This window comes from Carex rostrata, chromosome 18 (genome assembly GCF_964058835.1).
Source record: "Carex rostrata chromosome 18, lpCarRost1.2, whole genome shotgun sequence".
Classification (NCBI taxonomy): domain Eukaryota; kingdom Viridiplantae; phylum Streptophyta; class Magnoliopsida; order Poales; family Cyperaceae; genus Carex; species Carex rostrata.
The window spans coordinates 6,268,009-6,339,867 of NC_135935.1; the positions used below are offsets into that span (position 1 = coordinate 6,268,009).

At 36.8% G+C, this 71,859-nt stretch overlaps 5 protein-coding genes and 1 long non-coding RNA gene across 8 annotated transcripts; 3 read left to right on the forward strand and 3 right to left on the reverse strand.

Moving 5' to 3' along the window:
• Positions 1-7,856: 7,856 nt before the first annotated feature.
• LOC144569232 (uncharacterized) lies at positions 7,857-15,085 on the forward strand. Its single transcript, XM_078319477.1, has 6 exons — positions 7,857-8,005; positions 8,946-9,032; positions 11,365-11,842; positions 12,027-12,317; positions 12,622-14,323; positions 14,883-15,085. The coding sequence occupies exons 3-6, from the start codon at positions 11,412-11,414 to the stop codon at positions 14,919-14,921; spliced, it is 2,463 nt and encodes an 820-aa protein (XP_078175603.1). The 5' UTR covers positions 7,857-8,005; positions 8,946-9,032; positions 11,365-11,411; the 3' UTR covers positions 14,922-15,085.
• A 9,469-nt stretch (positions 15,086-24,554) lies between these two features.
• On the reverse strand, positions 24,555-30,360 carry LOC144569809 (tobamovirus multiplication protein 1-like). The gene is made up of 12 exons (XM_078320285.1): positions 30,254-30,360; positions 28,202-28,382; positions 27,583-27,673; positions 27,434-27,486; positions 27,160-27,252; positions 26,980-27,051; positions 26,722-26,794; positions 26,540-26,585; positions 26,367-26,430; positions 25,734-25,787; positions 25,182-25,259; positions 24,555-24,795 (listed from the first exon to the last, which is right to left on the reverse strand). Exons 1-12 carry the CDS (start codon positions 30,358-30,360, stop codon positions 24,703-24,705), a joined length of 1,005 nt encoding a protein of 334 aa, XP_078176411.1. The 3' UTR covers positions 24,555-24,702.
• On the forward strand, positions 29,115-36,555 carry LOC144569553 (putative serine/threonine-protein kinase PBL23). Of its 3 annotated transcripts, none has more exons than XM_078319951.1 (6): positions 29,115-29,320; positions 31,232-31,419; positions 32,209-32,398; positions 33,632-33,819; positions 34,732-34,935; positions 35,634-36,555. In XM_078319951.1, exons 2-6 carry the CDS (start codon positions 31,396-31,398, stop codon positions 35,991-35,993), a joined length of 966 nt encoding a protein of 321 aa, XP_078176077.1. In that variant the 5' UTR covers positions 29,115-29,320; positions 31,232-31,395; the 3' UTR covers positions 35,994-36,555. The 3 variants fall into 3 exon arrangements, with proteins under 3 accessions (XP_078176077.1, XP_078176078.1, XP_078176076.1); XM_078319950.1 differs by lacking the exon at positions 29,115-29,320 and adding an exon at positions 29,338-30,531; XM_078319952.1 differs by lacking the exon at positions 31,232-31,419 and having other exon boundaries at positions 29,131-29,320.
• A 4,086-nt stretch (positions 36,556-40,641) lies between these two features.
• LOC144569851 (uncharacterized) lies at positions 40,642-42,461 on the reverse strand. The gene is made up of 3 exons (XR_013516164.1): positions 42,174-42,461; positions 41,266-41,478; positions 40,642-40,951 (listed from the first exon to the last, which is right to left on the reverse strand). It is a non-coding gene; the product is annotated as an uncharacterized LOC144569851 (long non-coding RNA).
• Positions 42,462-43,661: 1,200 nt separating this feature from the next.
• On the forward strand, positions 43,662-47,441 carry LOC144569852 (tryptophan synthase beta chain 1). The gene is made up of 5 exons (XM_078320326.1): positions 43,662-44,123; positions 45,565-45,921; positions 46,214-46,656; positions 46,861-46,955; positions 47,123-47,441. Exons 1-5 carry the CDS (start codon positions 43,815-43,817, stop codon positions 47,296-47,298), a joined length of 1,380 nt encoding a protein of 459 aa, XP_078176452.1. The 5' UTR covers positions 43,662-43,814; the 3' UTR covers positions 47,299-47,441.
• Positions 47,442-49,996: 2,555 nt separating this feature from the next.
• On the reverse strand, positions 49,997-57,863 carry LOC144569853 (homeobox-leucine zipper protein ROC2-like). Its single transcript, XM_078320327.1, has 13 exons — positions 57,735-57,863; positions 57,263-57,487; positions 55,708-55,994; positions 55,324-55,441; positions 54,832-55,020; positions 54,093-54,536; positions 53,748-53,849; positions 53,108-53,308; positions 52,515-52,689; positions 52,030-52,301; positions 51,606-51,701; positions 50,756-51,189; positions 49,997-50,361 (listed from the first exon to the last, which is right to left on the reverse strand). The coding sequence occupies exons 2-12, from the start codon at positions 57,365-57,367 to the stop codon at positions 50,770-50,772; spliced, it is 2,409 nt and encodes an 802-aa protein (XP_078176453.1). The 5' UTR covers positions 57,368-57,487; positions 57,735-57,863; the 3' UTR covers positions 49,997-50,361; positions 50,756-50,769.
• Positions 57,864-71,859: the final 13,996 nt, after the last annotated feature.

Sequence of the window (71,859 nt, forward strand, 5' to 3'; positions counted from 1 at the left end):
CCAAAAGGAAAGTAGGGAGATGTCAAACAAGTGAGAATGCCCGGAGCTGGAGAGCACGGAGCCCCAACGCGAGAACATTCCCTTCCCATACGCCTTATACGTACATACCCGCACCGTTAGCTAACCTGACGCCTGTGTGAACTTTCTGCCACCTACAAAGGGTAACTCCTCATTTGACACCACTCACAAGAAATGCCATGACATTAAAGGGGAACAAACTCAAAACTTGGATAACATGACACCTCAATTATACATACATAGAAATAAATCTAAGGACAAGAGATACACATCTACCACACACTCATCACAAAGAGCAAACAATGTTAATCAAGGAATATTAGGTAGATATCCTGACAATAAGAATTATTCAATTAACAAGATCCAAAGAAATGGATCACACAGAGGTGTTCCCCAACATCGTATTAAAAACACACTACAAATGAAAGATAAGTCGAAGAATGATAGTTATAACACTCTAAAAAATGAGGAGGGTTCAAATGCCTCCATGTTTTTGTGCCTCCATCATGCCTCCATCTCTCTCTATCATTTTCAAAGTTCAAACAGTCGATCCGAACCGCTCAACCTAACCTCCATACTAAAATATGTTTGGAGACCAAATTTTATATTTTTAGGAATTTTTTTACTATTTTTTTAGATAGGTACAAAATCAGTAAATCTGAACCATCTAAAAACAATATTTTTGTACCTATCTAAAAAAATAGTAAAAAAATTCCTAAAAATATAAAATTTGGTCTCCAAACATATTTTAGTATGGAGGTTAGGTTGAGCAGTTCGGATCGACTGTTTGAACTTTGAAAATGATAGAGAGAGATGGAGGCATGATGGAGGCACAAAAACATGGAGGCATTTGAACCCTCCTCCTAAAAAATAACCAATACTCAAACTCAATTAGAAATGAAAATAGGTCTTCATCCCTACACAATGCTCAAGAATCAAATAAATCGAATACTAGCAAGTCATTTCACAAATTAAACTTCAACAAAATTTCTTCGTCTAAACCCATAAACAAAACGAAATCAATATCATGTCACTATTGTGGTTGACTAGGACATATCTTAGCAGAATGTGGATTTAGGAGAAAGAGCAACATGTCGAATGCTGTTTGGATGCCTAAGTCAAGAATTAACTATAACTTGTATGAACATCTCCCTTAAATACCCGAATGAGTGAAATGATCGAGGGGGAGATGAATCTAACATGTGTACTCATACCTTTTTTACTAGTATACATAAAACATATTATAATAGACGTATATCCTACACCTTCTATATATATTTTAATACATTTTCTAATATTTAATGAGTAATTGAATAAAACATTAGTTATTAATTGGTCAAGGTTTCTTTCTGTTGTGGCTTAGAAAACGTCTAAATAGAGTAAAATTAAAAGGGTAGAAGGCATAACAACCGCTAAAAATGAATTATACATGCAAAAATAATTAAAATAAACTATATTTAATTCTACCGTGATCACGGTGGCTGAAACGTTACAACGGTCCATATGAAACTTATAACTACAGAATAAAATTTCAAAACTCCATATCTACCGTGATAACTGTGCCTATACTGTGGTAACGATAAAAATAATATCACAACACTAAAATTAGCAACTAGCATCATGCCACGCTTCATCAGACAGAGACTTAGCGTTATGGTACCGTGACAACGGTAGACGACCGTTGCAAACAAAACTCTCCCATTAAATGCATTTAAATGCACATGCGTTACAGTATCTCAAGGGACCGTGACAACGGTACCTGGACCGTGATAACGGTCGAGCGGACAGACGCGACTTAAACCCCTTCCTCTTATTCTTCTTCCTTTCTTCTTAAACCTGATCCCTTCCTCTCTTCTCCGTTCCTCTTCTCCTCCACTCCGCCATCTGAGCCACTCGAAGCACCAAATCGACCGAGGAAACTTTCATTCTCTTCTCTTTCCTCTTCTCTACTCGTTTCTACCCTCCATTTGCAAAATCCAGCCACCATTCTCTCTCTCCACCGAAACCCTAGTTTTCGAAGGTTTCAAATTCCGATGATCCGACCATTGATTTGAAGATCATACATCATTTCTCAACTCTCCACTTCACAAATTAGGTAAATTCTTCACTCAATATCTGAGAAAATGCCACCAAGAAGTCGGATCACCAAACGGGCTCGTGAACCGTCACCCGTACTCGAAAACTGGGACATTGCTAGTGATAACCAGTATTTTTTTAGGAGTGAGGAAGCTTATATGAAATTTGTTGGTGGTATTGGGGAGCTAAAACTAGCCAATTGTTACTATTTCACCAAATCTCAAGATTTTACTAACCCCGAGAATGAACGAATTGACCAGTATATAGATCATTGGAAGTGGAGACCACTGATTGAGTGTAATGCCCAGTATATTGAGATGTTGACCAGGCTTTTCTATGCCAACATTGAACTGATCGAGGAACCTTTTATCTGCACCACGTACATTTGTGGTAAACTAACCCATCTGTCCCTCGAAAACTTGGCCATCTGGTTAAACCTTCCAAACTCCGGTACCAAAGTGTATGTTCACAAGAAATGGTCATCAGAACCCCCGGCCATTGGGACCGAGATTGACTACCGAAGATGGTTCAACCGAGACCAACCCCTTGCAAGTATATATGTTACCTACTTTCCTTCTATTCACCGCTTGGCTCACATGTTTATAAATAACATGCTAACCCCAAAAGCTAGAATCAAAACCAATCTGGAATTCAACGGTTTGTTCTACCTTCGTCATCTCATTTGCTTTGATGAACTGCAACTCAACATTCCCTTTATCATCATCCGTCACATGAAAACCTCCTTCATGAGCAGTCAACACAACCTTTTGTATGCTCATGTGATTCACAGGATTTTGGACCTCAACAACATACCCATATCTGGAGATCTTGAAATACACTCTCCTTTGAACTTGTGTGAGGAGCTGATCAGTCTGGGATGGGTTGAAAAAAGAGTGAACGGAGTTCCTCACCTGGTTCCAAATGACCTACCCGTTAACTTATGGATTTGGGGAGAGAATGCATTGCCCAACCAGTATTGGGATCCAAGAGCTCCATAGCAAGATGATGCTGAAGTGGGCTCCTCGGTTCATGTTGAATCCTCACAGCCTCCACCACAAGGTGATAACATGGCTCAGAATATCACTTGGATGACTCAGCAACTAGGAAATATGACCACCGTGATGGAGCGCAATTAGAAGCTTGTCGATGAGAAGTGTAGTAAGATGTCGACCCAGTTGACGAATGTAGAGGTCATTCAGAAGGGATTGCTCAAGAGGTTCAACAAGCACTATCCCGAGGAAGAGGAGTAAGATACGGACTAGGTGATGGCATGCACTGTCGTTCGTTTAGTTAAATTTCTTTTTATGTGAGTTGAGAAATTTTATAAACAAACTTAGTCTGTAATAAGTTGGTTGCTATGCTTAAACAGGTAAGTACATAATCCGTAGGTTGAACGAATAGTTAAGTTTGAATTGATAAGTAGATTAACTCATATCCTTAGTTTATATATGCATGTGATTTAGATACTTATGATGGTTCTTCTCTTTAATTGTTATTTAGGAGTTGATAACATGAATGAATGGTTGCATGATTTATATATATACACATATATACATGCATACACATATTTCTTTTCGATAAAACTGGAAAGGAACGACTCTAATTAACTTATTTTCAAATCCTGTTATATATACTCATATACATATCTATACTTATATATATTGTTTTATACTCAAAGCGACACAAGTCGTATACTCAAATTTCATAAAATTTTTATAGAATCATGCATTTATCTCATAGATTGTAACCTATCCTTTCAAAGTAAAAGGTGAATGGATTTTATAATAATGCGACTATCACTATATTCTTAGAACATCACTATAAATCTATGCATAAAACTTTGACACACATATGTTCATACATATATTCTCCATGCATAAATTTCTATCATAATATATAATATACAAATCCTTCATATATTTATATATATATGTACATTTTCTTAATCTCAAATTCATGAATATTAAAAGGGCATCACCTTGATCAATTCAAATTTGTCAATATTCACTTATGCATAGAAGGATAAAATCGAGTAGAATCAGGCAAATAATTCAAATTCGGTATACTATTTATAGTGATTAAAGTTCAGTTGATCATCTAATATAATTCCAAAATTAAAATATTGTAAAAAGATCAACTTAAAATTTCTTTCCAATGATGTATCCTAGGGTATTATTACTATTTTCAATATATTCCGTTAAATCTTGTCCTCTAGTGATTATCATGACTATAATCTAATTTCTACACTCCATCTACCTGAGAGGCATATGTATCAAATCTCATCCAAAACAAAAAGAATTTAAATAAAAAAAAAATTAAATTTGACTCCATCAATATAACTTCGATTATTCCGCCTATTTTAGAGGCACCGACAATTGATCATTTGTTAAAATTCAAAATTATATCGATTAGAAGAATCATTATAATGATCAATTTAAGTTTTAAAAAAAATATTTTCTAAATTTTAATATTTTGCCTAAAATTAGAGGCATAAGCACTTAATCAATATCTAACCTCAATATTCTCTTAGTTCAGAAGATTTGATTGATCAAGTTAGGTTAAATTTAATTTCAACAATTCTTTGACCAATAATGAGTCAAAAGTTTCAAATATTGCACCATATAATTTCAAAATTCATAGTTAGTGCAAATTGTCATGCTTTAATTTCAATATTTTATTTATATTTTTATTGTTGGCCTTAATTTACAATTTTACTAAATTAAGGGGGAGTGCATGAATTGAGGGGGAGCCATCTCTTCGTTTTGAGCATAACTATGTTTTTTTTTTCTACCATTTTGACCATTTCCAAAAAAGAGGAGAGATATTATAAATTCATGCTATATTGGTATTCCATGACATATGATACATACACAAGCAAAAGAACAAGGGAAAACAAAAACTTCAAAAAATTCGAATTTTCCGTAATTTGTAGGAATAACCAATTTATGCACTCACTTGATATGCATGTTTTGCAAATTGTCAAAAGGGGGAGATTGTTGGCTTTTGGGAACCCTCGACTTATCTGTTTGACTAGATTTGCAAAACATACATAATTGCATTTTACAGTTCTCCTCTTGAGTATATGTGCAGGTTCACGACAAGTGAAGTAATAGTAATTACACATCAAAAAATGAATTAATACACTGCAATATAACATCATGGATGTGGTCATGAAGGCACAAGACATTAGAAAGCAAAAATATTAAATCAAGATTAAGGATAATGTATATGTAAGATTGGTAAAATAAGCTTGAGATTGACCTAAGTGAGGCCTACCGTTGTCACGATCCAATGACCATGATAATAGAATAAATAAATCATGTACAATCCCGTAACGCATAAAATAGGATTTAGCATCACCGCATCGCTAAACTTTTTAAAGGATTACCGTGGTGGGTACCGTTGTCACGGTCATCTACCGTGATCAACAGTAACCACCGTTACACTCCAAGCCACTCCGATTGACCTACTGTTGTCACGGTCCCCTGTACCGTTACAACGATCAGCACCACTTACTTCCTTTTTATCAACTCTCTATAAATAGAAGCTATACCAAGGTTTGGAGTATCACTCTAGCCGCCTCCAACTTCAATATTTTGTATTTACAGATCTAGAGAAAGTCGTTGTTGCTTATGCACTCCAACTTCAATATACACAATCAATCTCAAGCTTATTCAATCAATCAACCAACTCCTAGAGTGATCCTGCGTGATCGAATCATTTACTACTTCGAGTCTTGTGCTCATCTTGCAATCCTTGAAGTCCTTGCGAACTCGGATTGTGTTGTTAGGGCCGTGTGAATTCCCAGAAGAATTGTAAGGGCTCACCGGTTCCATCTTGTACTCTTTTCTCATTGGGTAAAGAAAGGCGCACCATCTAGAAGGTCGTGAGTCCCGGAGACGTAGGCGTTAGTGATGAACTCCATAAACAACTCTCGTGTCAAGTGTCTCTAAACTATACTATTTACTTTACTTACTTTACATTTAGTTTAGGACAAAGTTATTCTAATTTCCACCAAAAATAACTTATAGACTTATTAGAATATTATTACTTAGACCAAAAATATAAAAATGCCTATTCACCCCCCTCTAGGTGCCTTTGGGACCAACAGGGACCCGTGTGGGTCGGGTAGTAGATCCAAGACCCAATCAGCCTAGCTGATAGGTTAAGGGGAGCGAGGCGGCACACGGTGGAGGACTGGTGGTCGGTGGGCTTCTAGCGGTGGTGCGGGTAAGAGGAGAGGGGTGGCGGCCTCGGCTTGGAGTGCACACTTGCTCCTATGCTTGATTTGATCAATGGAAGAAAAAGAGGAACGTGAGAGAAATTTTCTAGAAATGGATCTTGCCAAATGAATTGTGTTGGTTTAACATGGAGGGATATCCTTCTTAAATATATTTTACGAATTACTTAAATGCCCTCATAAATACCTAGCTCGAAGTTGGATAGAAGAGACTCATTTAGTAATTACATATTTTATTGGTCTAATGAACTAATGATCTATTCAATAATATATCCAAACCTTGCTTAAACTCCAAGCAACTCCTCTCACCAGTCAACTAAATGCCACCTCATCTAGTAAAAAACGTGTTGACTATATTTGATCTGAGTTTGACTTGGTCAACATTCTTACCTCTTCACTAAAATGATCATATCTTTTGAATCATAAGTCCAAATTGCGTATACCACATATCCACGTCTTGTGTGATAATCATCTATCTCATGGTATCACCACACCAACCAAAATAACAGGATAAATCATCTCACATAATCAAAACATCATTTGTATAGCTAGTTACAAACTGCTTTGATTATTATGTCCTCATATCTCTCATAGTGTTGAACTGTATAATAACTTGTATTATTTAATTCATTGTGCATGTTGTTTCCAACATATTTGCATGGTGTCATAAACTCGTAAGACATCTCGACCAAGGGACCTTATAGATGTGACCGGCCTAGATTTGTATTATGTTGGCAATCTGGAACAACTAGTTTCTAGTTGATCAAGGTTAATATCTGATAGGGGTGAAATAAAATTTGAAAAAATAGTTACTTTGCATACATTTTTTTTGCTATTTTTCGTACTTAAGTAGTGATTTTTGCTATATAAATTGATGTTATCAGCGATCTAGTGAGGTATCAGTTGGAGAGAGAGAAAGCGAGGCATGTGCGTGAGAGGGAGATGATGAGGAGACTAGAAGCTTGGAAATGAAGTGAAGAGAGACGGTGCGTGCGACACTGCGATAGGGAGAAGAAGTGGCAAGATCGGCGAGCTTGAAAGGGAGAACTAGAGAAGTGAAAGAAGGAAGACTTAATGAGCAACCCGGTTCGAATCAGATCAACTCGGTTAGAAAAATAATGAATTATTTCGAGTTCGAACTGAATTTAGACGCAACTCAAATTAAATTCATCTCAATTTGACTCATTTAAGAACCGAGTTTAAAGTCCATGAGCTGACTAACTCAGGCCTGGCACCCGTGTGTCATAATTGACTTTGGAGCTTCCGATCACATGCACGAAGAATTCACACATATTATTATTTTGAAAACAGACCTGGTCCGACGTGGTATAGTCGAGCAATGCCCAAGTCTTTCCCTCGTTTCTTCCAGTATAAAAAGTACAATAAGGTTGAGGTTCATTACACCAGGTGTTACCAGGTCCATACTCGGATACTCTGGCTTTATCCTATTTCTCTCAATTTTAAAAGAAATGGAAATATCCAGTCATCTAAGTAAGACTAGACTTTCTGCACTACAGATTTTTTCCCCTCTGAAGAACAGACTTCTCCGGTTTTTAGAAACTGAGAGCATTTTGGGATCTCTTTCCTAAACCGTGCTAAAGAGCACACGATAATTTTCTAACTCCCGATTCGACTTTCCCCTTCGTCTCGCTAGGGTTTAGCTGTCCCCAAGTAAGTGATTTTTTTCCTTGGGGTCTTTTAAATTCAAGAATTTCCGTAGTTTATTATTCTGTAATTATCTAGGGTTTAGCTTCTAGGAATGAGTTCATTGCTGGAATTTAGATTTGAATCCCGGATAATGTGCTTATCTAGGGTTTCATATCAAGAATTTTTTTTTCACCTCATATTTTTGTTAGTATTTTCTTTTGCTTAAGTGCAAAGATCTGGTTTGAGTTTGCTCGTTTCCTCTATTTAGTTCAGTTTAGTTGGTTCACTTTTGTCCTTTTTGCATTTGCATCTTTGAGAAGGCAAACATTAGGGCACTTGTAAATAACTTTTTCTTATCAATACAATTGTTGTCAGCATTTGCTGCCAACCCTAAAAAAAAAAGAAGAAAAGAGAAGGCTAACATTAGAACCTAATGTCTAAAATTTAGTATTGCATAATTCAAATCCTTATATTTATGTTAGTATTTTTCTTTTGCTTAAGTGCAAAGATCTGGTTTGAGTTTGCTCGTTTCCTCTATTTAGTTCAGTTTAGTTGGTTCAATTTTGTCCTTTTTGCTTTTGCATCTTTGAGAAGGCTAACATTAGGGCACTTAGGGAATAACTTTTTCTTATCAATACTTGTTGTTGGCATTTGCCGCCAATCCTCAAAAAGAAATAAAAAAGAAAAAAAATAGTAGGCTAACATTAGAACCTAATGTCTAAAATTTAGTGTTGCATATCATTCAAATCCTCCAAAATACTGCTCTTGACCTCCATGAATGAAGACTAGGTACTTCATTATTTATGAACATGAGATGCCACTTTGCAATCTAAGTTGTGGTGATAAATTGTGGCACATTTATTTCAAGTGTGGCAATTTGTCTCTATTCTCTGAATTTACTTTCTACATGTAAACTGCTAAATGTGTTTTGAATTTTAATTATGTGCTGATTTATGTTGGTCAGGTGCAAGAGTGCATCAAGAATTGATTTTTTCTGATTAACTGGATGGGAGGCTTCATTCAGTTTCCATAATCCTGAACATTGTTTAAGGTGAGTTTCATTTTCTTATTCTTTTGAAGATAATTCTTTACTGGTCTAAGTTTAGATTCTCTAGACCATTTTTTATATGTTGGGGTCTTGAATGTTGAAGGCGTCTTTTCTTTTTACCTTTCAAACTAAATTAATTAATTTTCTCATAGCGATGCATTATATGACATATTCCTCATATCCAAGAATTAGAGATAAAAATGAAAAGGATGCATAATACAAATTGCTATCTTCTATTGATTTTGGAAAAATTGTTTGATTTTACTGTTTCTGGTTGACGATAATATCTTTATTTTGGAGAATTGATAGCATTAAATCTTTGCAGACACTAAATGTAAGATGGACTGAAAAAAAGTACATGAAGCCTTATTGAATTATTTACATATCTTATTACGTTTACGTACAGAACTTGACAGTTCTCCATGTATTACTGTTGTAGGATTCCTGAACCAAAAAAATTTCTTCTGTTATACAATGCCTTCTTTCAGTTTATTTTTGAAAAGAGATTTTCTTGAGTTGATGAAATAAATTTTAGAATCTTGTGGACTTGTAAATTATACAGGTTGTACTTGGTACTTTCAGAGTTTATTTTATTATTATCTAATTTAGCATCATACTGCTATTTAAGAAATATAACTGGATCCACATAAGCTGAATATTTATAGGTTTTACTAGGTTTTCTTCTTCTTCCGTTCTAAAAAACACTCGCTATTTTTCTTGCTCGTCTGCACTTTTTCTTATTTAGACTCCAGCGATATTTTCTTTTTTATGATTAATGTCTTAATTTCTGAACTGTTGGGTTAAGCAAATCTATATAGTAATTTTGCCTTAAATATCAAAAGAAACTTGACAAGATAATAGGACTAAAACATTCAATTGATAAATTATACGGGGGTTGTAAAGAAAGTTAGAAAATACCCTGATGGAGTTGTATTTCTTCTCGCATGCAGGATTGGGTGGATTTTATCGTAGATTCAAATGCTAATGTTGCATTTAGAGAGAAGAAACAAATCTACTTTGCTAGCTAAGCTATTGCTCTAGAAAACAAATAAAAGAAAGTAAAGCATGAAACCTTAGTTGCTATGAGCTCACGGCGGAATCTCCAAAAGGCCAAACAAAAATAAAAGCAAAATAAAAAAAAAAGATTGCAAACTTATTGGAATTTTTGTGTTTTCTTTTTGCATGGGAGCATGCTGAGTTTATCAATTTATCTTTTAGTATTGACACCAATACCTTATGATTTGATAATTTTTTGGGCATTCATTTTGAGTTCATCTGATATTATTCTTTTTCTATTTGATGAAACTGTCTTTGGAAATTATTTATATATTCTAGCATTACTATTTGATTTTTCTTTCACATTGTGTTACAATTCATACTGAGCAAGGCGCACAATTGTGCCAATTTTGAATTTTGCAACGAGTGATAGCATATCTTAGAATTGGCTTTAAGTTTATAGATTAATATTAGAAGATAATGACATCAGAACAATATTAGACAGAATGATTGGAGTATCATATATGCTGGTATGTCTAACAAAAATAAGTAGCTGTAGATTTGTTGAAGTGAATCATGCAAGTTAAAATCACGTGTACCAAAACATGAACAAGCCTTAAGTTGATAGTAATAACTATACATGGAGTAATTATTGATCGGAAACTGCAGATTACGAGTTAATATTGTTTTGAGTAGAATAATATACAAGTTCAAAGAAAACCAGTAAGTTTTGCAACTTGCACCATCATGTGCACCATGTGCACTGTGGAGAAAAAGTGATGGACCTTATTTAAATAATCAGTCAACGAAAGAAGCTGAGTGAACTGCACAAATGGTTGCTAGGCCATTTCCTGTTAATGTTCCTTGCGATGAAGTTTACATTGTGGCTTATGTTTTGATTCTGTTATCTTATTTACTTTTCATTCAAGATGGGCAAAATGAAAAGTCTTGGCTAATGCCAGTGTTAAATGAATTGATCTTGGTCATATGGCTGTTAACAAAAAAAGCTAGTCATTTCACCTGTGTTGAAACAGGATGCATATCCAGCTTGCAAAATTGTGATAGGGACAATTCCAACAATCAAAGGCTGAAATGGGAGTTACATGTATTATACATTGAGGATAATTTGTTTGTTACTCAAAAGTTCAAATGTTGTCACAGTATTACGTTTCATATCATCTGTTTCTGTAGTGCTTACATCATACTTGTACAGTTGCGTGATTCTGATTGCATACCCTGTGATATTTTGCTCTCTATATTGAGTTGTGTTAGATTGGCGGGTATAATTCTTTTCTCTATCCTGTTCCTTGCTTACATCTTGTTTTTACCAACTGTGCAGTCACTGTCATCAATACAATTACCAAATAAGTGCAATAGTGTCACAACATGTCGGAAGATAACTGGGACTTGGAAGCAGGCTCTGGTTTTCAGCCTGACATGGAGAGAGTTGACATACCCGTCACAATAATCGACTTGGATTCATCTGAAAGCCAGGATTTGTCAGAAACAAATGACACAGCCGAGGATCAACAATATGCGGCACCAGTTTCATCCCACCCGATCGATCAAGAAATCGATGACCATGGGCACAAAGCAAAAGAACCGTCCCCACAATGGTCAGGATCTCCTAAAATGGAAAGCGCCAAGTTAGATCATGATTTGAGAAAAGACAATAGTATGGGTAGGGGCAAGGTTGATGTTGATAGGAGGCGAGGAACATCTGACCGGTGGGGCTTGTCTTCTAGTACGAATGAAGAAAAGAGGGATAGAGATGGTATTTCTCCTAGGGATGGTCGGAACAGGCCATCATCTCGTGGGTATGTAACATGTCTCATCTCACTGTTTCTAAAAAGTAATTTCAGAGTTAAATGTAAGAAAAGGAGGATAGTTCAGAGTTGTAATTCTTTTTCATTACTTTAGGGAATAGAGATTAGGAATAAGAGTCTGTCTTATCCAAGTATTTTGTAAGCACCAAATATATTTCTTTAATTATTAATCCAGACGATATGGAGAGGTACTATCCCCTCGAAGACATAGGTCACCTAGAGAAACAACTACCAGCAGCCAAGTAGCCGCAAGAGAACCTGGTATGAGCAGAGATGCAGAATCCAGAGGAAGACGTGATATGTGGAGTTCGGTTGTCAACTTAAGTGAGAGCAAGAGGGGTGCTGACATGTGGGGCCCGCTGCCCGGACGCCTGACTGACTCCCCGCCTCCTCCTGGTATGGATGATAGGAGGCATCAAAAAAGCCGTAGTATCTCTCCTAGGGGTGGCCGTGGAAGGTTACACAGGTATGATATTAATTTAGTTGCCAAATTTGTTATTTATCTTGGAAAGTCTGCTAGCATACTGGTCTGGTTTCATAGTTGCATAATTTAGTTGCAGTCCACAATTAGTGGGAATAGCCTTTTGCTTTCTATTATTTCTTCCTTTATATGTTTGGTAAATAAAAGTTTTAGTAGTGTCTAATTCATGGCTTATTTGAGTTTTTGGGTTGGAACTATTTTTTTGAAATATAGGATCTTGCCTGATTCATAACCTGACAAGTCTACGTACATGTTATCCCTCTTAATAAAGTTACTATTAAATAAACAGGAATAGAAGCCGAAGTCGAAGTAGGAGCAGGAGCATAAGCCGTAGCCGTAGTCCATATGGCTCTCGGCGTGGTGATCGGAGGCCTCCAGCTGGGCAGGTTTGCCGGGACTTCACGGCTGGCCACTGCCGCCGGGGCATGCAATGCAGGTTCTCTCACCAAGACAGTACCAGTCACAATCGGTACAACTCACCTTCGGATCATCCTAGAGAGCGAGACAGAGACAGAGACAGAGAAAGGGACAGGGATAGAGAAAGAGAAAGGGACCGAGATCGAGAAAGAGATATAGAAAGGAACAGAGAAAGATACCCTACGAGGGATGATAGAGACAATTTGTATGATTCAAGGGGCCAGATTGAATATTTGCATGACAAACAGTCGTCTCAGGGTTATAGAAGTAATTATGATGAACCTCCTTATAATAGTACCAGTAACCGCTCTAGTGAGAGATGCTTTGATTTTTCTATAGGCCGGTGCACCAGGGGTGATAGCTGTAGATTTGTTCACCATGATGCATCATCAGGTCATGGTGCTTTGGGCATGAGAGATGAGGAGAGAGAAAGAGGCTGGGATGAGAGAGAAAGGGATGGGGGTTCTAGGAGCAGGGTTGCTAATTTTGATGACCGAGAAAATGACATATCTATGGAGAGTGATAGGGATAAAAGAGCTAAAAGAAAGGAAACATGCAAATTTTTCTTGGAAGGGAGGTGTGGCCGTGGTCAGGGCTGCCGGTTCTCTCATGATGTGAGGCAAGAGGTCCATGGAGAGGATGTCAGTGAGCAGAGCTGGTCTAACAAAATGAGGGATGAGATGCATAATGAAACCGGTACTCATAATCCTTATGCGATACATCCACAAGCACCTAATTTGTCCTTTACTAGTCAGGTGCAAGTGCCTCAGCAACCACTGCCAAGCTTTTACCCTGTCAATCAAAAGTCTGTAATTCCCAGTCCAGTGAATCAAAGTCTGGTCAATCCAAATCCTGTCACTGGTGGTGCTACTACTGTTTTGGGCTCAGTACTGGGTCACCCCCCTGTCAACTCGTATACAAGTGTAAGTTCTAATCCTAACCATAACATTCCGGGTTACAACTTGCAAGGACAGACAATGGTGGCGACAGACAATATGATGCAAAGCATACTGGGACCAAATCCGGATCAGTCATTCCCGCCACCACCACCGCCACCTCCACTCAATCAACCGAACCCTAAGCCTAGCAACTTGGTGACAAGTGAGCAAGCTGCTAACATTGACATCAAGGCTTACTTGTCACAAATCCTTGCAAATAATCCTGGGGGATCAACCTCAATACCTTCCATACCAGCAGCAGCGCAACCTACCAACAACCCAGTGCCACATGAGAGTCCAGTTACCCCACCAGTTGAGATAGAACCCCAAGAAGTGAAAAAAGAGGAGGTTGTTTTGGGTCAGAAACAAAAAATGAGACCAAACCCTAACCAGAAACCTGTCAAGGAGACAAAGGGAATTAAGTTGTTCAAGTGTGCGCTAGTTGAAGTTGTGAAGGATTTGTTGAAACCTAGCTGGAAAGATGGGCAGCTGAGCAGAGAGGCACACAAAACAATTGTGAAAAAAGTGGTGGACAAGGTAACTGGTACAATGGAAGCTGGTGTCGTACCACAAACTCAGGAGAAGATCGATACCTACTTGTCTCATTCCAAGGGCAAGCTCACTAAGCTTGTCCAGGTTTGTTCATTTTTTTGATATATAATTCTTATTTTCTGGCAAAAATCCATGGAGAAACTGCACAATTGTTTTATGAAGAGGGTTCAAATGCCTCCATGTTTTTGTGTCTCCATCATGCCTCCATCTCACTCCATCATTTTCAAAGTTCAAACAGTCGATCCGAACCGCTCAACTTAACCTCCATACTAAAATATGTTTGGAGACCAAATTTTATATTTTTAGGAATTTTTTTACTATTTTTTTAGATAGGTACAAAATCAGTAAATCTGAACCATCTAAAAACAGTATTTTTGTACCTATCTAAAAAAATAGTAAAAAAATTCCTAAAAATATAAAATTTGGTCTCCAAACATATTTTAGTATGGAGGTTAAGTTGAGCGGTTCGGATCGACTGTTTGAACTTTGAAAATGATGGAGAGAGGTGGAGGCATGATGGAGGCATTTGAACCCTCCTCTTGGTTTATTGTGGTGGAATATGTTATACAATTTTCTTGCAAATAAAATTGTTATGTTCTACTCTTTTTGGCTAACATGGTATTTTCTTTTTCCTCTATGGTAGGCTTACGTGGAGAAATATGTGAAGCCTGATGGCAACTAGCTAAGCAAGGGCTTAATTTTGTACTCTTTTTGTACAATAGAAGTCCTTTTCGCCTTGGTGCGTTGCTATGAATGCGAACTCCAATTAGATGCTTAGAATTTAGTTTTATGTATTAGTGTGTATGTTTATTGTTACACGAGAGTAATGCAGCATTGATGGAGCAATATTTTTCTGACATCTGGAGCTTTGTTTAATCTACCAAACCTCTCTCTCTCTCTCTTTCTAAATCTTCGTCCATTGGACATCATTAATTTGTTTATGTTGACATTCGCACGCCTTTGAAGGTCAATTACAATGCAATATATCAACTTAAAAAATGAAAAAGAAAAGACGTTATTAATTTTGGTCAGTGTTCTAAATTGTGTGCCAAGACTCATATTGTCTTTGCTTTTAAATATAAAATATATAAATAGTTTATGACAGAATAGACAAAATATAATTAGTTTATGTCATGATACTTATATTATTTTGAATAAAAAATGATATATTGTTTATGATATTACTAGAGATATTTTGAATAAGAATTTGGATTTTGCATTGGTTCAATATGAATATTATAATTTATTAATAAATTTAGTGTTATTTATTGCTCTATGAGACTTTAGATAATGTTGATAATTAGTAGAATTTATATAATAAAATTTTTGAAAGAAAAAAAAAAAGCTATGTAGGATAGCTTCCGTTGTAGTTACGCTTATTTGCAACAGCTTTTTTTAAGCCTCTTGTAATGATGTGATAATCACTATTTAGAATCTTGATCTTGGCTTATCAATCTCTAGCCGGCACACTGTTGCGATGATGTGATAATCACTATTTAGAATCTTGATCTTGGCTTATCAATCTCCAGCCGGCACACTGTATGGTATGTCATCAATTTCTAGCCAGCACACTGTATGGTATGGTAAACGTAATAATTGAATATAATGGGTCCGCTTGAATGATATACTAAAATTGAAAATGCAAAATTTTCCTTCATTATTCTTCCTCAGTCACACCTTTTCTCCCGACATTTTTATTTTTACCTGATTTTTAAAATATTTTAATAAAAATAACCAGAAGTTTGAAAAAAAATTAAAAATACCTAAAATGCAAAAAAATTCCGCACTTCTGAATTTTTCCGCGGCCTGACGTTTATTTATTTTTTGCATTATAAATAGGCATTTGTTTTTTCTTGTCATGTAGAAAGAGAAGACAGAAGGAGAAGGAGGAAGACAGAAGGAGAAGGAGAGGAGAAGAAGAGAAGGAGAAAGCAGACTTACTGTTCAGTTTCTAAATAAGGTATTTTTTTTGCAATTGTTCATTTACGTATTTACTGTTCATATACGTATATGTATTTACTGCTCATCTACGTATATGTATTTACTGCTCATCTACGTATTTATTGTTCGTTACTGTTCATATACGACTGTTTACTACTATTCACAATTGTTCACAATTGAAATCAGTAAACTGACAAAATATTTACCATTTACGAATGTAGTTTATTGGCCATGCCTATTGGAATTTCAGTACATTTTGGAGAGAAATTCATAACCGACCAGAATGTGATATGTTACTCCAAATCTCCAGTAAATATGTACTGGGTTGATGAAAATTTCTCATTTAAGCAATTACAATCGCTTATTTATGAAGTGAGCGGCTACAATAGGTATCACTGGGAATTAGAAATAATGACCCGAATGGTCCAAGCAGGAAAGTATGTCAGAATCACATTAGGAGATGACGGGGCATTGAGAGGTCTGATCGCGCAGGTTGTGAGGTCCGGCAAATCACTATGCGAAGTTTTTGAATGCAGAATTCGCAGAGAGTCAGATGTTGAAAGTTCAGGCCAAAATTCGGTTGCAGAAAATTATCAACCAAATTATGAACCACACACTCCTTTTATCCCAATGCCAGTACCAGAATCAGAACAAAAAATATACAGTAACTCACCCCAATCTCCACCTTTTATCCCACCCCGACTACAATCTCCATCTTTTATCCCACCTATATCCGTGTATGGAGGTCCTTCTGTTAGTTTGTAATAATCTAGAAGTCAATAATACGATAATTTATCATAAAACTTTTTTTCATGAATTGAATGTTTATTTATATATCATTTTGTTGCCTTGAGTATTATTGAATTTATGGATCATTTCGAGTTCATGACTGAAATTGTGAAACTCCATAATATAGATGATATATACTCTTAAAAAGTCATTGACCAAGGTAATTAGCAGGAACACTAATTACCGCGATAAGGTTAGTATGTGGATTAAAAGATGGTTAAGTTTTACAAACCACCTGACACGAGATGTCATTTTAATCACATAGATACATGTTCTAGGAACATGGTATTTGACAGACCTCGAATGAAACATTAAATAGAATTGTGTTCGTGTCATTTATGTTTTTATTTAGTGTCAAGTTCTACAGTATGAGGTATTTATCATTCCCACTAAGAAATATGTATGTGTGAGTGTTATCTAACGCTGTCCGTAAAAAGCAGTCATAACGGTAGCATTTTCATATGTATAGCTTAGCTGAGGAAGTGATAGTTTACCAAGAATACTATTTGTCCCTCGTATCTCTATACGAGCTATAGCATCACTGGGCCCCTTGATAGAGTAAGATTGTCTGCTAGCGCTATAATTACAAGAGTAATTATATTTGATAATCTGCTCAAGATCAAGAAAAGATTCAGTTAGCAAGGATGACACACATCTACCTTGAAACTAATCTGATAGCTACGAGACAGAAAAACAGACACAAGTAAATTGTTTACTGGATCGTGATATTGTACTGTACAGCATCATCTGTGTAATTGGATGGTCATGATGTGTTGCCAGATGCCGCTCATGATTATAGAAGTTAAAACAGTTTTAACTCTATTTACCAACATAACACAGATCCTATTGGGTCACACCATATAGGAGTTAATCGGAGAATCTTATTGTGATTGATTATAAATTGGTTATGATCAATAGTAAGATGGTTATAATTAATTATACGTGTTATAATTAAATTATAAATGTTATGTAAAAATAACAAGCAAAAACATTGTTTAATTTATAAACGTGTGTGACACGTTGTATAAAAGTTAACCGGTTAATTTATAAATGTGCAGGACACGTTGTATAAATTACCGAAACAACAACCGCAAAAAAAAAATATATAATTGTTCAGAATAATTATACGAATATTATTTGTATTCGGGCCGAGGGCATTCGGGTCTTTTCAGATTCGTCCTTATCCGCATGACGTGTCATCGATTCTATCCAGATGACACGTCATCGATCTTATCCACATGTCATCATCCTTATCCATTCAATGACATATCTTGTAAATAGGCCGAACTTGGAGGGCATTTTGATCTTTTGGCAACCGACCCTAAACCCTATAAATAGGGGTGGAGGGGTAGAGAGAAAAACTCACTAATTCACACGTATAGTTTCGTGCAGAATCGAATCGGTATTTTCTCTCTTTCTCGGTTTCTCTCCCAAATAGTGTTTCGGTTGAGAAAAGAAAGTTATACGTAGTTGACGTATAATCTTGCGGGTTGTTGTGAAGTATATTTACGGGATCGATGAATAGTGTTTTACCGAATTTCGCGGTATGTCAGTTTTGCTCATTGATGAAACTGAGTAACCGAAAATTCGTGTTTACGGGTTTTCGTCTTTTCCCCGTGAATAGTGTTTTTGCAGAATTCTGCGGTTTGTAGTATTTTTGGCAAAAGAAATAAACCGCTCTCCGGTTAGTCCTGGTGGATAACCGATAGAGGCACCATACGTTTGGTGCTCCGAGGAGAATCATTCCCGTGATGTAGCTCTACTCGCTCGGTCTGCATTCCAATTGTGATTTGGAAACAAGGTATAAATATGCTATATTAATCTATTTAATTGGTAAGTAGATTAAAGTTTTAGAAATCAATCATGGAGTAGATCTGTAAAAGGATTAAATTGGGTTTTGATGCCAAAGGAATACTGAAGGTGGACCACCTTGGAAAGTTTCCTGACATACCCCGTTTAATCCTGAGCTTAAGTTGGCCGTAGAAATTTTTGTTCTACGATCATTCCGCAGCTTAAGCCTAAACGGATTTTGGTTACCCCGAAACCCAACACCTTCATCCTTACCTAGGCCTGAACCAAATCCTCACCCCAGATCACCACTAGTACAGGAAGATCCAAACGAGTCGGAATTTGAATTTATGAACGAGGTACCGGAGGAGAATCTGCAAACTGGGGATGAATGAGGGGAAGGAGACTGTGACATTAATGATGAAGAAGAATACACACAGCCCACTGTGAGGCAAAATAGAGATATGATGTTAAGTGGCTATTCTGAGACTCACCCGTTCGTAAACTTCAATGACACATCTGCTTTTCGAGAAGCAGATGTTTCTTACTATGGTTATCGGATTGAATACAAGAGTAAGCTCGCAAAAGGCCAATACTTCGTAAATAAAAAGCAATTAACGAAAAAGTTCAGAGAGTACCATGTTGACAAGAACCAGGAGACATATACGAAGAGAAGTGACACATCCCAGCTGGAAATTAGATGCAGCACTTTAGGTTGTCGTTTCAAACTGAAGGCAAGAGCAACAAATCATGGAGATACATGGATGATAACTGAGCAAGACACACTGCACACATGCACGTCTGAGTACACCAGGACTGACCATGCACAACTCACGGCATCAATCATCGCAGATATCATCGAGACTAGCAACAAGGAAGACCCCACTATGAGCATCCGGAGTGTGGCAAACTGTGTGAGGATTAGGTTTGGCAGTATAACCCTGAAGTACAACAAACTTTGGAGAGGTTGCGAGATTGCAGTAGCTTGGTAATTTGGGAGTTGGGAAGAGTCATACAATTTTATGAAACTATTACTTATCGGGATATGTGACAAGAATTTCGGCTCGAGGCACTAATTTCTGACTAGTCCGAGCATCGATAAAAATACAGGACTGGTCAAGTAAGGTGTTCAGGAATTCAGGGCCGTGGCATGGACTTACGGACCATGCATCACCGCATTTGATTACTTGAGACCGGTGATCAATATAGATGCAGCCTTCCTTTCTGGGCGGTATGAGGGAAGGCTTTTGATGACTTGCGGCTATGATGCCGATAACCAATTGCTGCCTTTAGCATTTGCAATTGTGCATAAAGAGAATGAAGAGAATTGATTTTTTTTTTTTTACAATGGCTTAGGATTAATGTGATTCATATTAATAGATTCGTATGTGTTATATCAGACCAACACAAGGGTATCAAAGCTGCATTAAAACCTGAATACGGATGGGACATGAATAATTTTGTGCACAGGTATTGTATCCAACACGTTGTTGATAACCTGGTCCAGGCTTGTGGGAAGGACCCATGGTACGGAACTAGGTTCAAACAAGGAGCCAGGAAGAAGAATCCAAGAAGGCTGAAAGAGATGTTCGAAGATTTTGCCTCGGTATGACTAATATTGTCTAATTTATATCATTTTCGTTTCTTTTAGATGCATTTTGTCTAATTTTGCTTTGTTCTATTGCAGCAAAATCCGAGGTGTAATATTTTTTTGAGGAAAGTGGGCAAAGTACATCCTAATGATATCATGGAGCCATCAAATTTTGATAAAAATTTCCAGATCTGTGATGGAGGACACCGATTTGGTATCATGACAACAAACGGCTCTGAGTCCCTGAACGCTATCTTCAAGGAGAGCCAAATGTTGCCTGTGGCTGCACTTGTGGAGGAGACATTCTGCAAGTGCAATAGGTGGTTTGTTCAGTGGCGGTAAGCAGGGATGAAGTAAAGCAATGCAGAAAAGCCTTTTTCCAAACGGGTACATGTTAAGCTTGTCAAACGATGGGAAAAAGCTACAAAAATGGATGTCATCCCATACTCGCACGGCGAAGGTAAGTACGAAGTCACGGGCCCAAATGAATATGTTTCAGTAGTCCAAACGCAGGATGAAACTATGTCCATTATGCATAGAAGGTTCTAGTATATCATGACATTTGGGCCCAACAGAGCAGTGGAATGTACACGCAGAGGTATCCAATTAACTGGAATTCCGTGCGCTCATGTGTTAGCAGTTTGTTGCCATAATAACTGGTCACCTGACCAATTTGTTGCCCACTGGTATAGGGTGGACTACCTTCTGAGTACTTGGAATGGATTGTTTGTTCCTTATGGAAATCCTGAAGATTGGCCTACGACCACTACCCCTAAAATTGAGTCAAACAAAGATTGGATACGGCGTGGAAGGAGAAAACACATCCATCAGGTAATTACCATAGATGAAATGCAAGGTAGGTGACAAGGGCACCATCATCGCCGTTCCACTACTGACAGGCAGAGTCGAGGTATGTAACATTCAACCCTAATTATACTTCATTCAAATATTGAATAGCTTACTAAGTAACATATTTGGGCTGCAGATGCTCATAATGCAGCAAAAATGAGCGAGTTATGGCAGAGGCAAGTGGATCATAAGGGTCCGGCAAAGCACAGCCAGAAGCCGTGCAGCTGACCGTGAAAATGCAAATACGATGTTTAGGGAGGCAATGGGAGAAGTACTGGCAAGAGGAGAGGCGGTTGGGATGCAAGGGCCTTCAGGTACTACCCAACGAAGAAGGAGCATATCTTAAGCTAGAAGGAGGAGCACATCTGGCGCAAGACCATCTGGTACAGCACACCATCAGGAAGAAGTAGTGCAACCAGTTAGAAGGAGCACATCTAGCGTAGGGCCATCTGGTACGGCACACCAGCAAGAAGAACAGTGCAACTAGCTAGAAGGAGCACATCATCATGGGGATCTGGTTGGTTTATGAGATTGCATTTTAGCCCAAGTCGTAGAAAGTCGTAGAAATTAACTTGCGATCTATTTCAAAATGTTGAGAACTTATTTAATTAGATGAACTTTATTTTGTGAACAATTTTTATTTTGAGGTTTGTATGAACTTTATTTGTATGTGTCGACAGCTCACAGTTTTATTATGAGCCCAACTTTATTTTTTACCGTCTCGCAATGATTTATTATGTTGCAGATTGTTAGTATTTTATTATGTTGTAGTTTTTTTAATTATTATTTTTTAAATAAATTGTAGACGAAAAGGATGGACAGTAACAATCGAGGAAAAAGCGAGGAAAAGAAAAATAGCATGGGCATTTGCGGAAAGTTTAGAAAGGACTGTCCGAAATGTGTGTAGATAGATGAATTTTTTAACTTGAATGACATATCTGATGATGATTTTTTAGAAATCCCCTACGACTATAGATTGAGGAAAAAAATTGATGTAGAGACGCCTAAGGCTAAGACTAAGACTAAGACTAATGCTAGAACGTCGTCTGTTGTTAATGACCCGAATTCGTCAACCTCGGACGATGACTTTGTTCCATGTACGTTCAAGGCTCATTGTAAGAAATAATATGTTGTTCAATTCCTTTGGAATTTAGTTTAGTTTGTATTTGGAGATTATGTTGTTCAGTTTGTTTGGAATTTAAATTAGTTTGAATTGTTAAGTTAGAGGTTTGTATGAATTTTATTTGTACATCTGGTAAATATAGAAAAATATCTCCAAAAATCGTGAAAATTGACTGACATGCAGTCTTGACATCATAGAACAAGGCTGTAAAGTTTCATATAAAATCTCAAAACAGATCATGAGATATCATCTCTCAAAAATTGCCCGAACTGCTGAATGATTTTATTCTGAACCCAACTTTGCACCTCTGGTTAACATAGAAAAACAACTTCAAAAATTATGAAAGTTGACTGACATGCAGTCTTGACATCGCAGAACAAGACTGTGAAGTTTCATACAAAATCTCAAAACAGATCGTGAGATATCATCCCTCAAAAATTGTCCGAACTGCTGAAGGAGTGCTTCTGAGCCCAACTTTGCACCTCTGGTAAACATAGCAAAATATCTCCAAAAATCGTGAAAATTGACTGATATGCAGTCTTGACATCATAGAACAAGACTGTAAAGTTTGATACAAAATCTCAAAACAGGTCGTGAGATATCATCTCTCAAAAATTGCCCGAACTGCTGAATGATTTTATTATGAACCCAACTTTGCACCTCTGGTTAACATAGCAAAACAACTTCAAAAATCATGAAAGTTGACCGACATACAGTATTGACATCGTAAAACAAGACTGTGAAGTTTCACATAAAATCTCAAAACAGATCGTGAGATATCATCCCTCAAAAATTGCCCGAACTGCTGAAGGAGTACTTATGTTCCTGGCAAAAATGGGCCGAAACCAATGTGTAGAAAACCCTATGGTTTGGCCAGAGCCAAAACAGGTGTCGAAATCAATGTGCAGAAAAGCGTATGGTTCGGCCAGAGCCAAAACAGGCTGTTCCTGGATAAAACAGAGGCCGAAACAGAGGGAGAAATCATTTATTTTTGTTTTTTTTGAATCATATTAATTGCAATGCAAAAAAAAAATGGTTGATCTAAAAACACCTATTTATAATGCAAAAAAAATAAATAATAAAATTGCCGGACCGCGGAAAAATTCCTCACTTTGGGTATTTTTAATTTTTTTTTAAAATTCTGATTATTTTTATTAAAATATTTTAAAAATTAAGTAAAAATAAAAATGTCGGCCTTTTCTCAAAACAAAAATTATTGCTATCCTCTCTCTTCCCTCCTCTTTTAATGAGAGAGAGAAAAATGGACAGCAGGGTGTAGCAAATTTGTATTCCCTTCTCTCCTCTTCCGCTCTCCAACGCAGTAACTTACTCCCGCTATTTTTGTTACCTCTCTGCAATTTGAAGTTATTACTTATTGAAACTTCTTGGCTTTGGTATTTATTTAGCATTTTGAATCATTTTTAGGTACTTTCAGATTTCGAAGAAAGCCCTAATTTTTCTCTGATGAAATTTCTGATTTTTTTCTTCATATTTTTGGGTATAAATATAACTTTTTGGGAATTTTTGGTCTGACGAATGGTAGAAAATTATACGAACTAAATTATGCTGTGTATGAGTTGTCAATATCTGATTTATGCCCAAGATAATAATTGTCATAACACTTAAAATAAGTTTGTTTCTGGAAAAAAAAGGAGTGAGGCTATGATAATTTCTTTTTATAGAAAATATTATAAAGGAAATATGAATCGGTAAAAAAGTTCCAGATTCAGAAGTTTTTTTTCATTTGTCTTGCATCCTCTGTACTAGTAAGATTCTTCACTTCTCTTGAAACTAAGATAAAAGTTGAGTGAGTCTATGGTACTATGCATATTACGATTTGGTCCGTAATATGGCTCAATATTTGACTTTTCAAAATCCTAACGGTCGATCTGAACCGTTCATCTTGTTCTCCATATTAATATGTGTTTGGAGACCAAATTTTACATTTTTTTAAATTTTTTTACTATTTTTTTAGATTTATTGAAAATCACTGTTTTTGGATGGTCCAGAATTTTCAGATCAAGTGATTTTCTAAATATCTAAAAAAATAGTAAAAAAATTTCAAAAAATGTAAAATTTGGTCTCCAAACACATATTAATATGGAGAACAAGATGAACGGTTCAGATCGACCGTTAGGATTTTGAAAAGTCGAATATTGAGCTGTATTACGGACCAAATCATAATATGCGTAGTACCATAAACTCGCTCATAAAAGTTTGATGTACTAGTAAGATTCTTCACTTTTCTTGAACATCAAACGAGCCCAATATATACCTTTCAAATACCTTCAATGAATTCAGGAAGAAAACAAAAACAAAATAATTGTTCCTCGAACTAATATATTTATAAATCATGCAACATTTGGCTGAGGAATTCTAATTTTAGCTAATTGGATGATATTGTCCTGAGATTCTCTTTGTTGGAAGCTTTCGCAGTATATAAAGAACCAGAGCCGATGCAAGTATTTCTGTTACCTGAAAATATCATACCAGTTGTTGAATAAAATTTTGTAGAATTCTAAACACTCATAAGTCATAACCAGCAAATAAGGAGCCTAGTACCTCTAATTAAATTATTTTCTTTTGTGATAAAAAAATATTAGAAAGTATGTGTACCCATATCTCTCTCCTATATATCCCTCGCTTCCCTATTAAGTATTGTTGAGTAAGAAATAAGTGTAATATTCAGTACCTTTTGGAAAAATAATTTAGCGCATACAATGTTTTGCACTTTCTCATGAAGTATAAAATATCTCTAGAAGTTGGAGCAAAGTAGAAGAGATGAATTCTAGCTAATTACAAGTTAGGTTTTTGATTGCCATTTTGAATAATAATAATTGAAAATGAGATTAAAAAAATACCAAGTAAAAGAAGAGATCTAGAATTAGATGATTCAGAACATCTAAGCATAGACTTGACTTGAAGGCAGACACCCCAATCTACACGATTAAACAAAACAAATGTTTTTATTACATAAAAGGCAGTTTTTAATGAATTACACCCAATATTTCATACCACGTGGAAAAAGAACCAAACATATGTCTTATATGCGAACCAGCACTTCAAGTAGTGATTCTGATAGTGGCTGCAGCTCCACAATGATTGTTGCAGTTTCTTAAAATTCTAGGGTCTTTTATGTTTATTTTCATTGTTCTGTTATATACTGGTGTTATATACTTCATATTACATATGTGCTGTTTCAGATTGCTTGGATGTATCAGTTTTTGTCGATTGTTTTTGGATGTTTTAGTGGTATTTTAATTTCAATACCATTAGGTTTTCGTTTTGGTATTTGGTACCAATAAACACTGTATGGGGTTTTCATTCAATGAAAATCAGCACTCAATTAATAGAGATTTAATTGATTTATTTAACATGAAATATGAAGGACATAAATAAGACCAGGTACTCACCACAACGCATCTTACAAGGAAACATGTGAAACAAATTGCCGTAACTGAGCCTACCTGCACTTGTTAATTTGCAGAAATCAACCAATTTATTTGTGTGCAAAAACAAAAAAGTATTACACTTTTGACAACTTGCCAAATTTTCATCTGCAAGGACACTGTACCGATTTCAGAAGATTACTGAGGTTTTTTTTTTTTTTTTTTCTAAGTTCACGTAATAACAACCCAACTTAAACGAAAGAAAAACAAAAAACATTAAATCAAACAGGCATTCAGAATGCCAATAATATTGTACAACCATAAATCATAAATGACAGGAGAGAAATAGCTCCTGCAGTGTTAAAAATAAAAAAAATACAAATTTTGGGGTCTTACTTGAGGCAAGTTTGAATTAGTGTTAATCAGCACTGGACTACTGGTATCATAATAGGACTCAAGGTGGGTCATTGGATCAGTTAAATCAAGTAGGCCATAATTTTCCCATTATACCCACTATTAAGACTTAAGAGCAGTCACATTAAAGGAAAAAGAAGAAAATTAGATGGCACCTTGATCTTGTAAGAGAGTCCCTCTCTTTCCAAGATGTTTTCTATTAGAAGAACAATAATATATGAAATTAAGAAAAGAACAACCCACCTCTTGAATTTTCTTCCTTCGGCCCCTTGATTCGATTGGGAATTTCCAAAGCATGACAAATATCCTAATTAACAATAAAATGGAATTTTTTTCTCTTTTGAAATTAATCATCATGAACAGTTATTTTCTTATTTGTCATTGCACTAAGAACAAGGAAATGATTAACTTTGTACCTTCCTCCGTATATTAGAAAGCCAAGAGCAGCAATAAAAGATATAACTGCCCACAGAATTATACCACAAAAATGAAATAAGCAATTGCCACATCAGAGTCAAGCCATATGCAAAATGGTGTTGGGTTTATGTATGCTATTTGATACAAAAGCTATAGAGGCACTACACTGATTCAAAATTACCTGACATGAAAACTTTACCGACCGATGCTATAGTCTCGCTGTTTTCTATTGAAAGGTATATCCATATGCATACCTGTTTCAATATTTTCAATTATATTTGTAAAACTTGCTAACTTTTGGCCCGGATATATAAATTAAGCTAAGAGCTTTTGATTATTGATTGGTATTATTCAAAAGATCGATGTTGACTGGTACGCATTTGAATACTCAATTTTCTCTAGGGTTATTGAACTGATGAGAATCTTGTACAACAATTACCTGAATTAGATATATAGCACAATTGACAATGATATATATAATCCTCAGCTTTTTTGTTGGCAGATTCCTTACCTAAAAACAAATGTTCAAGAGCACATTTTAAAAAATTCAGGAGCAAACTAAATACATTATTGTTGCAGTTTTTATAAGAAGAAATACCATCAGTAATTAAGTAATTACCTGGTGGTATATTTCGGCCCAGAAAAGTACCAGGAGTGTGAAAGTAGTAAAAAACAGCAAGCCCGGGAGGTCTAGTAGAATTAGAGCAATAACCTATAAAGAGGTTTTACTAATAAGTAAACAAAAAATCAAAACAATTAAATGAAAAAGAGTCTTTCTAATTTAATTTATATACTATTGTCTTTAAACAAGGTTACGTTTGATTAATTTAAAATTAATTTCTATAATACAAAAAGATTTGTTTTCTAATGTCAATAATAAGCTAAGTTCTTACTTTCGGTCGCAACAACAAAACCTCATCATGGAATCCAAACACAACACCTCGTACTACAAGCAAGAAAAATGTTGTAAACATGTTAAATTGTTAATGATATAAATAAACGAAAAGCAGATAAATATAATTATGCGCGCACTTGATAATACCTCCATTAACAATAAAATTCATGAGATGAAAGACCTTTTGTGTTGTCCATCCATACTGTGGCACCCGTATTTGGATTCTAATTAGTTGAACCTGATTACAATGGGAAAATAATAAATGAAAATACTTGCTTCAACTTACTTGGCACATAAAGAAAAATTGAACAAAAAAGATGGCGTTGGTTACTATCTCTTATCTAACAAAAATTAACCAATGAATTTTCATCAGCAATCCTTTTGATCATTATCACGAGATCTATAACTAACACTATACTTAACTCTTGCTACACAAACAGGTGGATTATTACTTTACATGAGAAAAGTAATTGTCTACTTTTCGACAATTACAAATATAGCTCCTGCTCCTTAATTGGTAAAGTATTTTAACTTATGGTAAGAATCTAAGGAACTTTTGTCTCACTCTGCTTTAAATTGTTTCTTCACTTGGCGTTTAAATAATTCTCGAAATTATGTCTAGTTATCAATTACTTCAGATTAACACTAACTAATTGGCTGGTAATGATGAACCTCGAAAGCTTAGTTAATCAAGACAAAATGACTAAAATTCCATCAGGATTCCTTCAATTTAGAACTACTAGAGAGAGAAATCAAGAAAGAGTACCAAGGCGACGATAGAGACCAAGGCGTATGCGGAACAGAGGAAGTAATACACTATGTCCTCCAGTCGTGCTGCTGATTCGAGTACTCGTTTTGACTTACCCAATGTAAAAATTACACCAAGACCTAACCACCTTTCCAATACCATCTTCCTCTCACACATACCCTCTCTCTGGTGTGAAGAACTGAACAAAAAAAAAAAAAAATCAGACTTCAACCAACCAAACGGCTAAATTTGAATACACCTACACCTGGTCTATGTACACGGTGTAAGAATAAGAGTGGGTACTGGGTTAGTGACGTTAGTCATGAGCAGTGTTTTAAATAACGGTATGCGGTCATTGGATGAACAAGGTACCACCAAGTGATTAATTGAAAATAATCGGGAATAATCAGCCGTAATAAAAAATAATCGGTCAATTAGTTGAAAAATTCATGACGGTTTGATCACTGCCAACGACTAATCGACCAATTAATTGGCCTAAAAGGACGTTTTTTACAACATTGGTCATGAGTAGTAGTTATTGGTCTAAGATATATGAAAGACCAGGTCTAGTTGATGTCCAATTCTCCAACAACCGGTCCATGTTGACTGGGCTGTTTCAATTTTTGCCTAGGTTTAGTAGGGCAGGAGCTTTTTACCAAGGTGGTGAGGTTAGAAAACAAAGGTTAAATTTCACTTATGGTCACTATACTACATCAGAAATATTTCAGTTTGAAGATTGAACTTCCATGTTGGTCCAAATTGAGCATTATTTTTCCTATTTTGTAAGTCACTTTTGGTGCACAATATATTTAGCAATCTGATGAAGTTTCCTATTTCTAACACAATTTTAGCACTTTAGTAGATAGGCGCACATCAAAGCCCAGCCTAAAAAGGCCCATTACTTCAGCCCGTTTGCTCTTGCTCTCCGCGACTCCGCCTGTCCGGTCCGAGGCTGTGAAAATTGAACACACGCTCATTCCAAGACTTCCCAAGGAGCGCACATTCTAGGCGGATTGTGGTGGTACAGCTACTTGGCCAGGGATGGTGGAGCACTGGAGCCTTGTCTGTTTATAGAGATGATTAGGTGTAATGCTTTCATGTTTCACCGGGCTCTCTTTTTCCTAGTTCAATAAAAAGGTGTGTGATGCCTTTCTTTTTGATTCACGTTATTTTATTCCAGCCTGCACGGAACCTGTTTGATGAAATTTCTTAGTGAAAATTGTGGTGTTTTTATTAGATTCTTGATACAAACCAACATTATCATGGGTTACTACTTTATACTACATGATATTTGTAATAAAATCAATTGTTTGCCTACAAAAGCATGAACTATGTTTTGTCCATATTACTTGCTGCATCTACTTGCAGTTTCAGCTTTAAATTGTTGTAAAAAAGTGGGTTCTGTCTCTGCTTTTTTTTTTTTTTTTTTTTAACAAAGACACAAGGAGAAGACTGAGAATTTAATCAGTATTATCGGAATTTTGCAAATTGAATCATTTTTTACTTTTAAATTTGCACAAGTATAATATACTTTTTTTTCTTTTTAAACTTCTTAATAAAGTATATTTGTGCGTGATTTTAAAAACAAACAATTCAATTCTAATTGCATTTACCTTTATAAAAGATATCAAAGTAACTACCTTAGTTTGTTGTTGCCTCTAACAGAAAGTAGGTGAAGAGAAAGTAGGGATAATTCAGTGAATCAAAACATTTTGTGCACATAGTAGATAAATTATCATACCCCCACAGATTTGTAATTACCATCTGTGCTTCTTTTCCAGTTTGTTTCTAATTTTTATCATGTGATATGTCTTCCTTACTGCACAGGTTATCCACAAAATATCAACTTTTGCCAAAGTATATGAAATTTCTGAAAATAAAGTGAGAATATTAAGAAGTAAGAGAAAATAAAAAAAAATAGAACTACCACTGATGATTTGTCTAAAAATAGATCTGTGCTTAACAAATGAGATAATGAAACAGCGAAATTTGTTTCTGTCCACTGGTGACTTGTCAAAAAAGAAAAAAAGGAAAACAAAAATATAAAATTTAAAAAAAGAAAAACAAAACCAGAACAATTCACAAGAATTATCCTGAATTGTGGATTGGTTCTGGGATGGAATCTTCTTTTCTTTAGGGAAAAGAAGATTTTCAGTTTTGAGCCTTTCTGATTTCATGGTTTTTGTGGAAGAAGGAATTAGTGGGGCTTAGATCCAAAATAATTTATATAAGGGGAAAGGATATGGGACTTTGTTGCTTTAAATCAAAACAGAGGGAGTCGCCAAGGTTGCGTCTACATGGAAATAGTCCTCTCTTGCATCTTGTCAATGATCTTACGGTGCAATCAAGTACTTTGTCTATCTTCTTTTCTGTGTATTTTTTTCTTTTTAAAAAAAATTTCATTCTGAAAGAGAAATTGGGTGATATTTCATTTTTGTGAAATAGCTTTGTTCATTTTTGTCTTTCCACACTAGTGGGAATGGACCTTTATGAAAACAATCATTCTTTGGCTGAGGTAAAGTTGTATTCCTAGTTGAAAGCTACTTTATTAAGAATCACAGAAAGACATTTTCTCTATGATTTTTTTTATTGTCAAACACATCTTTATAGGTCATTTGCCTAAATTTATTTCTTGGTGTGCTATAATTCAGTGATTTCACAAAATATGAATCCTTTATAATGGGTTTTTGTTTTCAATTTGAGCATAATAACTCGGTCTAGATATTTTAAAAGAGAATTGATCAATATATATTTTATTTTATTTCTGTTTTGACCTTTCTTTATTGAAAAAATTGTTCATTCAGGGTTTGCAAGTTTCTTCCAAGGACATAAATTAAGTTGATTACAAAAGTTGATATTGTTTTTGATATATATTCTTTGAACTAGATTACCTAAGAGAGGAAGTACTTCATGATGTTTTCATATCTGCTACAATTCTGTTCATTGACTATACGACTTGTCATTAGAAGAAATAAATTCCTTTTTAAGATTAGTTTTTAACATTATTAATCATTTTGTATTGTGGAACACTTCTACTTTAAAATTCAGAAAATTTCAACCATAGGGATGTGGCGGAAGAGATACTAAGGATTGGGGATGGGAAATGTAATGCTAGGGTTTTCACATTTAAGGAGATCTCTGAAGCAACAAATGGCTTCAGTTCAGAATCTCTTGTTGGTGAAGGTGGATTTGGAAGGGTTTATAAGGGCCATATGGAACTGGAAGGCAAAAATCAAGTAATTACATATTCTTCTCTTTTCTTTGTTTTCTTCACCTTTTGATTTAAGAAAAATTTGTTATTTGCTATAGAAAAATGCACAAGCAACAGCCAATGTAACCCTATTTAAGACAACAACATAAATTATCTTTCTAGTCTACCCTTCTAAAATCACAAGAAATAGTATTAAAATATCAGTTTTGTCAAAAATGACAAAGACTAGTACTTTCTCACTGTTTATCTGCCCAGGGACCAGTTATTAAAGAGAAATGATGTAGATAAATAACTTTTTTTGTAAATGAGGAAATGGAGGGGCTGAAGAGGTAGTTCTCTTTTTGAAGAGAAATGTTTGATCATTTGTTTTGCAAAAAAAAAGGTCCTATAATAAGTAAAATCATACAAAAGAGCAAAGCACTCCCCTTAACAATGCCTGACTTCCTAAGGTCAACGAGGTATGCATACAAGCCAGATGGCCAACAATTCTTTCATGATTTTTGGGTTCTTTATACGACATTTTCAATAATTTGAAAAAGAATAGGTAGAGTTGTTGGGTTATAAAGAGCCATGTTTTGAAGATTTTGAAGGGTAAAATTTTATATTTCTTTCCTATTTTGTAAAAAGGCTTGGATATTTGGAGATTGAGACTTAAGACTTGGCATCACTAATACAAGTCATACCACAAATAATCACAGGAAGAGAAGAACACAGAAACATTACTATTCTTATCTAAGCTCCAATCTTCTTTCTTCCTGAGAAAATTGAATTTAAATGAACAAAAAAAATGCATTTTCTGCTTGTAATTATACAGACCATAGCAGTGAAACAACTAGACAGAAGTGGGATGCAAGGGAATCGAGAGTTCTTGGTTGAGGTATTGATGCTTAGCCTCCTACACCATGATAACCTTGTCAATTTGATTGGATATTGCGCTGACAGTCATCAGAGAATTTTGGTGTACGAGTACATGCCTTTTGGTTCCTTGGAGGATCATCTTCTTGGTAAAAATGCTTATTCAATTTTCTTGCAATGTATTTTCTAGAGATAACATGTTTATCCATATAATTTATGTGAATGTTTTTTTTTTTAATTAATTTAATACATGCCTCTTTTAAAAGTGATTTCACAACCAAAGCATTTGATACAAGGTACACCAGGTTTCATGTAATGCATTACTTCAAATACAATGAATTTTGGACAACATAAGTCTAGTGGCAAACATATTTAAGATTTTAGTTTTTCAAAGGAACCCTTTACCTTCGTATTTTGTTTAAGGGGGAATACATATATACCACTCAAAAACATTGAAATTACGTACTCCTGCTTAATATTTTAAAAACTACAATTAATTAAGGATTAACTTAGCACCCTCTCCTTAGACTCGTTCTCCTGTACATGGAATCTGATTAAGGCTTTCAATAACTTGCGCAACTGCTTGAAGCAAAGAATATATTAATAAAAACTTTTTTATTATCATCAAAGTCCATAGGTCATACCTTCCATTAAAAAAACCAAAATAATACATTTAAAAGCCCATCATTCGTTGTTATCTCCTCTATTTCCCTTACCAACTAACCAATACCAGTAAATACTAGTAAAGCTTTCAGATTCTCTTTTCATCTGATACACTCCTCTAAGCACATGCATGCAAGAATAAGATGTATTCTCCTTGAGCTACCTCCATATTTGAAAATTTTCTTCATAAGCTCTCCAATCAGCGGTTACCGGTGGACCCAACACTGAACAATAACTTGCCATGATTGAATTGTCAATGTAAAAAATGCCTCCCCAATCCCTTTTGTATCACAGCTTGAATGGCTTCCAAAAGTGCCCTTGCTTCTGCACTTGGGGGGCAACATATTAAACACAGTTAATCTCAGTTTTTGATTAATTGGATAAATATGTGAGTTCTTTGAATTTAGAATGGTAAATACGTAATTATAGAATTTAGAGGGGGAAATACGTAATTTCATAGTTTTGGAGTGGTATACATGCAATTCCCCCTTTGTTTAAAGTATGCATCTCATTTTTTATACTTTGTTCAATATTTTATTGTAATATAATTTCTTGGATGGACACTTGGATTTCTAATATTGTTTAAAAGATTAGTAACTGCCATCACAATAGAGGTTATGATGCTAACTGAACCAAGATAAGAATGCAGGTGCATTTGAACGCATAATGCACAAAGAACTTGTGGAAATAATTTTGTTGCACCTTTTTTTTTTATGCAGATTTGCCACCAGAGAAGACAGCTCTAGATTGGAACACAAGAATGAAGATAGCATTAGGTGCAGCAAAGGGGCTTGAGTATCTGCATGAGACTGCTAACCCTCCGGTTATTTATAGGGATTTCAAGGCTTCTAACATTCTGCTTGATGAAGTCTTCAACCCCAAATTATCAGATTTTGGTCTAGCCAAGGTACAATTTTTTTTTTTTTTTTTCTCTTTTTGCAAAGTTGACCTTGCATCTGTATATAATATCTGTCTTTTTCTTTAATGTACTTGTAACCGACCTCCAGCACTCCTAATCTGGATTTGTCAAAGAAAAGAAAAAGGTCTGGTTTTGCTTATATTTTTTTTCTGTCGAATGAGCCTCCGCCCCTCTAAAACCAAGCCAGAACTTAATGTTGATTTTCATTTGTGCATTTCATATCACATTTGAGTAAACTGACAATAAAACATATGTGCTAGGGATACTTTTTTGTTGTTTTCTTAAACTTAAATTTGTTTTAACATTGGACGAAGAAATGTTTATCTCCTACTTTCAATATGGTGCTTTTAAACATGTTGGAATATGATGAAATTGGGTGGGGGAAAGCTGGAATAGTTGCTGAACACGTCCTTATAGAATGGAATAAACTGGAACGATGATGGAATAGAAAAGGGTGGGATAGGGCAGAAACTTTTGCAGTCAAACCATCCCATTATGCACATGGGCTCCTATTTGTTCCAATAGTTGGAATATCTATTTCCATATTTCCATTTTTGGGGGGTGGGGGGATGAACTGGACATACTCCATAGCGTAGAATGTGGAATTGGAGATACTTCTCTGATTTTGAAGTTGAGTCTATTTCACTTTGTCAAACAGAGTTGGAAGAAAATGGCAAAACTCTCTATTCCCTGTTCTCTATTCTATTGTTGCCAAATACATAATGTATGAACTATTGGCTGTCATTTGCAGTTTTTGTGAAGTAATTTGCCTAATTTGTAGAAGTCATTTTTAATTGAATGAGAAGAAAATGAGCTTAGCCATCATGCAATTTGATCTTGGGATATTTTCAAGCTATGAATATGATAGATTCTTTTGTTATTTGTACATAACTTGTATAGGTGGGGCCAGTTGGGGATAAGAGCTATGTTTCAACTCGTGTGATGGGTACATATGGATACTGTGCACCAGAGTATGCATTGACTGGAAAGCTCACCACAATGTCTGACGTTTACAGCTATGGGGTTGTTTTTCTGGAGATAATTACAGGGAGACGAGCAATTGACATGACCAAGCCAGAGAGTGAGCAAAACCTAGTTCAATGGGTATGTTACAAAACCAATATAACAATAGAACTTTGTAATTTCTGGTTGTATTTCTTTTGGCTGTAATCTCCTAGATATCCTTTAGAGGAAGCACCCGAATTAATATATGATTAAATTCTTTAGAATTGGGAACTTCTGAAATTAGCTAGCTAGAATAATAGAAGGTCATCTATTAGCAAATTTGAAATATTGTCAAAATTTCACTTAATTGTACTATGAGTGAGTCTATGGTACTATGCATATTACGATTTGTTACCGTGCTACGGCTCTATATTCGAGTTTTCAAATCCTAACAGTCGATCCGAACCGTTCATCTTATTCTCCATATTAATATGTGTTTGGAGACCAAATTTTACATTTTTTGAAATTTTTTTACTATTTTTTTAGATTTATTGAAAATCACTGTTTTTGAATGGTCCAGAATTTTCAGATCAAGTGATTTTCTAAATATCTAAAAAAAATAGTAACAAATTTTCAAAAAATGTAAAATTTGGTCTCCAAACACATATTGAACAAGATGAACGGTTCGGATCGACCATTAGGATTTGAAAACTCGAATATAGAGCCATAGCACGGTAACAACCCGTGATATGCATAGTACCATAGACTCACTCATTGTACTATTATTCTTGATAAGTCTGCTGCAGCTTGATTAAGGAAAGCATGTATAAATTGACCCAAAACTCTTTTTGCCCTAGGCTGAACCACGTTTCAGGGACAAAAAGAGATTTGTTGAGATGGCAGATCCTGCATTAGATGGTGAATATCCAACTAAGGGCCTATATCAGGCACTTGCTATTGCAGCTATGTGCCTCCAAGAGGAAGCTAGCACGCGTCCTGTGATAAGCGATGTGGTCACCGCCCTCGAGTACCTTGCAATGTCTAATGGCGGACAGTTGAGTGAAACTACCGAGCAAGTGGAACAGGATTCTTCACATCATGAATCGAGAACAGATGGGAATGCCTATAAAGGTGGTAACGAGGCTGAAGATGAAGCATCTTCTTCCTCTAATCATGGTGACATGGAGAAAGATAGAGAGACAATGGAACGATGTTAATATTAGAATCTTTCTTCTTATTGCAATTGGACATTGCTACTGCTACCTGCTGGCTGTTTGCAGAGGAGAAGGTTTGTTTGACAAGGACATTGTCCAGCAGAGATATTGAAATACAGCAGTGTTCTTTTGTAATGTAACATAAGAACGGAAAAAGAAAAGTAAAAAGAAAATAAGAAAAACGAAAGCATTTTCATTTTCTTTTTATTATGAATGAAATGAACGTTGCTATCAGGGATTGAAAGGGTCCTGACGAAGACACTGTATATATAATGTTTCAGTGAAAGTTGTAAATAGGTACAATTCTTGTAACATATATGAGGAGAAGAATGATTGTGTACTTTTATACCATATATCATGAAACGAAAGTATTTTCATTTTCTTTTTATTATGAATGAAATGAGCGTTGCTATCTGGGATTGAAAAGGTCCTGACGAAGACACTGTATATATAATGTTTCAGTGAAAGTTGTAAATAGGTACAATTCTTGTAACATATATGACGAGAAGAATGATTGTGTACTCTTATACCATATATCATGATGCTGTGCATAGCTCATTAACACTTCTGTTGTTCTTACATAGCGGTGTTGTGTTGCAAGAGTCAGCAGTATCTTGCTGTGCTAAAACTTGCAGTCGTCTTTTCTTGGGGTCCTCCTGGGTACTATATATTCTTTCATTTTTACAGTTTCAAATGGAATGTCGTTTAAATCTTGCAAGTACCACGACACTAAAGAGTTGGCGTGAATGTAGCTATTATGTTATTTTATCTTTGAAAGGAACAGTTTCTAATCAGCCAGGCGTAATGTACCTACTAATTATTTTCATTAATTGAGAAAAAAAAAAAGAACTTAAAAGCCAAATAGGAAAGCAGAATGTTAGTGGGATCTCAACTGTTTTCCCAGAAATGCATTATCCTATTTGCAATAGGATTTAAGAATTGAACATGTAATCTATTGTATGCAAATCATAGAGATCTGCAAATCATTATCATTAAATTCTAACAGATAATATCATGGGACAGTAAGAAGAAGATTATTAAATTACATGACCTTGTTTCAACAAAACCATATTTTTTTTGGCAAAAGTGGTATTGACCACCTATTTCATTACGAAACGATAGAGTTCATACAACATGTCCAAAATAAAGTGCTAACATACAGTCCATCGACATCTAACAACCAATAAAACTCTAACCACATATCAACAAAACCACATTAAAAGCTATAAATGAAACCACTTAAAATTAGTTTTGGATTGGCCTTCTTACTTGAACTCTTGCACTTGTAGCTATTACATCCACCGAGGAGCAAATTCTTGGAAGGATCCTCGCACCAGTACTGTTCCCTTTGTTAGTTAAGGACTTTCTATTAACCCTTTTATGCCTATTTACATCTTCACTAGAGTGTTCTCTGCTTGTAGAAGCAATGCCATTTCCACCATTGTTCAATGCTTTGTTGGATGATTCAAAATTAGTGAAGAAATCAATCTCTCGGCTGATAAGGAACTGTATCGTGCCACAGGTCCCGATCTGTGCTGGCACAGTCTCCATCTCTCTATTTTGTTCTCCTTTAATTTTGAAGATGGGTGTCACTGTTAGAGCTCCATGTGGGTATTTATAAGTAGAATGGATATCAATCTGGATCAAATTCTATATTAAATTGTTGCTTCTTTTTTTAGGTATGGTAGTTATTATCTCATGTGAGGTTGTCCCTGAATGGTCCTGGCAACATGTAAAAGCGTGTTTAGATTGATCAACGATGACAAATTTAAACCAATGACTATTAGAAAGACTATCATATATTGCATGATGCACTCCAGTTATGCCGATTTCTTTCTTTTTTTTCTATTTACATGAGTTTCAAGTTTTAATTTTAAATGTTAACAAGAATTGTAAGATGAAAGAACCAGGTCTAGGAATTTGTATCCCCCTCAGGTTACCTGACTGAGTAGAATTGAATCGGACTGTCCGAAAATGGAATTTTTAACTTGGCACGCATCTCAAAGCACAAATAATACTGCCCCCTACTACCATCATGATCACCCAACAGTAAATCTGGGCTGTCCATTTCAATTGTGTTGAGTCAGGTACCTGGGAGGATACGGATCCTTGGTCTAGTGGAAAGGGCTCATGATATTCATGTGAAAGGTCATGAGTTCGAAACTCGGATGGGAGAAATCATTTGTTATAATAACAAGGGAATAGAATTTGGAGGCTTGACCTTCATCTTTCTTCAAAAAAAGAAGAAGATAGAATTGTAAGATGAATTTCAAAACCTGTGATCTCCCACGTAATCCGAAATTAAACTTGATTTATGTGTTATTGATGCAAGACAATGATTAAACTTTTATACGTAGGCAATTTTTTGTTAATTTTACAAACTGGTAATTACCAGTATTTACAGAATTATTTTAGCAGACTGAAAAGTATTGTTTGTTTGGATTATATTTTCTTCATTAATATTCTAAATTGATGATTTTGAACTTAATGGAAATAAGACTCTGCAATTCGAATAAAGTTTTTCAAATTGGAGATTTATAGGTGCTCGCACAATTTTTGAAATTGACTGATTTTTCTACGTTGTAAGGGCTCTGTAAAAGTAGATGGTGAAGTGTAATTATTTTATTATTTATAGTTCTTTCTGACAAGAAAATGAATTCAGGAATTTTTGGACTAATTTTATGCGATATATTTTTGAATTGAATATTTAGAGAATTTTCTATAATATTTTGAATTCGATTGTTTTTTTTTTTACATTTCAACTACTTTATAATATTAGATAGTGAAGAATATTTATTTTATTATTTTTTGTTCTCTCTGAGCAAACAATATATTTTAAAATTTTATATTTTGTGAATAAGTTCAGGATCTTTGTTAGTATATTTTTGTTAATTGAATATATCAGAGATTTTTTTTTATAATTTTTCTAAGATGATTGTAAATTGTAATTATACTACTGAAAAAGATTCCGTACAATAGAATGGGAAAAAATGTTTCTCGGTAATACCATAAATTGCAATTTAAGTTGATCCCTCTATATCGGTTTTCTACACAGTTAATTAATCGGATCATTGAATATACTAGAGAATTGAACATAAAAATGATTAATGTGTATATATTACCTAAAGAAAAATAAAAAAATCTCTTACATCCATTATGCAATGGAAGATGAGAAAGAAAAGTTAAACTGGGTTGTGAAAGGCCTAGAGAGGGCAATAATACAGGCCTGAAGCTGCATCGGGCCGGATTTCAGAAAGGTAATTTGATTGGACTTTTTGAAGAAAGCCTGCCCGTTTAGAAACCTCTAAGACCCGTTTTTTTTTTTTTTCCTACCAACCTCAAAAATCAGAATTAAATGAATAGCACCCGAATAATCAGATTTCAGATTCCGTCACATTCGCACCGTGGATCTGCGGACGGATCGCCAACATGTTCGCGAAATGGATCTACGGACTGACCCGCTCGCGTGACCCGTTCGCACCGTGGATCTGCGCACTGACACGCTCGCTTTGACCCGCTCACGCCATGACCCGCTCTAGTGACCCGTTCGCACCGTGGATCTGTGAACGGGTTGGCGATCCGTCCGCAGATTCACAGTGCGAACGTGGCGGAATCTGAATTCCGATTTTCCGGATGGTATTCATTTAATTTTGATTTTTGAAGATGGTAGGAAAAAAAAAACGGCTCTAACACACAGGGCCCCCCACAAAAATAATAAAAAAGAAATCCAAATTTACTCCTCTCGAGGCGCTCTGAGTCTAACTGGCTCGCTGGCTAATGGGCCCGTGTTTCAGATGAGTGTCGGATTATGAATTTATGATTGACTTATTGGTTTTCTTCTTATGTCCAAACCTCTGTTGAAATCATGGACTCAATTTTAAATCTATCTTGACTTCAAATGATAAATTCAAACCGTTAAAATCTATCTACTTTATATATAATATACAGTAATAGATGATTGTCTTAAAATGATCAAATTTTTTTCCGAAGTAATTTTTAATAACATTAGGTGGGTGATACGTTGAATTTTAGATTGTAAGAGGGAAAGGAGATAAGAGGGACATTGTATCTTTTTACACTCTAATTTGAGGGTTACAAATTTAAATATTTTGTATAAAGAGGTCGGTCTGATTCAGATTTGTAAATATTTATTCTTTTAAAATGTGAAGACATCGGATCTTTGTACTTCAGATTTGTAATATACTCTTTAATGTGACTTGTAAAACAGAGATAAGAAGAACAATCGTATGATGTACTATTTATATTTCTTTCTTTATCAATAAAAAATGTGATATACTCTTTCTTTTTCTTAATTTCTATAGATAATTTTTTTTTTTTTTAAAATAAGAGGGACATCGTACCTTTTTACACTAGGGCTGTAAACGAGCTGGCTCGGGCCGAGCTGGGCCTTGGCTCAGCTTGTTTATTCTGGCCCGAGCCTGGCCCGAGCGAGCTGGACATAGGGGTCCCGAGCCAAAAGTTTTGGCTCAGCTTGTGACAAGCCAGCTCGAGCGAGCTCGCGAGCTGGCTCACTGGGCTTTATTGGGCTGTTCTGCTGCTTTATTGGGCTGCTCTGCTGATATACAAAAGTTATTTCTGATGATTTATAAATGGACAAGCAGTTAAATATGTCCATATGAAACAGGTATCATTCAAATTTCAGAAATTTATCAAAATATAAACATACACCATCGGGCCAGAAGTAATATACTAATATTGTTACTGATACATACACCATTTTCACAGGAAAAAAATATATTGAAATGGAGCATAAATTCATACAAAATAACATAAATTTATATGAATCCACACCAAATAACATAAATTAACACAACTAAATTCATGCGGCATGCCAACAGCCAATAACTAAATCCACTAGCTGTGCTATTTGCACTTTCCGGTATCACTGGATTACTGCCGGCTGCAGTAGCACCATCAGATGATGTATTTGACATTTGTGCCTATTAATCGAAGCTCACAAATATTAGTCAAAGCTAGCTGAAAATTATAGATGCAAATAATAAGAAGAATATTTGCAATAAAAAGTGAAAAAATTTCTAACCGAGAAGAGAAATAAAGAAACAAGGTCTAACTCTGCATTTATTAAACTAACCCAAAGACAAAATAAAATCAATTCAAAATTCAAAATAGTAAGAGATGCAAGGTAAATTAGCATACCAGATAAAAGGAAATTTCCTATAGTGCCTTTTGGTCTAGCAAAAAATAATTTAATTTAAAAAACTATCATGTATATACCAAATGAAAAAAAACATACTTTCAAGTGGTCGGTATAATGGGGGTAAGGGAGATCAATTGTAGTCCAATTTGATTCAGCAATGAAGTCCTTGTAGCCGGTGAAGTCTTCCTTCCACGGCAAGGTTGCAACCACCGAGCCGGTATAAACGACCCGCCTAACGGTACCAGATTGCTCACAAAACTTTAGGATTGTATGTATCCCGTTTAATGAAGCCTCTGTTGTGTCTTTGTACTGTTCAAGATATGTATACTAGAATTTAGCTTTCTAACCATCATACAATACTGTTAATAAAGAATCAAGATAAATGCCTGTGATGTCAATAAAAATACAAGAAAAGGATTGTACTCTTTTTTGTTAATATCCATGAATATTATTCAGTGCAGTATGTCTACATATGGACTTAATTGACAAAATATCGTTCCAGGTTACACAAAGGATTATATCATTTATAATTTTGTTTATGAGAATTTTGGAAAAACAACTTTTCAAGTAAACGAGAATTCATGATTTTTTTAATAGTGAGAGTTGATAAAATGTTTAGACCTATTATTTTTATTTTATTTTAAATCATAATGGACTTCTTTAAATAGAAGTTGGTTCCTCAAACAATCTTCACTGATCAGCTGGCGGCTGCATTTAAATAGAAGTTGATTCCTCAAACAAAATCAGCAAATAGAACTGGTACTGGTACAGAACCATTAAAACAAGAACAAACACAATATATAACACCACAAATAGCACCATTACCTTTAAACAGATTCTGGTACAGAACCATTATAAAATAGAACTGGTACGAAACAGATACTGGTACAACGTACCAGTAAGCACAAAACCGTTATTTATCAGAGAAAAAAATCAGAAAAAAATCCATCAAGCATCTGTTATTTATCATAAGAAAAAAATCAGAAAAAACCTTTAACCCTTACTTGTCAGATATGAGGCGGAACGGCGGGCGGAGCGACTGTGCGAGGAGTCGCCGAGTCGCACAGTTTGTTGTCCAGTGGAGAGGAGTCGCCGAGTCGCACAGTCGCACAGTCGAGGTGGAACGGCGGGCGGAGTTACTGTGCGAGGCGGCGGGACTGCTTGACAGCACGAGGCGGCAGGACTGCGCGACAGCGCGAGGCAGTGCGACCGCGGGAGTCGCCGAGTTAGGATTAAACCTAGGAGAGTGAAGAGGAGTAGAGGACGAGTCGGGGAGTGAAGAGGAGTCAGGACGGGATCGGGAGTGAAGAGGAGTCGGGACTCAAATTTGCCGCTATTTCAAAATGAGACTTAGACCTAAAATTATATGGGCCTTAATGGGCCGAGCCGAGCTGGCCCGGTCTGAGCTGGCCTCTAGCTCAGCTTGTTTAATTGAGCCCGAGCCTGAGCCGAGCTGGCTCGTTAACAGCTCGGTCCACTATCGAGCGAGCTGTTAGCGAGCGAGCTAGAGGCGAGTCACGAGCGATCCACGAGCTCCGAGCTTTTTTGACAGCCCTATTTTACACTATAATTTGGAATTTGTATCCTATGAGATATCTCAAACTTTGCGTGACTCTATGGAAAATTCCAACCGTTTAAATATGTTCTGCACGAATCTCAAAGCACACAGAATACTGACCCCCTACATCACCCCCGAATAGGCACCGTACACGTCGGTCACGCAAAAGTTGAGATATCTAGAGGATACGCACTCCTAATTTGAGGGTTACAAATTTAAATATTTTGTATAAAGAGGTTGGTCAGATTCAGATTTGTTGTAAATATTTGTTTTTTTTTATAAATGTGAAGACACCGGACCCTTTGTATTTCAGATTTGTAATATCCTCTTTAAAATGTGAAGACATCGTGTCTCTGTTTGTAGGGGCGGACCCAGGATTTTCGTCGGGGGGGGGCAAAAAAAATATCGAATCGGGTTTAAATAGCTTATCAGATTTAAATCCATTAACTAATTGGATACTCGATAAAAAAAACAATATTTTGACTTATATATTCTAATATCCTAACTTATAATTTTTGATCCTATAACTTATAATTAATATTACCAATCATAATTCAAAAAATTTATTTTGATTTTAACACTAAATTTAACCCGAATTACAAATCAAACATCCAGAGAAGGGCAAAAAAAATTTCAGAGAGAGACAAAGTCGATCATTACCAATAAAACTCAAAATTCAAGGAGGGACGACTGCCCCCCATGCTACAATAGATCTGCCCATGTCTGTTTGAACTTTAAAAATAAAAAAATAGAACTCGGTCTAATATACATATTGCCACTCTCATTTTTATATAAATTTTATACATAAAAATTATGTGAATGAAAGGCCAACCTGGAAAATCCAACAAAATTTGCAAGAAAAGCACTGTCCACCAAAAAAATAAATATAAGCGGTGTGTATGGAACAGGTTTACACATCAAACACCATCGACCTAACAACTAAATCTCCCAAAAGATAACAAGATAACGATCCAAGCAATAATAGGAAATCAAAATGTAAATACAAATAAATGGAGACCAAGTCCATTATAAGAACAAGAGGAGACGTCATTTATTAAAAATTAAAAAAAAAATAAAGCCCGCTGTCATGGCCACCTCCATCTCTCTGAGAAACCCTAACGTTAGCCTTGGCACCACCTTCCCTATCGCTCGATTCGCCTCGCCACGAAGCTCCATCGTGACCTTACGCATGCCAGGCGAGTCAATGGCGTGTCCACCACCTCTCGCCACCACCGCTCCCTCCGCCGCCGTGGAGACCGTCCCGATTGGGGAGAGGCCAGACCGGTTTGGACGCTTTGGTCGTTTCGGAGGGAAGTATGTACCCGAGACGTTAATGTACGCGCTTAGTGAACTGGAGACTGCGTTTGAAACTCTCTCTAAGGATCAAGAATTTCAGGTGTGTGTTAAATTTTTATTGGGATATTTGGAAATATTGAGTAACAATGCTGAGGGTGAGAACTTGATGTCTTGTTGTAATTGCTATTTCTAAGGCTTCTTTTTGTTACTAGTAAATGTACATCGAAGCTCATTCCTAGAATTTAAGTTAATATTGCACATCAATTTTGGAAAATTTTGCACTTGTGTTTGAAAATGGGTGAAATAGTTCATTTGTACTTGCCAGGATTTATGTTCAATACAATACTCTGTTTAATTGTGGGTGTTTAATTTCTTCAAAAAGAAAAAGTTGTGGGTGTTTAATTAAAAGTGAAAGCAAGCTATAAAGAAGATCACCATGAGAAATGCCACCCCTTTGTTTATTTGGTTGGCAACTGCAATTCCAGATGAAATTCATTTTCCTAATATGAAGAAATGCTGCCTTTTCAATTTTTTCAGACTATTTTGATCGAAAATAAAAAATGAGAACTACTTTGTGTTTTGGTACTAATCCATTTGTTAAGACACTGGAACATGTTTCACTCAATCATGATTGGAAGATCTTACCTTCCGTTTCTGATGGAGAGGCCAGCTTACATCTGACTAATATCCTTTAAATTCGGGCATTCCTGGGGTAGCTTTTTGGCCTGGTGTGAGCTGGCCATTCCAGTCTGCCTGGTATGATCAGTTACACCTGTACTATTGGAGAGGAGCTGAACCTGCATATATTATTGCTATATTCTCTCCCCTTAATGTACCTTTCTCTAATTGATTCAAAATTCCTCTCCAATTTCCAGCTTCAAAGTGATCCCATTTACTCCGGGAGCAAAAAATTGTTTCTCCACTGTTTTATCAAGTTTAGGAACCAAACATGGAATATAATAAAAATACAAAAATAACAAAAGCTAAGAAAAATTCATTCATGTTTCTTTACCTAAAAGAAAAATTTATGTAGTAACTTTCCTATTATCGTGAATTTTTTTTTTAATATAAAGATTTCCTTACAAGTTCCTTAGTAAATGCTTATATCTTCTGTTTAATACTGAATTAAGGATTATTCACAAGAAATAAGAGATTCATTGCACTTGCAATTAAAAAGGAAAGTTACTAGAGGGGATTTTAGTGTTTTAGTAGCTGATATATCTTTAAATTCTTTTTTGGGATAGTTGATTAATCTGAGGATTTTGTTCAGCATAATAATTTTTTTGTAGCTGCTTTTTCGTTTACGGCATGAATAATTCTTTTTCAGAACAAATTTTAAGTAATGCTCTGCTTTATTTTTACGAGATATTTTTCCTCCTTACCTGAATAAAGCATATGGGTTTCCTTCCTTCAACCCCCCAAAATAATCTTTCAGAGGGCTTAGTTGTCCTCTACACCTCTCGAACAAATACGTTTGGAACATTATAGCCATCATACTAATTCAAAGGGCTTATTTTAGATTCATTTGTTATTACTTTTAGCGAGAACTAGATGGCATACTTCGAGATTATGTGGGCCGCGAGACCCCACTATACTTTGCTGAGCGGTTGACTGAGCACTACCGCCGAGCTGATGGAACTGGACCACATTTGTATCTCAAGAGGGAAGACCTGAACCACACTGGAGCCCACAAGATCAACAATGCAGTGGGTCAGGCACTCCTGGCAAAGCGGCTGGGAAAGAAGCGGATCATTGCTGAGACAGGTGCGGGTCAGCACGGTGTTGCCACTGCAACTGTTTGTGCCCGTTTCGGGCTCGAGTGCATAATTTACATGGGTGCCCAGGATATGGAGAGACAGGCGCTCAATGTGTTCCGCATGAGGCTTCTTGGTGCTGAGGTAATCTTGTTAATCAGGTTCTAACTAAAAGATGTGAATTTAAAATTGTAAAATAGCACTTGAAGAAAGCCAAGTTTGGCTGTTATTATTTTAGATTCTTTTATTATTATATTTTTTTTATGCAGTAGATAAGTCTGGCTTTTATTAATTTGTTTAGTTCCTACATGAAGTTAGTGCCTTTGTGGAAAAGATACATAAGTACCAACAAAAATCAAAGAGTAAAAATAAAATGACAACTATGCAACCAAAGATAAATAGAAAGATAGTTAACTCATGTTCTCTTTTATATTAGGTACGAGCAGTGCACTCTGGTACCAAAACTCTAAAAGATGCCACATCTGAAGCCATACGTGATTGGGTGACAAATGTTGAAACCACTCACTATATCCTCGGGTCAGTGGCAGGCCCGCATCCTTATCCAATGATGGTTCGAGAATTTCACACAATAATTGGTAAAGAAACTCGTAGACAGGCTGCTGAGAAGTGGGGCCGGGCACCTGACGTGCTGGTTGCATGTGTTGGAGGTGGGTCGAATGCAATGGGACTGTTCAATGAGTTTGTCAACGATAAAGAGGTCAGATTGATAGGTGTGGAGGCGGCAGGGCACGGTATAGAGAGTGGTAAGCATGCTGCCACATTGACCATGGGGGAGGTTGGGGTACTACATGGAGCTATGAGTTATTTACTCCAGGATGATGATGGCCAGATTGTTGAGCCCCATTCCATCAGTGCTGGGTTAGTGCTACGAACCTGTTTGTTTCTTGTTTAATTATTCTTTTTAAATTTTACTTTGCCAGTTTTCAAGCATCTGGTCCTGCTTTACTTTTCTGCGTTGTTGTGCAGAAAGTTTATTTAGTTATTTATTTAGATTTATGTTCCTTTTTTACTTTAATTTGCAAAGTATATATTTCTTACTGACAATAAATATCTATATATTAGGTTGGATTACCCAGGGGTGGGGCCAGAACATAGTTATCTAAAAGATATCGGTCGTGCTGAGTATTACAGTGTCACTGATGTGGAAGCTTTGGATGGTCAGTTTTCTACTCTTGTTAAATTTAACCATTCTTTGGTATAATTGTGCCTACCATGCAAAACTAAAAAGAACCCCTACATCCTCCTATGTCTAATGATAACAAAACATATATGGGGGTTTCTCCACAACTAACATGTATTTCTCTTATTGATTATTTGTATGCAGCATTTAAGCAGTTATCTAGGTTGGAGGGCATAATACCAGCCTTGGAGACGTCTCACGCATTGGCATACCTGGAGAAGCTCTGCCCAACTCTACCTGATGGTACCAAGGTTGTTCTCAACTGCAGTGGCCGTGGTGATAAGGATGTGCAAACCGCTATTAAGCACCTTCAACTTTAGGGAGCAAATGGAAATAAATTACTGGCAAATGACAAGCAGCATTGTGTGTGTGTGCGTGTGTGCTGTTGTTTGGTTAGAATCTTTGTTAGTTGCTAGTTGACATTGTTATCAAATAATAAATTTAATCAAGCTTATTACTAAAAGAATCAGAGGTGCATAGAATACTGCAGCGGCTGTGGTGATCAGTGATCAGGATGTGCAAACTATACTCACAGATAGATAGTCAGATACATAGACATGAGTAAGAATCAGCTGTAATCCTCTAAACCATATTGATGCCACCAATATAGTTCCGCTTTAATTATGAAGTTCAGCATTACTTGTTCAAAAATTATTAGAGTAAATTTCGTTGGAGGTCACTAAACTTTGTTTTTGTCATGAATTAGTTATTTAGGTTTGATTTGCCCCTTCATAGTCATTGAATTTTTAATTTGTTTTAATCAAATCATCCAATTACTTTTTCATTTAAAATATTAACAGAATGTTCTCATTTCATCCAAAATTTAACGGAATATGTTTATTTCATTTAAAATTTTAACGGAAGATGCTCATTCCGTCTAAAATACTAATAGAAAAGTTATATTTTATTAATTTTTTGAATGAAAAAAGTTATATGGTGATTTGATTTGGACAAATTAAAAGTTTAGTGGCTAAGAAATAAATCAAACTTAAGTGATCAATTTGTGACAAAGAACAAAGTTTAGTAACCTCTTGTGAAATTTATCCAAATGGTTATATACGCTATTCTGAAATTTATCCAAATTGTTATATATATGCTATTCTATGAGAATGTTTTATCTAAAATATTAAAAAATCAGAGATAAACATAAAAGAGTACTGATAAATTTTTGTAGGTAGAAGTATTGGTGGGAATATTACCGATCCAAATTTAGTTATATCGGTAGAATTCTTACCGATTCAAATCAACTTTTTTTTTTCTCAACTAAAATATAAAAAGTATTTAGAAAAATAGATAAAGTATCTTAAAATTTGTAATATAAGGACTCGATCTATTTTTCTAAAATTTTTTATTTCTTATATTTTAATAGAGAACTGAAAAAAAAATGATTTGAATCAGTAAAAATTTTACCCATTTAAAATTCTTACCGATCTTTTACTCATTAAAATCTGTTAGTACCTTTTTGTTTCACTTTCTTCTTTTTTAATATTTTATATAGACAAAAATTCTCCTATGCACCCCTGCTTAACACAACAAAAATGCATGTAACACTTAGGATATAGTGACAACAAAGAGTCTGACTAATATGACATTGGTGTCATATGACACTAATTTCAAAATTGATTGAATAAACTTCAAATGATTAATTCGAACCGTTTAAACCAATTTACTTTATGAGTGATGCGTTTACAAGTAATTTTTTTTATATTTTCGAGTTATTTTAGTATCAAATTAAGCAATAAAAATGTTGAAAAATGAATGTATTAAAATTAACTTAAAAACTCACTCATTTGACCGCTTGACTTAATACTAAATAAATTTATAAATTTGCATGTAAATGCACAACTAACGAAGTAGATTGATTTGAACGGTTTGGATTCACCGTTTGAAATCGATTCAATAGATTTTGAAATTGGTGTTATATAGACTTAAATGACACTGATGTTATACTAACCATACTCGACAACAAGGTATCATTTATTCATCACCTCTCTTCAGAATTTGTCATTTGTTAACAACGTGGCCAATTGTAATTTGTACAGCAGCTTATAGGTTATAAGACTTAATTTAGTTTGTTTTGGCGGGCCTAAAATTACACCAACTGTTGAGATGGGTTTAAGTACGTAGCTGGAAACAATTAACTACTTGACCTCTGTTGGTGTCCTTTGAGCTGAAACGACACAGAAAAAGTGGGAGAGAGAGCTGCTCGTGTTCAAAGTTTTTTCAGAAGTAGCTTGTGAGTTTGAGAGATTTAATTGATCAGTACCTTCACTAATTTAATTGATCAGTACAAAATTCAATGATCTAATTAAATTTGACTAGTTCTTGTAATTAGATTCTATCTTGAGAGAGTAGAGAGATTGTTAGGTGTGTAATCTAGCATGTGTTTTTTAAACTTTATCTGGTCCATGTTTGCATCAAATCATCACACTAGTTCTCCGTCACTACTAGTTGTAGAAAACAAATATCTCTGACAATACGAACTAGGGTTGGCAATGAGCCGGCTTGGTCCAAGCTAGACTAAACTGCTCGCTTGTTTTAGCAACGAGCGAGTCATGAGAGAGCCAACATTCGGATCCAAGCTGAAAAAGTGACTCACGGCCGGCTAGCTTGTTTTGGCAACGAGCGAGCCGAGCCAGCTCGTGAAAGCTCGTGAGTCAAAAGTTCAAATATATTAGATAATGTATTATAAAATCAACTACCATAAATTAAGTTTATAACTAAATTCATACATACTAAAATACTAAATCTTTAAATTCATACAAACATAGTTCACAAAATAAATTCATGCATACTAAATTCACACCAATTCATACCAATTCACAGATTCATACTTGGATCGAGCAGGCTCACCAGCTCAAGAGCGAGCTAGGTCCCAGCTTAAACTTGTTAATTTTGGATCGAGCTAGTGATGAGTTGGGTCGTTAACAATTTGGTTCACTAATGAACAAGTTATTAGCGAGCGAGTCAGATACGAGTGACGATTGATCCACGAGCTACGGGCTTTTTGCCACCCCTAATACGAACTCATTCCATAGCCAATTTCACATGATTGAATTTAAGACAATAAAGTACAGTCAAACGTACCACTAGACAGAAAATTACAACAAAATAGTACCAAAACACAACATAAAGTTTAAATTTGTTCGTCTCAAAAACTCCGATAAAGATAGATCTAAATATGGAACGAGATTTAATACCCTACTTAGAGAAAGTCAATACCCGAACCAACTACCCTTGCTTAGTGGTGATTAACGGATGATGGTTAATTTTTAGATAAATTGCCCGAAATTATAGGCCGAAAAACACCACATGGCAAGGAGAGTCTGAGGTGCGTTCTTGACTTACCCATGACATTATCTTCTTAGAAGTTGAAGTTTTTTCTGTAAAAAGTACAGTGAACAGCATTCATTATCAATAAACAACAAACGTTCTTCAAAGAATAAAGAAAATTAATTACATATATACATGAAACTTAGCACTTGCACATACCCCTATGAAATGATTTGGTTTTCTTTTGTTTTCAAATAAAATTGTTCCTTTGATTAGGTTATTACATTCTAGAAACTATATGCTGGTCAACAATGAAATGAAGCCAATAATTAGAATCACAACATTTTGCATACATTTCCTAAATTGGAAAAGATGTTGATATATAAATCTTTGTTAGTAGAAATGAACACTTTTTTTGAAAATGAGTCAATGGACAAGTTATATTTTGTACCTGGATAGAAATTATAAAATTATTCATGCAGGATGATATAAAAAATTACTAACCTTATTTCTCGGGTTTACCGAGCTGTAGTTTCAACTGAAACTGCCGCCTTGATCCTCTCCACAGTGCATGCAATCAAACTATTAACTGTTGCAACCGAGCCAAGAGATAACTTTGCTGTTGGCACCGAATCCACCAGTATCTGGAAGGCCACTGTCAAAAGTGACCCATTTGTGCCACTTTCTCCGACACCAAGCCCATGCACCTCATTCGGTGTGGCTTCATCATGTGGGCCTATTGCTTGGGATCGGGACTGGGGACCATCAGGTAAAATAGCAAAACCTGATGGAAGTAGTGCCACATAGTCTGGATCACCTCCATTGAGTACAACATTCATGGCAACAACATCAACTGGTGCATAGATCACATAAGATCCAGTGAGGTCAGTGCAGCTCTCTTGGAGTATGAGCATGTTGCTTTGGTTTGCATTATTGCTCTGCATAGATTAGAATACATGGTGTTCAACAAGGATAATGTCGTAGCTTTTGGTTAAATTTTTGCCTGAGAAACAAGGATCATCATAGTTTTATAAAATTTGTATCCCATGTCAAAAGTTGTCTAAAATAATCAGCAAAAAATTGTAAATGTGCATGTAAAATTTAGAAAAATATATATCTTGAATTAATGATGTGTGTGTGTGTGTGGTATAGGGTACCCTTTTTTTTTTTTGAAAGCTTGGTATACCGTACCTTTTTCAAGGTGCACTTTAATTAAGTCATAATGACAGTTTTTCTACTTGAATTTAGGATAATAAGATACAATGGTAAATATATATAGATACCATTCAAGTTATGAATAGATTAAAACAATAGAGAAATGAGACATCAAGTTATCTGTCTGTCAATTACTTACATTGACACGTAACAGCGAGACACAATTACCATGATCCCGACCATTAGCTATGTGAGCCATCTCTTGAACCACACCTCCATTTGACAATATATCCCACTGTATACAGCAAATCTATAGTTAGATGGCAGGTACTAGATTATCTTAATTACCAATCAGACACCATGGTCAGGTCAAAGTATTGTGTATCATGAATATAGTTATGTTATTCACTTTATATCCAACTTCTTCCTTTACTGTTGAATTTCACGTATTTCTAGGGACCACAGATCAAATTATGACTCTTGTCCCATTTAGCTTATTTGAAAGAATAAAATGAAGATAATAGAGGCTGCAATATGGAAACTTCAATACTGCCCTTTCCAACCCACAACAGTTAGAGAGAAATCAAGGACAATTTATAACTAATCTAACTAGCATATATCACCTCACTGCGGGTGGATTCATCACGAAGGAAATCAAAAACCCTTTTTGGTGGCACCGGGAGCCAAAATGAGGTGGCTGCATTAAGGATAATGCCAGGTGGACGGCCAGGGTCATCAACACTCTTGCGTGTCATGACGCGAACATCCTCGGCCCCACTGCCCGATAATGTGGTCCACTGGTGGGTTGTAGAAGCGGTCACGCCTCCACAGAAGCTTCCCACCATCCGCTCTGCTAGCTTAAGCATGCTCTTCTTCCCCTCGGGTGTGGTTATCACTGCAAAACATTTTGTACAAAAAATTCATAGGGAATTATCAACACATAGTCAGCTCAAACAGTTTAAGCTTAATTAGCTGTGATTTTACACAAGTATTAACACTTAAACATAAAATATTTGGAAATAACCATAAAATGAGAAATCCTGGGGTTGTATTGAAACAGAGAAGTATTATTAAAAAAAATGAGGGACAAGTACAGAAATTAACTTACCGCCAATATCTCCATTGGGGATATTGCTTGCCATGACACTTGCGAGCCTCTCACATTGGCGTTCAAGTGTGCCAACCCATCTCTTGGCACCGAAGGCAAGGCCAGAATTCACCAAGGGCTTGTAGAGGTTGTGCACAGCTCTATCATCTGCTTCCACGTGCTCGACCCATGTCACCTGTGGTAGAGAAAAAGGACTTCAATTGATCAAATTTACACCTCTAAACATAAACACCATGCATGTGTTGTCATATAGCATTGCTAGTTTAAAAATTTATACCTCTAACCCGGGTTCTAAATAGCTAGCTATAGCTACACAATAGTTGCACTATAGTTTTTTCGGTCCTCAAAAGCTATATCGCTATTAACCGCTTTTGTTTTATAATAATTCTAAATAGCTAGCTATGGTTGCACTGTAGCTGTGGTATAGCTTTTTCGACCTTAAAAGCTATAGCGCTATAACCGCTATTTAGAACCTTGCCTCTAATACATAGACACCTTTGAAGTACAATAAGCGTGAAAGTCTGGCTGCCTTGTGAATAAATAATATAAAATACACACCTTGTTCTTTCTCACAATTTGATAGGCATATTTACCTTGGAGTAACCATTAGGCATTTCTTGGATCAAGCAACCTGAGGGCCTTCTTCGGCACCGTACAGTTGGGCCTGGACGTAGGCCATCCAATGAAACATCGACCACAGCCCACATTCCATCCTGGTGCTGCTTGCAGTACCTCACAAACAAGCTCTCCCTTGTCGGCACTAGTGGTGAAGGCACTTGAAACTCTGCTGACATCTATAAAAGAAGGTTCACATATTGGGTTACTTGGGAATTGCAATTGTTAACTAGTACCCATATGCAAGTTTTAAATTTCAATTCTTGGGTAATTTAATTATATCCATATGGATTTAAATGTACATATTCGATAGAGCTAATCAGATTGCTTGAAAAAAAATGTGTAGACCTACAAGACATCAAAATGCCGTATGCACTGCACTCCAAAAATGTTCATATTTCCCAGTAGAGGAAGTAGAGATGGCAGTGTGATCCAGATGGAAATGATATTATTTTTTATTATCTTATGATCAATTTGTTAGGACAAAAACATTTTTGCAATGGAGCGCATGATCATCTTATTTTCAGAATGAAAACAGCTGTAAGCAAAAATGTTGACTAATCACTTTTTAATTCAATTATTTTAACCAAGAAATATAAGTTTAATATGTACACGTACCACTTGGAAAGCTCCGTTGTAATTACCAGCAACTCCAGTTGAAAGGACTTCCAGCGTAACTGCTCTTGAAACAATGCTCGAGAAAATTGTACACCATTGATTCTACCAATAAAACAAAAATTGAGATCATCTTTGACCACGTTTGAACCAAAAAATACATTACCTAGGTAAATTTTCTGTGGTGCAATTACATGGTAAATTGGCAAAAGAATTCTGACCAATGGGTAATGCGTGTCCCGTTCAGAGAGACGTACCAAGTTACCCAGGATTTTTTTTTTCCTATATAGAATTTAGTTTCATGCTTATCTACTATAAATTTTTTTTAAAAAAAAAAAATCCAGTTACCACATCCATGAGAATCTCAACAAGGTTGGCATGATTCATTATAACCACCGCTGTCTCCCGGGAAGCCTCAGATCGCATGCCTAGTGGCTTTGGTCCAATACCTCTGGTGAACAACCTCAAATACTCATCTTCATTTAACATCTCTGTTGATCCATTCAAGCCATTAACCCACAGTGGCTCGTTGAGCTGGGCCATCCGAACCATTTCCTCCATAGCTGTCACTGCCAGCTCAATGATCAGTGGTTTGTCGGCCTCTGACTGGCCAGTCACACTCCGAAATAACTCACTAGGCCCAAAGATATCAGTGCCGATAGGTGAATGACCACCAAAGGATCCAACTCCAAGGTCTAGGGAGGAGCGGTTTGAAATCGGGCTAGAGTGCGGTTGGTATGAGACCAACGGCTTGCCTACATATTTTGCAGCTATTCCAGATATCCTATCAATCTTTAAAAGCATAAATTAAAAATTCATAATGTTAGAAAAACAATAAAGATCAGGCAAACAAATTCTAATTAATTTGAGATATATTCATCCATGAATCATCCATTATGACTAAAGATCAGCATTTTTAAACTTCATATTATACATACACGAATCTTTCGAGGCAAAAAAAGGAAGCTATTTAAAGAAATAAGGCAACAATTAATGACATAGATTGAGAATTATAGTATGTGGTATATTTTATTTTTTTTCTACCCAATACGTTAACAGATAGTAAATAAGATTTCTAAACAAGTACCTCCTCACGAAGGCGTGCATTCTCGATCCGAAGATGATGTTCGTCAAATGACATCTCGCCAAGCGATGCAGGACCGCCACAATTGGGGCAGGAGGCGTTGGTGAGAGCCTCTTTATACCGCATGTTCTCAGCACGGAGTTTCTCATTATCAGTCCGAAGCTGACTATTTTCATTCCTTTCCTGCTGAGTCTGACATATTTTTTTAACAAAAAAGAAAAAGAAGGAAAAACTAACAGTTAATTTACATAAGTCATAAAAGATTACTATGAAATGCATCATATGATCAAGCTAGCACTGAACATACATACACAAACTAATAGAATTTAAATTAAAAAATTCAAAAAGACCAATCATTATTTACAATAATTATAAACAAGGTAAAAAAGTATATTAATTTGAGATTAACCTATAATTCTCAAGAAAAACGTGTAGAAGAAGTAATTTCGAATTGATTTAATTTCTATTTGTTTTATGAAATTAATAGGGAAGAACCTTCATCTGTGTGCGCTTGTTTTGGAACCAAAACTTGATTTGTAGAGGCTCTAATCCCAGCTCTTGACTTAGTGCCTTTCGCTGCTTGTCATCTGGGTGTGGGCATTCCTTAAAGAAACTAAAAAATAAACAAGACAGAAGAAAATATTAGATTTCAAGTGGTACCCAACAATATTGTGCTATAATTTGAGTTGCCTTTGTTGTAAGTTGGGTCTAGCTAGCATGTGTGCCAATGCTGATGGCTCTAATTGCAAAGTTAAAAAAATAAAAAATAAAAATGAAGCACTCACATATAGATGTTAATTTTCTGGTATGTAAAAATTCCAACTCTCTATTATAATCACTAGTACAAAATTGTTTCTTTTATTATCATTCATTACTTACGCCTCCAACTCTCGGATTTGATGTTGTGTGTGACGATGATAACGCTTCTTTTTTGGCCTTTGGTTTGGGTCCTGAATGTCGTCACCTGATCCTCCTCCTTCACCATTATTATCACTATTCATTGATTTGCTATCGAATTCATCCTCTCTTGACCGTATTGTTCCATGCGGAGCTTCGCAGGTGGGACCAAGGGGAAGTGATTCACTGATATCTGTTGGGTGTAGATGTTGGTGCTCATGATTATCATGGAACCGCAGAGGAATTTGCTGAGCCTCTAGTATGTTTGCCTGACAAAAAAGGACACAAAATTAATGTATTTGAATTTCAGTTTAAAAGTTGAATGCAAAGAACAGACATATATGTACTTGGAAGCTCAATTCACATGTTTATATAGCTATCTTTTAATTTTAGTTTTCTTATATATATATTTGTTTGATGCTATTTGAGTGTTGTAAAAATTCGGTTAGTGTGCTTTGCATTTTGAGGTTTGTGACAAGAGCTCAGGTTCTAAATTTTACATGTACTTGAGCAATTTAATATCAATTAAATATCTAGTTGATATATTAATGAATGTACAGAAAGTACATATTAATGTGGCAGTCTATATATTTTGCCATTGAACCTATAAGGTATTAGTGACATGTCTTTTGTAGTAGAAATTGGTTTTAATTTCCGTCGAAGTTAATTAGGATTTGAAAAGTGAGTGATATTGCAGTGAATACAGACCTGTAATTAAGAAATGAGGAGGGATCCAATTATCACAATTTTTAGTTACCACAACCATTTTTTACATTTGAAATTCTAATTTTGTCGATCCAAACCGTTCAACATGATCTCCACAATAAAATGTGCTTACATATCAAATTTTACATTTTTTTGATTTTTTTTTTCTATTTATTAAGTATTTTACAAAAACTTGTCAAATTCAGACCATTGAATTTTGTATTCATCTTAATAAATAGTTAACAAATTCAAAAAAAATGTAAAATTTGATCTGGAAGCACATTTTATTGTAGAGATCATGTTGAACGGTTTTGATCGACGATTTGAACTTTGAAAATAGTTGTGGTAACTCAAAATTGTGGTAATCGGATCCCTCTTAAAGAATTTGCTTGCCCATATTGAAACATATTACTAATATTGACATATCTCGCTTTTGGTGTAAACAAGATTTACGAATAGAGATTGCACGAAAAAATGTTAACCATTTTACATCATCACAAAAGTTTATTGACAGTAGTAACATTCAATTAATATATACAACATATTATGAGAAAATATCGTCCATTTACTATATATATATTTTTTGTCATTGAACTAAAAGAATCATTCTCTCTCTTTTTGAAATCTTGCAGCGCAGCCAAGTACTCTCTCTTTTCTCTCATGTGCGCACAATTAGTGAACTCTTAGAATATATCCAGGTGTATACAAAAATTTACTGTACACAACAAAGGGATTACACATTATCACCAGTTCCCCACCAATATCTAAAAAATATAACTTGTAAGGGACAATTAAACAGAAGAAATAAAACCCATTTCAAGGTACAACAAACCTGTCCGATAGAAAGAGGAGGAGAAGATCCATATCCTATGGTACCATTGCCTCTACCGATCATCGATTGCATGTTTCGAGATGGAAGCATCATGCCAGCAGTCATATCTTGAACTAACCCTAGAAATTTCTGTATCCTCTCGCTTCCAAATGCACTTTCTCCTTGCTAACTTTTTTCATGCTATTCCAGCTAGATTTTTGTTGTAAGGAAGCCTGACTCTTACTTCTAAAAAGGATCAAAGCAAATTGGTTGTTAGGTTAGATTGTCAACGAAAGCAAATGATGCTTAGGGAAGTTTAGAGAGTGAAAGAGAGAGACATTTCAGAGAACTTCGATAGATCTAGAAAGGTACTGTTTATATAAGATGAACAAAAAGAAAGGACAAAATGGGAAATTTAAGTGACTGCGAGACAGGGAAGATAGAGAAATTAAGAGAAGGTGTGGGGAAGAGAAGAACTAGCGACAGTTCTCACTCAAGTGCGTAGGAGAGATATTAACAAATGGAGTTTGGTTGGAAGGAAAAAAAATATATAAAAGAGGGAAAGAGAGATTGGTAGAGAAGAAGATGAATAGAGAGAGAGAGGGTATTGAATAGGAGTTATTGCGGAGAGCATTGAGAGGGTGCAACTGCATTTATTGATAGGGTATACTGATTTATTGCTCCTTGTTTCTTTCAGAGAGAGAGAGAGAGAGAGATGGCGCTACGGGGTGTTTTGTGGTTACAAGTTTATGGAGAGGTCAAACGGTATAAATGTGAAGTGGAAAGGTTTCAAACTTATTTCAATCTTTTGTGGTTAAAAGTTGAAATCCAACTTTAAACGGGAGGCAAAAAAAAAACGCCATGAAGGTCAAATGGCGCTTCATTTCAACTCTTGATATTTAAGTCAAAGCAAACAACGAGTAAAACAAAAATGAATGAATATAATGTATTATATATATTATACAATATAAACAGAAACTATATAGGTCGTTCATGGTAGTGACATAGTTTTCTATAATGATTATCTAACTATTAAATTCTAGGAGAAAGTGACTTTAATTTAGAAAGACTTATGTCGATGACTTGTACTTAATTAAGGAACTAATTAAATATTATATGCATGCAAACTTGATAACTTAACAATATTGTTCAAATCAAGTCAATTTTTTTTTATAATTGGTTTATCGATTTCTTATACAATTTAAATATCATTTGATAATCCATAAAATAACATTAAATATAAATGGTTGTAAATTTCTTATAATTTCATGAACAATAAAATATGCAGCAAATTTCAGCATGTTTGTAAATTTACAGATTATGCATGCTCATGTCGTTATATATAAATTATTTTTATGTTGTTAAAATTAAAGTCACAACCATATATCCAGGAAAATGATATTTGTTCCCTAGCCTTAATTATAATTTAGTAATTAAACACGATACATATATAATACATTTTCTGTAAATGGTGGAGGAATAAATTCTTCGAATAGTACGTAAAATACTACACATGCATGTGTTACTTTATCATTTAATTAATTAAGATCGAAGGAATGTGCTATAGTCTATATGAGCTATCACCATAGAACATTTTTGTTTCTGTATATCGAATATTAATTATTTTGGGACATTGTACCTTTAATAATAACAATTAATGTTGCTCCGTATCTTTGCAAGGGAGGTATGTAAGAAAGGGACAAAATTAATTAAATGCAATTAATAAGTCGTCTACGGAATTCTCAGCCCTTAGATGTATTGTGATTCCCGCTGTATGAATTTGGACGGCTGAGATTATACTACACAGTGTTTAGCACAGAAGAGGATGTTGACTCGGCCAAAAGGAGTACCAATTTATGTACCATAATGTTTCTAGCTTTTTTTCTTCACACATATAATAAATATCTGATTATTAAATGTCAATGTCAAATCATTGTTTGAACCACTAAATATTTAGTTATTGTGTTCGCCGTTAATTTGTACAAATTAAGTAATGGAAAAGACGAAAATATAAATAATATTTTACAATTGTTTGTCGCAATCCGGACCGCTATGTATACGTATATCTTTCACTTACAAGATATATATATAATAGGTTTATTTTACAATCAAATTAACTTATTTGACAACAAATAAAATTTATATTAAAATTACAAATATAATTTTTTTATAAAAATCTGTTATAAGAAAAAAAATTATTGATATGTTTATAGTTGAGATAAATATGAGGAGGGTTCAAATGCCTCCATTATGCCTCTATTTTTAAAAACTTTAATAATTCAAAATTTAAATCTTAAAATTCAAATAAAACTGTTGGATATGAATTACTACATCATTTTATCTATATATGCACGTGTAAAAAATTATGACATTTTAACTTTTGTTTTGGTTGTCATCTTAAGCCTGTAAAAATGTATATATACTAATGTGGATATATAATTTATAGATGTTGATTTTTTAACTTATTGATTCACATAAAAACAAAATCAAAATGTGGTAATTTTTTATGGGCACATAGAGAAAATAACATAGATCACATCTAACGGTTTTATTTTGATGTTTAAGTTTTAAACTTTGAGTTATTTAAGTTTTTAAAAATGGAGGCATGATAGAGGCACAAAAAATAGAGGCATTTCAACCCTCCTCTACATTACATATCAATTATAATAACTTTGATAATCAATGAATTGTGCCCCCAAATTGAAGTGAAATGTTAATTTTCCAAATTATTTTGACATATGAACAATAGATTTTTAGATTATACCAAACTTAAGATACAACTTGTCTACTGTGAATTATAACATATTTGCAATTTTGACTTATTTTTTTTTACATGACTACGTTGTTGTAATTTAGATGTGCACACAGTTGTTGCTCAGTGATAAGGAACAATAAGATCAAATTATAAGTCTCTCTCTCTCTCTCTCTCTCTCTCTCTATATATATATATATATATATATGAGGAGGGATCAAGTTACCACAACCATTTTTTATATTTTCAAAGTCCAAATCATCGATTCTAACCATTAAATGTGGTCTCTACAATAAAATGTGCTTGGAGACCAAACTTTACATTTTTTAGAATTTTTTTTACTATTTATTAAGATCGGTACAAAATTCATTAGTTTGAATTTTAATTTATAGTCAAATTAATCTAAACCGTTTGAATTTGACTAGTTTTTGTACTCATCTTAAATTAACTTGCATTTTTTTAATACTATCTATGGAATTACCTATAAAGATATTATGTGTGTGTATATATATTATGAGGAGGGATCCACTTACAACAACTTGAAAGTTACAACATCTTACAACATCGTTTTTTTTCATTTTCAAAGTCCAAATCGTCGATCCAAACCGTTAGATATTCAATCTATATTAAAACGTGGTTGCAGACCAAATTTTACATTTTTTGGAATTTTTTTGCTATTTATTAAGATGGGTACAAAATCGCTGTTTTTTAATGGTGCAGAATTTTAATAAATACAGCGATTTTGTACCCATCTTAATAAATAGCAAAAAAATTCCAAAAAATATAAAATTTGGTCTGCAACCACGTTTTAATATAGATTGAATATCTAACGGTTTGGATCGACGATTTGGACTTTGAAAATGAAAAAAAACGATGTTGTAAGATGTTGTAACTTTCAAGTTGTTGTAAGTGGATCCCTCCTCATATATTATATATATATGACAGTAAACAAGTAATGAAGTAAATGACCGAAGAAAAAAGATGTAGATATATATATGGAATTAGTAAATTAAGTGTGAATCCTAAATAATATAAATAATATAACAATTAATTCATTTACATTGAATAGGATACTCCAACTATACCTACTTATTTAATGACTTCTTTTATTTGTATGTACGTAGTGCTTATTTAATGACTTGAATGCATGGGTTTGAGTCAGGTAACCGATTTTTTGGCAATATACACATGTTGGGTTCCATCAGACGGGTTAAGGACGTCAATTTAATTTTCAATGAACTTAATTTTGCACTTGCCAACTTCAACCCCACAATTTCAAATTAACAGCTCTTGGGACCATGTATATTAATTATATATGAATATGCTGCATGGTTACTAGCTAGCTCGGATCTATATATCGTCAATCCATGCTCCTGCTATATATTAATCACAACCGTCAGATTCAGTCCGCGTGCTTTGATTTAATTTTACCAGGTGTACGAGTTTAATTATATCAGAGTAAATAAGCACTAGTGGAGAACTTGAAATTAGTGTCGGTTCTTTATGGGTATTACTATCGGACTTTAGGCGACAGTAATGGAGCTGATACTAATACTTCTAAAAGACCGACATTAAATATATACGAATTAGTGTCGGCTGGTATTAAATAGCCGACAGTAATAAGTATTAGTGTCGGCTTTTTAATAAACAGCCGACACTAATTAATATTAGTGTCGGCTAATAATGAAATAACCGACACTAATGACTATTACTGTCGGCTAATAATTAATGGGCCGACACTAAATCTATAGACCGACACTTAAAACTTGTTAGTGATTATTAGCCGACACTAATAGTTTTTACTGTCGGCCTTTTAATGAAATAACCGACAGTAATAGTCATTAGTGTCGGTTATTTCATTATTAGTCGACACTAATACTAATTAGTGTCGGCTGTTTATTAAAAAGCCGACACTAATGTTTAAAAAATAATAAAAAATATAAATTCTGTTATTTGGCCAGCTACCATATATTTTTGCTGGCCTATATAAAGAGATCAAGACATCCTAAACTACAAAGTTCACCAGAAAAATAATACAAAACAACACATCCTAAAATTACAAAGTTTACCAAATAATACAAAACAACACATCCTAAATTAAACATCTAAGTTAAGCATGTTTAAACAACACGTCCTAAATTGTTTTACTTTTCACGTCTAATACTTCCCTCAAAAAATATTTACCCCACATTGTTCGTATGTATTCGATGTTTACTCCGTTATACTCTTTGGGAAAGTCCTGCATTTTGTAGCGACAAATGATAAAAGATCAAAATTTTATATTTTTGGCGTAAGATAAATTAATTATGCATATACCTTTGCCAAAAAAAATATACATACCGTGAGGTTCGAAAAAACATCAAGGAATCGAGTTATTATGTCATACACGAATAACATGACATAATATCCACATTCCCAATCTCCAACTTGTCGTGGGCACTACATTAAAAAATTTCAAATTAGGACACTATCCAAAATGTCGAATGATACAGACATATATGACGTCAAAAGATATGAATTATTCACATCATCTCTTTTCTATTGAACAAATATGAATTAATTACTATTACCTGAACATTTGAACGCTTCTGATGTCACATTATTAGACCTATTATATTGACTTGTTTCCATACAGAAAATGATATTTTGAACCAACAAATAACACATTTTACATTGAATATCCATAGAATGTGGTACTGCTATGTTTTGGTTCCCACTTTGCAGGAATCAGGTGAAATCAGACAAAAGGCAGACTTCAGGAAGCTCTGATGCGAGTCGCATTCACCTGGTGCGAGTCGCATCCAAGCCCAAAGCGACCTGCGATGCGACCCTCACTGCTCTCTCTCTTGAAGACCATCTGATGCGAGTCGCATCAACTGTTGCCGCCCAATTCAAATTCGACCTGATAAGCTCCAAGTCAGATCTAATGCCTATATAAAGAGGTCCTAAGCCAGAACTTAGAGAGCTTTTTCCCCCTTTACATTCCAGAACACTTAGAGAGCAGAGATCAAGAGAGAAGAAGGAGATTAGAGCTTGCTTGAAGAAGAGGAGAAGAAGAGAAGATTGCAAGATCATCTCCAATCCACCTTGGATCTTCGAACTTCATCATGATCTGCTTATTCTATCTCTCTTTTATGCTTTGTTTCATCATGACTGAGTAGATCTTTAGTTCCTAGGGTTAGGATGTAGTCTCATAACTTTGTCTTTGAGTTGCATGTTGATTTGATCTAAGTTTGAACTTGTGTGATTCTTTGTTTGAGTATTCATTGATTGCTTGATTTTGATTGCTTGATTGATTCTTGTTTGTCTACTGTTAGATGTCTATAGCATCTCTTCTAGTAATTTGACCTTGATGTTTCTTGCAATTGTGATTGAGTATTTGAAGTAGATTTATGATCAATAGTAGCCGAGAGGTGAACTTTCCATTATCGAAAGGTTGTGGATACTTCTAGCAAACCAGGCAATCAATTTAGGTTAGATACCAGTAGGTGAGAGCTACAGGTTGAAGCCTCGCACAAGAAATCGACTTAGATACGAACACATGTCAGCTCTGCTCGAGGGCCATGCGACCCGCATCAGAGATGATGCGAGTCGCATGATAGGTCCAGAGAAGGAAAAGTTTGAGATGAAGTCTGAAACCCTAAGAACACCTTTTATAATTGATTCAAAACCAAAACCTTTAATCGCTTTCATTTACCTTTAATTGAATTGTCTTTTGAAATTAGGAAACATAAACAAATCAAACCCAATTCTTCAAACTTCTAGTACCTAACTCGGATTTGTAGAAATTTAGAATCGAATTAAACCGTCCCTGAGGATCAATACCTTAATATACTACACGGATAGGGTTGTGCACTTGCAACCTTAGACGAGAGTAAATTCAAGGTTTAAACTGGTACAACTTGTTGTACCTGAAACTTTGTAAGCACACTCTGAGAAGCAAACAAGTTTTTGGCGCCGTTGCCGGGGACGGCTATCAATTCCTTTCTAGATTTACACTTTTCTTAGTTAATCTAGATTTTAGTTTGTATCTTTTCTTTTGCTTCACTTCTTTATTACTAAAAACTGGCTTTCATCCCCCCTCCTGCAGGTAAATACAAGCTGACTTACCAACTGAGGAGCAGAGGACCACTCTTTGACGAAACACCTCCAGAAGACACAGTTCCTGCTCAGACCTCAACTGAAGCGACCCGCATAGAGGTTGACGCGACTCGCATCACAACTGAAGCGACTCGCATCACAACTGAGGCGACTCGCATCACAGAGATAATGTCAGAACATCCGAGCAGGGAGGACAGGGATGCAGAAAGAAATAGAGAAAGAGAAGACTTGACCGACCAGTCTGACGACGACATGGATGTCTTCATGCCAAGGACCTTGCGAGAGTTCAATGTGCCAAGGGCTGGAGATGTGCGAGGTGCAATCCGGCTGCCACGCATTCCAGGACAACAACCCAACTTCAATCCGGGAGTTGTCAACATGGTGCAGCAGAACACCTTTCATGGACTCGACCACGAGGACCCGCACTCCCATCTCCAAACATTCCTCGAGTGCATCACGACCATCAAAACCAACGGTGAGAATGCTGATTACACCAAGCTTGCTCTATTTCCTTTCACTCTTAGGGACAAAGCAAAGAAATGGTTAGGATCTTTACCTAGGGACTCAGTTTTGACTTGGAGGGAATTGTCCAAATTGTTTCTGACCAGATTTTTCCCTCATAAACGAACTGCCAAGGTAAGACATGACCTGACCAGCTTTAGTCAAATCTTTGATGAACCCCTGAATGAGGCATGGGAAAGGTTTAAAGAACTACAGTACTCTTGTCCACACCACGGTATACCAGACTGGCTCTTGATCCAAACGTTTTATGACGGCTTGAACGAGAGCACTCGTGCTTACGTCGACGCTGTTGCTAGAGGAGCGCTGATGTCAAGGGAGCCTTTAGAGGCTATGAACTTGATAGACAGCATGGCGCAGAACCAGCAATGGTCCGGCCGTGACAACTCAAGACGAAGAGGAGGCCAAGGAGGTAGCCAAGGAGGTGGCAAGTACGAGGTATATCACATCACGGCTCTCACCGCTAAGATGGACGCCATGCAGAGAGCGATGGACAAGCTTAGCGTCAAAGCAGTTGAACAGCAACCTCAAACATGCGTCATGTGTGGTGATGAGAGACATGCTTACGAGCAATGTCCATTGGTGCAAGCTGATGAGGAGAGCGAGCAGGTCAACTCCATCAACAATGAACCTTCCTTTTTTCCAAAACCTCCCTTCAACCGATCATACTCCAAGGATCCAATGGAACAACAGAATTGGAATAGGAATCACAACAACCCTGCGCCTTTCAACAATGCTCCCAGGCCCCCTTTCACCAACCCCACCAACAACAATAACTCCTTCATCAATCCATCATCTGGCAACAACTGGAACAATTCTTCTGGAGGAGGCAACAACAGAAACTTCTACCAAAACACCTCCTTCCCCAATCAGAACAACCGAGCACCTCAAGCTGGCCCTTCCAGACCATATGTGCCTCCCTATGCGACGAACTTCACACACGAGCAAGGGAAGATGAACCAGATGATGTGGGAACAAATGCAATCGATGGCAACTCAAATGGCCACCCAAAGCAAATTGTTGGAGCAACTGAGTCATATCGTCACTTCTAGCCAACCTCAACCTGGCAAACTGCCAGCGCAGCCAGAACCAAACCCCAGAGGAGAAGCTAAGGCGATCACACTGAGGAGTGGGACCCAGTACGATGAACCAGCTTTCCCAACTGATCAGATTCTAACTGATGCGACTGGCACCACCATTGATGCGACTGGCACCACCACTGATGCGACCGGCACCACTACAGTGCGACTCGCATCGACACCAGAAGAACCTGTGGATGCGACCCACAATGGTACATTGCGACCCGCATCAAGAGAGTCTGACAAGTCTGACAAAGAGAAAGGGAAGGGAGTTGAGAAATTGGCACATTACAGACCACCTGTGCCCTTTCCCCGATGATTAGCTGAGAACAAGTTGAACGCACAATTCGCGAAATTCACTGAGGTGATCAAAGGCCTGCAAATCACGATCCCGTTCACCGATGCCTTGACTCAAATGCCCTCCTATGCCAAGTTCCTGAAGGATATTCTATCCAATAAGCGAAGCTTGGGGGGGAATGAAACGGTGAAGTTGACAGAACAATGCAGTGCCATTCTGAAGAACAACCTACCTCCCAAATTGGACGATCCAGGTAAGTTCTCCATTCCTTGCATCATAGGAAAGGCGACAATCAGGAAAGCTCTCTGCGATCTAGGAGCAAGCGTGAGTCTCATGCCACGCACGATCTACGAGCGAATGGGGGTAGGTGAGCTCAGACCCACGCGAATGACGTTACAGCTAGCTGACTCCTCGGTACGGTTACCACTTGGCATTGTGGAGGACGTACCAGTGCAAGTTGGTAAGTACTTTGTACCTGTCGACTTTGTGGTCATGGAAATGGAAGAGGACAAAGAAGTCCCCATCATTCTTGGACGTCCTTTCCTCAGAACAGCAGGCGCAATCATTGACGTTTCTCAAGGAACGCTGACCTTGAACTTCGGAGGAGAGAAAGTGTGTTTTCAAATCGACCGCGCCATGAGGTATCCTTCAATCGAATCTTGTTTCCGAGTAGATGTGCTCGAAGAATGCCTAACAGATTTGGTAGAAGACTACCTTCTTGAGCGGACCAATGAGAGTATGAACGAACATTTCGAATTTCTTTCTGAAATGCAAGGTGAGACGGGAAATTCAGAAGCATGTGGAGCAGATGTGAAAGCAGCTGAACTGGGAGAACATGGATGCAACCTGCATCAAACTCATGCGACCCGCTTGGAGCATGATGCGACTCGCATCAAAGCCCAGGCAGAGAAACCCACTCTTGAGCTCAAACCTCTACCAGCCAACCTCAGGTATGAGTACCTTGGACCAGATCAATCTCTCCCCGTTATAGTGAACGCAGAATTGAGTCCTGAACAAACCGCCAAGCTTTTGGAGAAATTGAGACTTCATCGAGGCGCGATTGGGTATTCGATCAACGACTTGAAGGGGATCAGCCCGTCCATCTGCTCACACCGAATCTTCTTGGAGGATGATCACAAGCCATCTGTTGAGCACCAAAGACGGCTCAATCCGAACCTGAAAGAGGTAGTCAAGAAAGAAATTTTCAAGCTTTTGGACGCCGGTATTATATACCCTATCTCTGACAGTAGGTGGGTGAGCCCAGTCCACGTGGTGCCAAAGAAAGGAGGGGCAACGGTGGTAAGAAATGAGAAGAACGAACTGGTCCAAACCCGTGTGGTGACGGGACATCGCATGTGCATCGACTACAGGAAGCTGAATGCAGCCACACGCAAGGACCATTTCCCTCTGCCATTCGTTGACCAACTCCTCGAACGACTTGCAGATCACTCCTATTTCTGCTATCTGGATGGTTACTCTGGTTTCTTCCAGATACCGATTCACCCGCAAGACCAAGAAATGACCACTTTTACCTGTCCCTACAGTACGTACGCGTACCGTAGGATGCCATTTGGTATGTGCAATGCACCAGCAACCTTTCAAAGAGCCATGATGGCCATCTTTTCAGACTTCATTGAGAAAGAGGTTGAAATTTTCATGGATGACTTCTCGGTGTATGGAACATGCTTCGACACTTGTCTGACCAACCTGTGCAAGATCTTGCAGAGATGTGAGGAAGTCCATCTCATTCTGAATTGGGAGAAATGCCACTTCATGGTCCAGTCAGGAGTCGTCCTTGGACATGTCGTGACCTCAAAGGGCATAGAAGTCGACAAAGCCAAGATCGAGGTGATCGAGAAACTAGAGATTCCAACGAGCGTCAAAGGAGTTCGAAGCTTTCTTGGACATGCTGGATTCTACCGTCGATTCATCAAGGATTTTTTCAAGATTGCTAAGCCATTGACCAATCTGCTCATCAAAGAGTCTGACTTTGTCTTCACTGAAGAATGCGTCAAATCTTTTCGCAGCTTGAAGGAAGCTCTCATCTCAGCACCTATCCTGCAACCACCTGACTGGTCTCTTCCCTTTGAGATCATGTGCGATGCGAGCGACTACGCAGTAGGAGCTGTTCTTGGGCAGAGGAAGGGAACGATGCCGTGTGCCATCTACTACGCTAGCAAGGTGCTAGACCCTGCCCAGATGAACTACACGCCTACCGAGAAAGAACTTCTTGCTGTTGTGTTTGCTCTTGACAAGTTCAGGTCGTATCTGGTTGGTTCAAAGATCATCATCTACACCGACCATGCCGCGCTCAGGTACTTGTTGAAAAAGCAGGACGCGAAGCCTCGACTGATAAGATGGATTCTTCTCTTGCAAGAATTTGATCTTGAAATCAGAGACAAGAAAGGGGTCGAAAACACCGTAGCTGACCATCTCTCCAGACTTCGCTTGGATGACGAGAGTTCTGCCGACTTGCCAATCGATGATTCCTTCCCCGACGAGCAACTATTCTCAGCTTCAACCCTGAATCACCTTGATGCGACTCGCATGGAGTGTCTTGCGACTCGCATCCATCATGATGAGACTCGCATGAGAGTCAATGCGACCCGCTTGAGCAGGTATTCCGACCCTTGGTACGCAGACATGGCCAATTACCTTGCCTCGGGGATCCTACCAAACACCATGACTTACCAGCAGAGGAAAAAGCTAAAATCTGACGCAAAATTCTATTTCTGGGACGATCCCTTTCTTTTCAAGTTAGGGATCGACAGCATCCTCCGACGCTGTGTACCACATGAAGAGACACATTCCATTCTCGAGCACTGCCATTCATCCGCCTATGGCGGACATGCCTCGTTCTCCAAAACAGCCGCCAAGGTTTTACAATGTGGTTTCTTCTGGCCATCTCTCTTTAAAGATGCGAAAGCCTTGGTGATGTCATGTGACAAGTGTCAGCGCACTGGGAACATCACTAATCGCAATGAGATGCCTCTCAACTCCATTCTTGAGGTCGAAGTCTTCGACGTGTGGGGCATAGATTTCATGGGACTATTTCCAGCTTCATGTAGAAATGAGTACATTCTAGTTGCGGTTGACTACGTTTCAAAATGGGTCGAGGCAGTTGCCTGTCGAAGAGCTGACTCAGACGCGGTGAAGCGATTATTCAATGATGTCATCTTTCCTCGCTTTGGAGTGCCAAGAGCTGTCATCAGCGATGGAGGGAAGCATTTCATAAACCGTCAATTCAACAATCTCCTGCAGCGACATGGAGTGACGCACAAGGTCTCTACCTCTTACCATCCTCAGTCGAACGGCCAAGCTGAAATCTCCAACAGGGAAATCAAATCTATCTTGGAGAAGACCGTGGCAAGAACAAGGAAGGATTGGTCTTTGAAATTGAGTGACGCACTCTGGGCCTACCGTACAGCATTCAAAACACCGATTGGGATGAGCCCTTTCAAGCTGGTGTATGGAAAGCCATGTCATCTGCCAGTTGAGATTGAGCACAAAGCGTTCTGGGCCACTCGAGCTATCAACATGGACTTGTTAGCAGCTGGAGAGAAGCGTATCCTCGATTTGCACGAATTAGAAGAAATGCGTCAGCACTCATACGAGAATGCGAGGATCTACAAAGACAAAACCAAACGAATTCATGACAAGCGCATCATGTCTCGCGACTTCAAGGAAGGCGATCTGGTCCTCTTGTTCAATTCCAGGTTGCGACTCTTTCCTGGGAAATTGAAAACCAGATGGTCGGGTCCGTTTGTGGTACGAAAGGTGCACCATTTCGGCGCAATTGAAATTGGGAATGACGCATGTGAGAATTTCAAAGTGAACGGTCAGCGTCTCAAGCACTATGTGGCAGATCATGACTATCAGGAGCGGGTTGTTCAGGACCTCTCCGATCCCATCTCATCAAAGGATTAACACAACGAAGGTCGAGCTTGAGACCTGAAACAAGCGCTTCTTGGGAGGCAACCCAAGCCTTTTTTAGTTTACTTTTAGTTTTAGTTAGATTTGTTAGTTATTTTTACTGTTTTGGACTGCCAATTTCCACTTGATGCGACTTGCACCAACGTGATGCGACTTGCATCATCATGATGCGACTCGCATCCAACCTGATGCGACTCACATCGCTGCGAACCGATGCAGCACTGAATAGGTGCATCGAAACGGTGCGGCTTCCTTTTTAAAGCCGTATCTTCTTCTTCTTCCTCTCTCTTTCTCTGCCCAGCATACCCCACATTCCACTTTTCCTCGTTCTTCTTCGTTGCGACTCGAATCAACTCCGTGCGAGCCTCAACCGAACCCTCAACCCAAAACCCTAGCCTCTCCCTTCTCTACCCGCCGGCCTTCTCCTCCTCTCCATCGATCACACCCATCTCCATCTCTCCCTGCCGAAACCTCCTTATCACTTCCCTTTTCTCCATCGCCTTCTCCACTCATGATCAAAACCCTCTCCTTCCTTCTTTTTCCGCCTCTGCTGGATCATCCCTGCCACCAGATACCAGTCAGTGCGACTCACATCCCTCCCAGTGCGACTCGCATCAACAACAGTGCGACTCGCATCACAGCCATGTCAGATGCACCAGATTTTCCCACATTCAACGAGCGTCGCACCAAGCATAACTTTGAGCGACGTCAAGCCGAGCTCCGCCGACAGAGGGATCTCCGTATCCAACAGGGGATACCGGACCCTACTCCCTCTCCTTCAGAGTCTGAGGACCACGACTGGTCTCAGCTAGGCGCCAGTTCAGCTCGCACCAGTGGTAACTCCTCTCACTCTTCTTCTTCTCATTCTTCTCAGTCTTCCTATCACCCTTCTCCCGCACAAGCAGGGGCTGGGTTGGGCACTATAGAGTACAACTCTGATGACTCTGACCCCATCTCGGGTAGGGAAACCCCCCGAGCAGCAGACTACCCAGCCCCTCACTTCACTCTCTCCAGCCATGGTATGCTGGAACGCTTTCTCTACCTCAGGCAGCGCACTTATGAGAACACGCGCCGAGTCGATTTCGACACTTTGGATGCCTTTGGGGTTCGCGAGGAATTCCTTCGTCTCACTGGAAGGATCGGGTTCACTCCCGCCTTCTGGGCAATCGAGCGTAACTGCTACACCGAGCTTACCCTCGAGTTCCTCTCCTCTCTCAAGCTGCGTCAGGATGTGCATGGCAACTACTACATCAAGTTCCAGATGCTCAACCAGACGCACCGGCTCACTCTGGTCCGACTCCGTGAGTGGTTCTGATTTGACAGCGACCCCGATACCGATTTCCTTGACCATCGCGTGGGGTTCGACAAGGCTCATTTCTGGCGTCTGATCACTGGGATGATGAGTGCCACCAGTGCCCAGTACCGCAGCATTGCCATCTCTCACTCGGTACTGCGGTGCATCCAGCGCACCATCGGCTGCTCTATCTTCGCACGCGGGGAGACTGCAGCCCGAGTCAATGAGGAGGACCTTTGCCTTATGGACCACATGCTCCGTCCTGAGACTGAGTTGGTGCGACCGGACCTGATGTTGTTCATGGTCCGTCACTGGGTGGATCTCCAGCGCAACACGAAGGTGGGTGGCGCTGTCCGCATTGGCGCCTATGTCACCCTGATCGCTGATCAGCTGGGCATCTCCACCGCAGGCCTCACTCTCTCTACTGGCCATCTCACCCTGGATGCCAGGGCCTACGAGCGGGCCACTTTTCTCAAGATTGAGCGCGGTCCTGCTGGCCACCGTTCTCGGTATTTCTGGACCTTGAAGGGTCATGGCTCGCATCTGATGCCTCTCCGTCTTGCACCCTTATCCTTTGAGGATGAGAGCACATGGTTTTTCACTGAGCCACTACCAGATGTGCCAGCACCACCTTCTCCGCCT

Bases quoted from the DNA above. Each gene is read 5' to 3' on its own strand.
- LOC144569232 (XM_078319477.1), top strand. From the start codon at position 11,412: ATGTCGGAAGATAACTGGGACTTGGAAGCAGGCTCTGGTTTTCAGCCT. The intron at 12,318-12,621 runs GTATGATATTAA...TTAAATAAACAG, and splicing joins GGCCGTGGAAGGTTACACAG to GAATAGAAGCCGAAGTCGAA. The intron at 14,324-14,882 runs GTTTGTTCATTT...CCTCTATGGTAG, and splicing joins AGCTCACTAAGCTTGTCCAG to GCTTACGTGGAGAAATATGT.
- LOC144569809 (XM_078320285.1), bottom strand. From the start codon at position 30,360: ATGAAATCAGAAAGGCTCAAAACTGAAAATCTTCTTTTCCCTAAAGAA. The intron at 27,674-28,201 runs GTACTCTTTCTT...CATTGTAATCAG, and splicing joins TGGTCTCTATCGTCGCCTTG to GTTCAACTAATTAGAATCCA. The intron at 26,586-26,721 runs GTAATTTTGAAT...TTCTGTGGGCAG, and splicing joins CGGTAAAGTTTTCATGTCAG to TTATATCTTTTATTGCTGCT.
- LOC144569553 (XM_078319950.1), top strand. From the start codon at position 30,426: ATGGGACTTTGTTGCTTTAAATCAAAACAGAGGGAGTCGCCAAGGTTG. The intron at 30,532-31,231 runs GTACTTTGTCTA...TTTAAAATTCAG, and splicing joins TGATCTTACGGTGCAATCAA to AAAATTTCAACCATAGGGAT. The intron at 32,399-33,631 runs GTAAAAATGCTT...TTTTTTATGCAG, and splicing joins CTTGGAGGATCATCTTCTTG to ATTTGCCACCAGAGAAGACA.
- LOC144569852 (XM_078320326.1), top strand. From the start codon at position 43,815: ATGGCCACCTCCATCTCTCTGAGAAACCCTAACGTTAGCCTTGGCACC. The intron at 46,657-46,860 runs GTTAGTGCTACG...TCTATATATTAG, and splicing joins CCCCATTCCATCAGTGCTGG to GTTGGATTACCCAGGGGTGG. The intron at 46,956-47,122 runs GTCAGTTTTCTA...ATTTGTATGCAG, and splicing joins TGATGTGGAAGCTTTGGATG to CATTTAAGCAGTTATCTAGG.
- LOC144569853 (XM_078320327.1), bottom strand. From the start codon at position 57,367: ATGACTGCTGGCATGATGCTTCCATCTCGAAACATGCAATCGATGATC. The intron at 54,537-54,831 runs GTACTTGTTTAG...ATGCTTTTAAAG, and splicing joins ATGCACGCCTTCGTGAGGAG to ATTGATAGGATATCTGGAAT. The intron at 53,850-54,092 runs GTAACTGGATTT...TTTTATTGGTAG, and splicing joins TTGAGATTCTCATGGATGTG to AATCAATGGTGTACAATTTT.